At 44.2% G+C, this 72,089-nt stretch overlaps 1 protein-coding gene across 1 annotated transcript; it reads left to right on the top strand.

The window, feature by feature from the left end:
* The first annotated feature begins 24,512 nt into the window (after nucleotides 1-24,512).
* wnt4 (wingless-type MMTV integration site family, member 4) lies at nucleotides 24,513-60,294 on the top strand. Its single transcript, XM_080215268.1, has 5 exons — nucleotides 24,513-25,195; nucleotides 28,221-28,456; nucleotides 49,608-49,739; nucleotides 52,643-52,785; nucleotides 57,699-60,294. The coding sequence occupies exons 1-5, from the start codon at nucleotides 25,119-25,121 to the stop codon at nucleotides 58,164-58,166; spliced, it is 1,056 nt and encodes a 351-aa protein (XP_080071394.1). The 5' UTR covers nucleotides 24,513-25,118; the 3' UTR covers nucleotides 58,167-60,294.
* The last annotated feature ends 11,795 nt before the right edge of the window (nucleotides 60,295-72,089 follow it).

Genomic DNA, 72,089 nt, shown 5'->3' with positions numbered 1-72,089 from the left:
GAAATGATTATTCGAATCATAGAATCCCTACACTGTAAGGATTCTATGATTTGAATCCCTACAGTGCAGAGGGAGGCCATTCGGCCCATCGAGTCTGCACTGACCACAATGCCACCCATGCCCACTCCCCATGGCCCCACATATTTACCCTGCTAATCCCCCTGACAGTAAGGGGCAATTTAGCATGGCCAATCCACCCATCCTGTACATCTTTGAGTGTAGGAGGAAACCGGAGCATCTGAAGGAAACCCAAGCAGACACAGGGAGAATGTGCAAACTCCACACAGACAGTCACCTGAGTCCAGAATTGAACCCGGGTCCTTGGTGCTGAGAGGCAGTAGTGCTAACCACTATGCCACCGTAGCACCCCGTTGTTTAGACAAGTTTGACAGTTAATACATGTTGGCCTCTACTACTGAAAAATCAACACCTATAATCATAACTGAGCCTTTCCGATCAACATGTCCCGTGTATAATCTCTGCAGTGATAACAAAAGCAAAATGCTGCAGATGTGGGAAATCTGAAATAAAAGCAGAAAAATGCTGTGGAGAAAGGAAACAGAGTTAACATACAGGGTGGGATTTCCCAGCTGCGCTCACCCCAACACAGGAAAATCCCACCCAAGGTCAACAGGCCTCTGCTTGGTCCATGCCCCACCCGCTATGATTCCCATGGCAAATGGGATGGAAAATTCCACCCATAGAGTCCAAATGAGTCTGCCTCTCCTCTGCTGTGGTAGGTTGGCTGGTCTGAGCCAGGGCAGGTGTAAGAGTATTGCAACTGGCCTTATTTACCCTGGGCAGGTGGGGACGGGGTAAATCAGTCAAGGTGATTGCGGATGTTGCAGAGGCTCCTGTACATATGGGAGGGTTGGATGTGAGCAGGAGTTAGCTCTGCTGTGACAGCTCCTTAAATGAAAGTCGCAATAGTCCCAGATGATCAGAGGCTGCTCTCCCATTTGAAGGAGAGAATGACTAGTGGTGATTTAACCTGAGGGTTACCACATCTCAGGCGAGGGGTAATGTTGAGAAGGTGGGGCCTTCATGACTAACCCCAGCCGGTATGGGAATTGAACCTGTGTATTTGGTATCACTCCACATCACAAACCAGCCACCCAGCTAACTGAGCTAAATCAACCCACATTACAGCACAAAGAAAGATTTGTATTTATCATAGAATCCCTCCAGTGCAGAAGGAGGCCATTCAACCCATCGAGTCTGCACTGAACACAATCCCACTCAGGCCCTATTCCCATAACCCCATATATTTACCCCACTAATCCCCTAGGCATGGCCAATCAACCTAAATTGCACATTTTTCGGACTGTGGGAGGAAACTGGAGCAACCGGAGGAAACTCACGTAGGCACAGGGAGAATGTGCAAACTCCACACAGACAGTGACCTGAGGCCAGAATTGAACTCAGGTCCCTGGCGTTGTGAGGCAGCAATGCTAACCAACTGTGCCACCATGCTGCCCAAATGTAGTGCATAACATAATCTCAAGATAAACAATTCACAGCCAATAACAGACTAACACTTACCGCCTAGACTCTGAATGAAAAATACCCAATTGTATGGAGTTTGCATATTCTCCCTGTGTCTGCATGGGTTCCCTCTGGCTGCTCCGGTTTCCTCCCACAGTCCAAAGATGTGCGGGTTAAGTTGATTGGCGATGCCAAATTGCCCTTAGTGTCCTGGGATGCATAGGTTAGAGGGATTAGTAAATATATGGGATATATAATCAATATCTTTTCCCAAATATAGGAGAGCCTAAAACTAGAGGGCATAGGTTTAAGGTAAGAAGGGAGAAATACAAAAGGGGCAATTTCTTTCAGGCGGAGAGTTGTGAGTGTCTGGAACAAGCTGCCAGACGTAGTAGTGAAGGCGGTACAATGTTTTTTAAAAAGCATTTAGACAGTTACATGGGTAAGATGGGTATAGAGGGATATGTGCCAAACACAGGCAATTGGGACGAGCTTAGGGGTTAAAGAAGGGATGGTGTGGACAAGTTGGACCAAAGGGCCTTTTTCTGTGCTGTAAACCTCTCTGACTCTATCTTGACGCCCACATCTCATGTACGAATACATATTTTAAATTTTGGGAAAAAAGAGTACATACAGTGTAGGGCAGTTGTTGAAACAGTTACACAGTTACAGTTACACAGCCTTCAGACTTCAAAGTAGCTGTGAAAGCTCTAGCAATTACTTGGATGGTTGTTCTTCAAGATAGAAATGGGAGAGAAATTGACAAGAAGCAGAGTAAAGTCTGTGATTCTGGAAATGATAAAATGCTGTTATGAAGTTAATCAGGCAATTGAGGTGGGCCTGTTAAAATATGAACTCCCTTATTAAGGGCCAAATTGATGGGCCAATCAGGGGGCCTCTTGCTTTGCACTTAACCAGGCATGTCAGTTCCTCTGGCACTCCTAGTCTAGACTATGAACTGAAAGCACGCTGTATGCTGCTGCCAGACTTGTAAATAATGAGATTTTGATGAAGGGACTTCTGCCTCCGAGGACTTATTACATGTGCCTAATGCCTCACCTCTCTGGCCTTTCCTGACCATCCTTCCTCCTCAGTGTGTGTCTCCTGCAGCCAGCCCTTCCAACACTCACTGACTATTAGTCTTGGAGTTAATACGGAATTCTGCCGCAATTCTGTATCCTGTGGAAATTTCCTTCAACTCCGTCTGATCAATATCATGAGGCAGATTCCCAACAGATAACTGGTGACTGTCTGGGTATCAGATTGTGTGCTGTGTTTCCCAATCCTCCCAGTTCACTGCGGCCTGACCTGGAGTCCAGTGTTAGGACACCTTACCATTCTCTAATTCACTGACCATGAGGCCTTGGGTAGAACCTGCATTTCTGATTTTGTCTCTGGTTAGGGCTGTGATATTGGGGCTTTGACAACATGAGGCGGAATTCCATTGGTGGGGACAATGCAGAATCTTAGTGGAGACCATCCTGGAATCCTCAGCCAGAAGGTGTGTTGACTGTGGTCGGTGCAAACTCAATGGGCTGAATGGCCTTCTTCTGTACTGCAGGGATTCTATGGACAGGCAAAGGGGATGGAGAGTTTACCATAGCAACTACCCCCTCCAATACAAGGTCAGGCTTTATTTCCTCCTCAGATGACTCTGGTTCTGATTGTGTTCTTGGAAAAATAGGATCCCTACCAGGGCAAAAGGAAGCCATTCAGCCCATCGAGGCTACACCGATAACAATCCCACCCAGGCCTCATTCCCACAATCCCCTTGATACTAAGCGACAATTCAGCATGGTCAATCCACCTAACCTGCGCATCTTTGGACTGTGGAGGAAAATGGAGCACCTGGAGGAAACCCATGCCGAAACGGGGAAAATGTGCAAACTCCACACAGATGGTCACCCAAGCTGGGAACCTAACCCAGATCCCTGGCATTGTGAGGCAGCATCGCTAACCACTGTGCCACCATGCCGCCCATTGGTTCTATGCTCCTTAGCAACCTGAGTCCTCCCTCAATAGTGAATGAGAGAGAATCCTGAGACTGAGGATGAACTGGACACACACACACACCTACACACACTTAGACTGTTCAGCGTGGGAACACACACCTCTCCTCCTCTCTCCCTAGAAACCTATGTACACATCAGGGAAAGAAAACCCAGGCTGAAATCCCCACTTTCAAATGAATTCTGACCCCCTTTTTCATATGAATTCTGCCCAGGCCAGGTTGGAATCTGCACCACCAGAGATGAACATAAAGTCAATATTAGTTAAACCCCAACTCTTTAGCTCAGTGCCAGGCTCCTCCCTTTTCCCTGGGATCAGGTCATGGGCAGCACAGTGGTTAGCACTGCTGCTTCACAGCTCCAGGGACCTGGGTTCGATTCCCAGCTCGGGTCACAGTCTGTGTGGAGTTTGCACGTTCTCCTCGTGTCTGCGTGGGTTTCCTCCGGGTGCTCCGGTTTCCTCCCACAGTCCAAAGGTATGCAGGTTAGGTTGATTGGCCGTGCTAAAATTGCTCGTTTGTATATTAGGATGCTTAGGTTAGAGGGATTAGCAGGTAAAATATGTAGGGATATGGGGGTAGGCCTGGGTGGGATTATGATCGGTGCAAACTCAATGGGCCGAAGGGCCTCTTCCTGCACTGTAGGGTTCTATGATTCTAGTCTGTTTCTTTCTAGCTTGGCTTCTGAAATGAAATAGCAAGAATAGGTTTTATTAGTTATCCCTGCTGTGTGACACTCAGTCATTTTAATTAATTACTTTTTTTAAAATTATTAATTTATTGCTTTGGCATAAATAGTTTTGGTTTAGCAAGATGTTTATGCTTCCTTCATACCTTAACTTTTATTTTTGAAATTCCCGTTTAATGTGCCAAACTGGATCTCAGGCAGCTGCTGCTGGATTTCTTGCTGAAGGGAAATAAAAGGTTCACAAGAAGTTTTGAAGGCTGATAGAAGGGGTTCTTTTTGCGCCAGGGAAAATGGAAAGCATTGGAAATGCTCAACAGGTCTGGCAGCAACTGTGCAGAGAGAAACAGAGGTCAGTGGCCTCCCGGTCAGAGCTAGTGGCCAGACCTCTCCAGCCTCGCACACCCCGCTCCTGCTGCCACTCTCAATTTTACCAGATGCACCATAGAAAGCACTCTTTCTAGTTGTATCACAGCTGGGTATGGCTCCTGCTCTGCCCAAGACCGCACAAGACTGAAAAGAATCATGAACGAAGGCCAGTCCATCACTCAAATCAGCCTCCCATCCATTGACTCTGTCCACATTTCCAACTGCCTCAGAAAAGCATCCAGGAAAATTAAGGATCCCACACATCCCGGGCATACTCTCTTCCAATTTCTTCTGTCAGTAAAAAGATACAAAAGTCTGAGGTCACATACCAACCGACTCAAGAACAGCTTCTTCCCTGCTGCCATCAGACTTTTGAATGGACCTACCTATATTAAATTGATCTGTCTGTACACCCTATCTCCGACTGTAATACTACATTCTGCATCATCTCCTTTCCTTCTTCATGAGTGGTTTGCTTTGTCTGTATAGCACGCAAGAAATAATACTTTTCACTAATACATATGACAATAATAAATCAAATTAAATTAAAATGAGAACAGAGAATCTGGTGCTCAGCCTAATCTCCGCTTGCAGCAGTGAATCCCAGCCACAGACGAGTTTGAAAAATCCCAGCCAGTGTAGATAATAAACCAAAACATTGACTCTTTTTTCTTTCCCCAGAGATTCCGATTGGCTTGCTGAACATTTCCAGCATTCTCTCTCTCTTTATTAAAGGTCCGCCTCACAGTCCCGAAGTTAGGGACTGCGAGACGAGAAACTTTATAGTTTTTCATTGCACACAATCTTATCACTGTTCACGGTGGTGGGATTTTCCCATCCCGCCACGGTGAACAGAGATTTGACTGGCCTTCACATTCTCCAACCACGCCGCAGCGGGAGCGTGGCGGTGAATGTCAAGCAAGCTGATGCCCAATTTCTTTAACCTCTGAGTATCAGTCTGCACGCAAGGCAATCATTTCAAAATTAAATTACGGCGGGGCCTGATTACATTAAGGTGCTTTCCTTACATTTTTGGAAATCAGGTTTCAGTCAGAGGAGTTACTCCATAATTTAGAATTGATAACGTTTGCACAGAGTGCGTGTAGGAATGTCACAATCACCAACTTCATATTTCCTTCACTTTAAAGGACAGAAACACTCACAATTTCCCCGAGGGGCAGATCATGGAAACGCTGTTCTTACCCAAAGAAATCAGAAGAATGTTTACTTTCTCTTCCTCGCTCACAGTTTCCAAGAGATTCAAGTGCAATGGAGTTGAATCATGCTGTGCAATATTAATAACACATGTTAATATATTTGTATGAAATTGCTTTTTCCCAGCATTTTACTAAAGATTTAAGACAACCAGGCTGTTGCCTTCGTGTAAGTAGACAGAGAAACATGTTAACGCATTTACAACTACAATATGGTTTCAAGCCCAGTGTGTCTAAACAACGTCTGGAGAAGCAAGTCCAAACGATTACTTTTTATTGCTTGCTTTGATTTTTTTTTGTAGAAACTATTTCATTAATCTTGCCTAAAGTTTATTTATTATTGTCACAAGTAGGCTTACGTTAACACTGCAATGAAGTTACTGTGCAAATCCCCTAGATGCCACACACTCTGGTGCCTGCTCAGGTACACTGAGGGAGAATTTAGCACGGCCAACGCACCAAATCAGCAGGTCTTTTGGACTGTGGGAGGAAACCGGAGCACCCAAAGGGAACTCATGCAGACCCAGGGAGGACGTGCAGACTCCACGCTGACTGTGGCCCAAGCCAAGGGAATCGAACCTGGGTCCCTGGCGCTGTGAGGCAGCAGTGCTAAGCATTGTGCCGCCACCCCAACTCTACAAACGTGAAGAATCCATATGTTCATTCAGTTTTGTTGCCTGTCATTGGAGCTCATTTTGTTGGCGTTGAACCCCAACATTGGATCTAAAAAGCAGCCACAGAGAGATGAAAGCAAATGGTAAGCTGAGAAGAACATGGTTAAGGGATGTCGCAGAATGCTTGACTGAAAAGGTGGCCTTGAAATGATCTTTCAAGTTCAGGGGTTAAGTGAAGGAGAGGTCCAAGGCAAAAGTTTCAGAGGGCAACAATAATGCAACTGGAAGCTCTACCATCTAAAACAGGGTTAAAGGAGAAAAGGGAAGTCATCAGACTGTCAGAGTTAAAGAAGAATTTACAAGGCTGGCGGAATTTGCAAACAGGTGGAGCAGGGTCGAGGAGAGATGTAATAACAAAAAAACGAGGATATTAAATGTAATGCGTTAGAGAATGAGATGCCACTTGTCTAAAAATCTTTGCAGTAAGCTCCTCTCTGTCCAACATTCCAGAAATGTTCTTGCTCCTACGTGCTGCATGCCACTTTTGTTTAATACTGATCTCCTCCTGGAAGCTGTGTTCTGCTCCTTAATGCTACAGATAAGGCGTTGAAGGATTCTTGTCATTACCTGTATGGACCATTTAACAGTTTACAATTTTTTGTACAAATTATGCACTGTTGCGGGCTTGTGTCGTTCATTTTGTAAAGTCAGAACCAGGAGGAATCGCTTGTCAATCCATTCATTTTATCTGTTTGTGAAGGTTGAATTTACATCAAGGAAGAAGACTCCCATGCATTAATGAACCACAAGCATCTTGACAAGATAGATATATTGCTTTTAGGTCTTTGAAATAACTCACCGCGTTTCAAAGAATCATAGAATCCCAACGGTGCAGAAGGAGGCCATTCGGCCCACTGAGCCTGCACCAACAACAATCCCACCCTGGCCCTATCCCCATAACCCCACATATTTACCCTACTAATTCCCCTGACATTCCCCCTAACACTAAGAGGAATTTAGCATGGCCAGTCAACCTAACCCGCACATTCTTGGAATGTGGGTGGAAAGCGGAACACCCGGAGGAGACCCATGCAGACACAGGGGGAGAATGTGCAAACTCCACGCAACAGTCACTCAAGCCAGGAGTCAAACCCAGAACCCTGACACTATGTGGCAGCAGTGCTAACCATTGTGCCACCGTGTCACCCACTTGTTTAGAACAGAAAACTTGAACAACCTGCATTTATAAAACAGCATTAAAATTGTAAAATGTCAAATCACTCCACAGGTTCATTATCCCAAAAAAAGCATTTATACAGCACCTTAAATTTGTCTTACAGAATGCCCCACTGCATCAAAATGTATGCGCATAACAGGGAAGTTTGCTTCTTGGTGAGTTTTTCTGTGCCAGTGTTAGGGATGCTAAAATGTTCCCCATAGAGAGAACATATTCTAGAGACAGGAGCATAATCCAAGAGATATTTGATGTGCTTAGACAATGGTCTTGATATTTGGTCCACATCACCGATACTCCACAATCTGTGTATCGGCAGACGATCTGCAGGGGCGGCATGGTGACACAACGCTTAGCATTGCTGCCTCATAGCAACAAGGACTCAGGTTCAATTCCTCGCTTGGGTAACTGTCTATATGGAGTGTGCATGTTCTCCCCATGTCTGCAGGGTTTTCCTCCCGATGCTCCGGTTTCCTTTCAAAATTTAGTCATGCCAAATTCTCCTTCAGTGTGCCTGAAAAGGCGCCGGAGTGCGGTGAGTTAATGTAAGCCTACTTGTGACAATAAATACATTTTAGATAGCACAGGAAAAGGAGTTCACAGACTCATTAGCCAATGATTCCAGAGATGTGGGTTTTGTTGTATGAAGAGAGATTGAACAGTTTAGGCCTATACTCTCTGGAATTTAGAAGAATGAGGAGAGATCAAATCAAGGTATACAAGATGATAAAAGGTATGGATAAAGTGGAGTGGATACTTCTTCTTGTGGGCCATTCTAGGACGAGCGGTCATAATCTTAGGATAAAGGTAGCAAATTTAAAAGAGAGTTGAGGAGAAACTACTTCTCCTGGAGGGTTGTGCATCTGTGGAATTCACTAGCCCAAAGTGTGGTGGATGCTGGGAGAGTGAGTAAATTTAAGGAGGAGTTAGACAAATGTTTAATTGGTAATGGGTTGAAGGGAAGAAGGCAGGAAAATGGAGATGAGGACCTTATCAGCAATGATTGAATGGTGGAACAGACTTGATGGGCCAAATGGCCTAAATCAGCTCCTATATCTTATTAACTTGTGGACTGATGAATCATTCAATAATGGGTTGATTCTCCAGCAGGAGACAAGTAGAATAATTGCAGAATTTCTAGACATTCACCTTCTCTCTCAGATTTTAATTTTGAAGTTCAACTGACCTCTCAATGTAAACTTTCAAAGAATCATAGAATCCCTACAGTGCAGAAAGAGGCCATTCAGCCCATCGAACTGCACCAATAACAATCCCATCCAGACCCTATCCCCTTAGCCCCATGTATTATGCAAGCTAGTCCCCCTTGACACTAGGAGCAATTTAGTATTGCCAATCTATCTAACTTGCACATCTTTGGACTGTGGGAGGAAACCAGAGCACCTGGAGGAAGCCCACGCAGACATAGGGAGAATGTGCAAACTCCACACAGACAGTGACTCGAGGCCGGAACTGAACCTGTGAGGCAGCAGTGCTAAGCACTGTGCCGCCGTGTCACCCTTTGTTTTCTATTTGTAATTCTACTGTTTAGAAATCTACTTTTTGGCAGGTCAGAGGACCATGGGCAACTAAGCAGCTTGGTCATGGTGAAGGCAGGAGAATGGGCTTATGAAATGTATCAGTCATGATCGAATGGCGGAGCAGACTGGATGGGTTCACAGTGAAGGTCGCATGGTGGGAAAATGGAAGAAGTTACCACTGAGATCTAAAATACAGGCGCATTATCAAATGCACTAAGTCCAGTGTGCTGAAAAGAAATGGATCAATGTGTTACCATGGTCGGAAGAAGAGATGTGTAAATATATCTTATATACCAAAGTTCTGAGAGTTTACCTCTGCCTTATGAACAGAGGAGTGAAGAGATCTTCAGACCTCTAAAGCACCAGCAAACTGTCAAACATTAATTATATTCTCCAGTGAATTCAAGACTTCAAAATTGACCTTTTCATCTCCCTTCATCTTCTATTCTAGCAACCTACAGACTTTTAACACTGAGGCTTAGCAGAACTGAATCATTTCTCCAATGCTTTGTCGACCCTCATATTCGAAGTAAACTTTGATTCTGCATTATAGACCTCCACTGACACTTCCCCATTTAAAAAGCATCAATGCCTCTAAGTGGAATTGTAGCTGTATTATAATATTCATCATAAACAATTCCTTACCTGCAGAAAGTGAGGGGCAGACATCCTGAGCTTCCGTACACATTAGGAGAAGTGTCTGAAGTAAATGGGAAAAGCAGAGAACAACATGAAGGTCTGTCCTGGCAAAAGGCCATCAGCCTGAAACTATCTCTCTTCACAGATGCTGCCTGACCTGTTCAGTATTTCCAGCATTCTCTCTTTTTATGACAATAAGACCGCAAGATATAGGAGCAGAATTAGGCTATTCAGCCCATCGAGTCTGCTCCACCATTCGATCATGACTGATATGTTTCTCAACCTCATTCTATGGCCTTTACCCCCCTTACAAATCAAGAACCTGTCTACCTCTGTCTTTAATATACTCAATGTGATATAGCACATGGGGCTAAAGGGATAAAGGGATATGGAGGAAGGCAGGATCAGGGTATTGAATTTCATGAACAGCCATGGACAGCATGGTGGCATTGTCGTTAGCACTGTTGACTCACAGCACTAGGGACCTGGATTCAATTCCTGGCTTGGGTCACTATCTGTGTGGAGTCTACATATTCTCCCTGTATCTGCTTGGGTTTCCTCCCACAGTCCAAAGATGTGTAGGTTAGGTGCATTGGCTATGGTAAATTGCCCCTTTGTGTCCCGGAATGCATAGGTTGCAGGGTTTAGTGGGATAAATATGTGGGGTTATGGGGATAGGGCCTGGGTGGAATTGTTGTCGGTGCAGACTCGATGGGCCGAATGGTCTCCTCCTGCACTGTAAGGTTTCTATGATTCTATGAATTGGTCTCCACAGCCTTCTGTGGCAATTAATTCCATAGATTCATCACCCTCTGGCTGAAAAACTCCTCCACATCTCGGTTCTAAAGAATCGTCCCTTTACTCTGAGGCTATGCCCTCGGATCTCAGTCTCTCCCGGTAGTGGAAACATCTTCCCCACGTCCACTCTATCCAGGCCTTTCAGTATTCTGTAAGTTTCAATGAAATCTTCCCTCATCCTTCTGAACTGTCATCAAACTCTGATTTATGGTAGCTAATCTTTTAGTAATTGTTCAGTTGCAGAGTGAGATGATGCCGATTACACACCAGCTTCATGTTGATTACATGAAACCCTTTCCTGTTGACAAAGCTGTTTGCATTTCCAAACAGAACAAGTGTGATGATGTGCGTACATCTGATTGCACCTTGTAGTTACCGAAATTGACAAACATTTACAGCATGCTGTGCCCAAAGGAAACTATAAGCCAGTCAGCTTGCTTAGTTACTTAGTTGCTTGTGGTAGATTATCAGTGGGTTGATGTTACAAATGCCCTTGATGTGTAGGCCAGATTGATTAGCCATGCTAAATTGCCCCTTATTATCAGGGGGGGCTAGCAGGGTAAATACATGGGGTTTCGGGGATAGGGCCTGAATAAGATTGTTGTGGGTGCAGACAGCATGGGCTGAATGGCCTCTTTCTGCACTGCAGAAAGCAGCTAATGATGTATAAATTGAGTGCCATAGTGACTTTGGTGCACTGCTGTATCTCTGACAGAGGTAGTCTCCAGGTCTGGTCCAGACAAATGGCACAACTTTGGTATTGCCACTCAACTTTGGTATTGCTCAAGGAGATTGCAGACTCCTCGAGCAATGAGGAGGTTGAGATTTGCCCACTTTAGTCTATATATACAGTGGCCTTTTGGTGCTAAACACTGCCCATTGTGCCCGATTAGCCTTGTTCCCTGTGCATAGTTCTCCATGAACTTTCCTTTCTACCAAGTCATATCAGATGACAATCTATGAGATGGAACATTACTTCATGTGGTGAACGGAGTAAATTGAAACAAATAAAGACCAGAGGTGCTAGAGAAATACTGAAAAAATTCACAGATGCACCATAGAAAGCATTCTTCCTGCTTGTATCAAGCTTGGTATGGTTCCTGCTTTGCCCAAGGCCGCAAGAAACTACAGAAGATTGTGAACATAGCCCAATCCATCACACAAACCTGTCCCCCAAGCATTGACTCTGTCCACACTTCCCACTGCCTTGGAAAAGCAGCCAGCATAATTAAGGATTCCATGCACCCCAGACATTCTCTTTTCCCCCTTCTTCTGTTGGAAAAAAGATACCAAAGTCTGAGGTAACGTACCAACTGACTCAAGAACAGCTTCTTCCCTGCTGCTGTCAGACTTTTGAATGGACTTACATCTCAACAAGTTGATCTTTCTCTACACATTAGCTACAACTGTAATGCTACATTCTGCACTCTCTTGTTTCCTTCTTTATGAACGGTATGCTTTGTTTGTATAGTGCACAAGAAACAATACTTTTCTCTGTATACTAATACATGTCAATAATAAACCAAATCAAATCAAATCAAATCACGAAGGCGAGATGGTAAAACAGTACCTAAAAAAAAACCATCAGCAGGAAATTACCTATCCTCAGAAGGAGATCATTCTCTCCACTTCCATAAGTCTGCGGCTTCTTCACAACACTAACGGCCCCCTCTGTGCCAGTGCTCATTTCAAAAAATTAACCGCACAACTGAGGGAAGAAAATTTAACTTGGAATGTCAAAGCTACACTTAAGTCTAATCTGTAAGTGGCAACTATTCATGATGCAGACCACCAAATACTTATTAAACTGAATCATAGCATTGCCTGCAGTACAGAAGGAGGCCATTCAGCCCATCATGTCTCTGCCAGCTCTCTGCAAGAGCAACTCACCTAGTCCCACTCCCTCACCTTTTTCCCACAACTCTACAAAAAAAATCTCTTCAAATAAATATCCAATTCTCTTTTTTGAGGCCCTCAATTGAATGAGTCTTAACTACATTTTCATGCAGTGCATTCTAGATCTTAACCATTCACTGCATGAGTGAGTTCTTCATTTCGCTGTTGGTTCTTTTGCCAATCATCTTAAATAAGAGTCCCTCCGGTTCTCAACCCTTCCACCAATGGGAACAATTTCTCCCTCTCTACTCTGTCTTAATCCCTCATGATTTTGAATTTAAAGTTAAAGTTTATTTATTAATGCCACAAGTAGGCTCACATTAACACTGCAATGAAGTTACTGCAAAAATCCCCTTGTTGCCACACTCTGGTACCTGTTCGGGTACACTGAGGGAGAATTTAGCATGGCCAATTCATCTAACCAGGCGCTGAGGAGGAGCTACAGAAGAGATAACAGGGGTAAGTTTTTCATTCAGAGAGTGGTGGGTGCGTGGAATGGGCTGCTGGCAATGGTGGTGGAGACGGAGTCAATAGAGTCTTTTAAGAGACTTTTAGATAGTTACATGGAACTAAGTAAGATAGAGGGTTATAGGTAAGCCTAGTAATCTCTAAGGTAGGGGCATGTTCGGCACAACTTTGTGGACCGAAGGGCCTGTATTGTGCTGTAGTTTTTCTATGTTTCTAACCAGCACGTCTTTCAGACTGTGGGAAGAAACAGGAGCACCCAGAGAAAACAGACAGTTGCCTAAGCCGGGAATTGAACCCTGGTGCTGTAAGGCAGCAGTGCTAGCCACGGTGCCACGGTACTGCCTTCCACTCAATGTCCTCTCAGCCTTTGAAACAAAACTTTAAAGCATTACTTAAGGGAAACAAAATTGACATTACAACAGCCAAACCAAGTTAACTCCGCATCCACTCTTAATCTACCCCGAAAACAGCAAATAAACATGAAGAAGATCCTGATCGGGAAGCCAAGACAAAGTTTAAAAATGACTTACCTGCGCTCATCTCTCCTATTTCTTTGGACATCCTATTTGAAGTCATTTGTCAAGGCTTTATATTTGGATGGGAATTTAGCTGGTGCAGACATTTTTGAGTTATGTTCGTTCAAATGAAAATTTATCAAGCTCAAACATGAACTCAGCAAGTTGTTCTGTCTTGTCACCAGAGTTTAGGCGAGCCACTGAAATGTGGAATGAAGTCTCCTGCACCAAGGAGCTTGGATATTTGACAAACAGTTTCTGAAGTATTCTAGAGTTCAGCAAACGTGTATTGACACTGAGCTTATAAGAATCATAGAATCCCAGAAGGAGGCCATTCGGCTCATTGAGTCTGCACTGACCACAATCCCACCCAGGTCCTCCTCTGACCAAGACCGCACGGAACTACAAAGAGTTGTAAATGTAGCCCAGTCCATCACGCAACCCAGCTCCCTCCATCAACTCTGTCTACACTTCCCATTGCCCCAGAAAGCAGCCAGTATAATCAAGGATTCCACACACTGCGGGCATACTCCATTCAGATACAAAAGTCTGAGATCACATATCATCCGACTCAAGAACAGCTTCTTCCCTGCTGCCATCAGACTTTTGAACAGTCCTATCACGTATTAAATTGATCTTTCTCTTCCCTGTTTAGTAATTGCAACGCTATAATCAGCACCCTATCCTTTCTGTCTCCCCTATGTACTCTATGAACAGTATGCTTTGTCTGTATAGTGCACAAGAAACAATACTTTTCACTGTATCCCAGTACATGTGGCAATAGTAAATCAAATCAATCAATTCATTTCAATTCAACTAAAAGCTTCTGCCAAATTTACATAATAATTTTTAACTTCACTTTATTTTTTACACATACCTTTATTATTTATTTAGTTATTATAGATGCCACAAGTAGGCTTACATTAACACTGCAAAGAAAGTTACTGTGAAAATCTCCTAGTCGCCACACTCTGTACGGGTACACTGAAGCAAAATTTAGCATGGTCAATGCACTTAACCAGCACGTCTTTCAGACTGTGGGAGGAAACTGGAGCACCTGAAGAAAACTCATGCAGGCACAGGGAGAATGTGCAAACTCTGCTCAGACAGTGACCCAATCCGGGAATCAAACCTAGGTCCCTGGCGCTGTGAGGCAGCAGTGCTGACTACTGTACCACCGTACCACCAACTCCCCCCCTTAATTAAAAATAATTCATCATCACTTTCCAGACTGGTAAAGCTATCCCCAAGTTAATCTGCTAAGATACAGGGACTTTCCTGTCCCATTTGGCTAACCTCTCCTGAAAGTGATAGGTCTTGTGATTTCAGTAGCATCAAATGACCTGCAGTACATTGTTGAAGAAGCATTCTTCCTGGGTAAGCGGAGAGAATAAGTGGCAGCACTATCATAATGATGTGCTGAGTCCCAAGGAAACAATACAAACTGGACAAGTGGACACAGACATACACTGGTTGATATTTCAAATATCCCCCAGTCCCGCCTGAAAGCAGCTGGTGGTATAGGAATTGAATCAACTTGATTTACCCAACTACTCAGTCCTTCAAGCACCACCTGAGCCACATGTGGCAGAGTCTGCGAGTCGCACATTGCACCCATCACCCAGTGATCAGATCCCATCCAAACAGAGCCATCCTCGCTCCTGAGAGATCGCCTGGGAAGCAGCAGCTGAACGCTACGTCTGCTGGTGATTCTAATCAGCATGAGACACATTGCAGCAATCCAACATAAATACACTCTCCAACTGGCCCTCCTGGGTAGAAACATGAGCAGAAATCTTTGTCTATTTCCACAATATCTAACAAGGAGCGCCGGCAGAACCAAAGCAACATTCTGCCAACACAAATTTGTAAAATTTCTCCGTCCATATGACTGACCACCTCAGTTATAATCTAGATCATAAGATCATAAAACAAAGGAACAGAATTAGGCCATTTGGCCCATCGAGTCTACTCCACCATTCAGTCATGTGCTGGTTAGGTGCATTGGCTGTGCTAAATTCTCCCTCAGCGTACCCGAACAGGCACTAGAGTGTGGTGACGAGGGGATTTTCACTGTAACTTCATTGCAGTGTTAATGTAAGTTTCTCACCCCCATTATCCTGCCTTTTCCCCATAACCAGTGATTCCCCTTATCAATCAAGAACCTATCTATCTCTGTCTTAAATACACTCAATGACCTGGCCTCCACAGTCTTTTGTGGCAATGAATTCCACAGATTCACCACCCTCTGGCTGAAGAAATTCCTCCTCATCTCTGTTCTAAAGGGTCGCCCCTTTCCTCTGAGGCTGTGCCCTCGGATCCTAGTCTCGCCTACTAATGGAAACATTTTCACTATGTCCACGCTATCCAGGCCTAATACAAGTACCAAGTACAAGTTTGTTTGGTGTGATATGTGTTATTGTATTTAATAAGATTCTACTGTAATATTCTGATATTCCTATCAGGAGTACAATCTATATTGAGATAACTATCTCCTTTCCTCTGGTTGACTCCTGTAAAGTTAAGTATGGACCAGTGGGACAATCCTCATTGCTAAATTGCTCGGGGATGCAGAGTTAAGTAGAAATTGGTGGAATGGAGCTAATCTGCTTTATTGTTAATGTAACTGTGTACATTCCCTCCCACCCCCCTCAACCTTCTTTACCGCACTGCGTTTGGCATGTGGCCCAGCGCTCACTAGTACATCAGTTGCTTTTCAGTGTCTGTGGATTTGATTAATCTGGGTGCCGAAGTCAGTTCTTTATAAGGTGATAACAGGAGCTCTGCACTTCCTCAGGTTGGGGAATGGGGAAGGACAGCACCAAAGATTAAGACAAATGAAACTTGGAAAGTGGTTTCTAGTAAAGAGCTGATTGGTTTCTCCGCAGAAATGTGTCATGTCTTACAGCTGACCAAAAAGTCATCACTCATCTATACTCCTACCTTGAGCCTGGGAGGTAAGAACAAGGGTAAAGTTAGCCAGGAAATATGTAGCGTTATCATTTGTATAAGTACCCGGATTTTCTTTTTGAATCAGGCTTCAGTCTTGCAGTAACACCTTTTGTGTTGAGCCCAAAGGCATCACACAAAGGAGAAGGCAAGCCCAATGTATTTGCTTGCAAACTATGCAGTATTGAACCATCAGTCTGTGTTTTAATGGAGAGTTTAATTTATTTTTGCTACATTATTCACAGAATCATAGAATCCCTACAGTGCAGAAGGAGGCCACTCAGCCCATCAAGCCTGCACTGACAATAATCCCACCCAGGCCCTATCCCCATTTCCCCACGTTTTCTCCTGCCAGTCTCCCTGACAATAAGGGGCAATCTAGTATGACTAATGCACCTAACCAGCACACCTTTTGGACTGTGGGAGGAAACCTGAGCACCTGGAGGAGACACATGCAGTCACGGAGAGAACATGCAAGTCCACACAGACAGTCGCCCAAGGCCAGAATTAAACCCGCGGTCCTGGCGCTGTGAGGCAACAGAGCTAATGTCTCCAGTAGAGTGGTACAAAGAAAATAGCTTGTCTCATGATTGGTTAACATCACAGTTAAAATAGCAAACAAAGGAATTTAATTAATAATCATTGTATAATAGCAGACAAGAAAATGCCTGCACAATGTGTGGCATGGTGGCACAGTGATTAACACTGTTGCCCCACAGTGCTATGAACCTGTGTTCGAGACCCAGCCTCAGTCACTGTCTGTGTGGAGTCTGCGTGTTCTCCCCATGTCTGCATGGCTTTTCCTCGGGGTGCTCTGGTTTCCTCCCACAGTCCAAAAGGCGTGCTGATTAAGTGCATTGGCCATGGTAAATTCTCCGTCAGTGTACCCGAATAGGCAACGGAGTGTGGCGACCAGGGGGTTTTCACAGTAACTTGATTGTAGTATTTATGTAAGTCTACTTGTGACACTAATAAACTTTAAAAACTTAAACAACAATATAGCAATGATATTTTCCATTGTTCCTCTATTTTATTTTCTGTTTGAAAGCTATTGGCATGATTGACGAATAAAGATGATGTAGGAAGGGTTAACAAGCAACAAATGGAAAACTCAGCTTCTCATAAGACCATAAGATCATAAGACATAGGAGCAGAATTAGGCCACTTGGCCCATCAAGTCTGCTCTGCCATTTAATCATGGCTGATATTTTTTTCATCTCCATTCTCCTGCCTTTTCCCCATAACCCCTGATCCCCTTATTAATCAAGAACCTATCTATCTCTGTCTTAAAGACACTCAATGACTTCGCCTCCACAGCCTTCTGCGCACAGAGTTCCACAGATTCACCACTCTCTGGCTGAAGAAATTCCTCCTCATCTCTGTTTTAAAGGATCCACCTTTTAGCCTGAGGTTGTGTCCTCTGGTTCTTGTTTTTCCCACATTCTCTCCAGGTCCACTCTATCCAGGCCTCGCAGTATCCTGAAAGTTTCAATAAGATCCCCCTCCTCATCCTTCTAAACTCCAATGAGTACAGGCCCAGAGTCCTCAACCATTCCTCGTATGACAAGGTAGAACTGCAAGTGCTGTGAATCTTCAATAGAAGATGCGGGAAATGCAGAGCCATCACTGAGTGTCTGAAAAAGAAAGGAATAACCTTTCATAATTCTTGATAGGTTAACATCATAGATAAAATAGCAAACAAAGGAAATTAATTAATAATCATTGTATAATAGCAGACAAGAAAAGTTGGATCAATTGTGTGAGTGTTTCCACCAAATGATGTCAACTGATCAAAAATACTATTTGCAAAGCACTACATTCAATTCTGCTATGACAAAAAATAGCAAGAAAATCTAATTCTAAATAGCCATGTCCTCATTGCAAAATGCTGCCCAGAAGCAGCTCAATGACAACAATGTCATTAGACAAACATCAAAAATATGATGGTAAGTTTAATTTCCTGCATGCTATTTATTTTTAGCATAATGATTAATGCATTTGTGCAAAATTCCTGTCTGTACTATTTTAATGCAGTTCTTAATCCATTGAAAATAAACAGGCTTAAGTTACTGTTAAAGGAGCTAGACTTATATTAGGGGGAGATATTGTCCCCAGTCTATCTCACCTCACTAAACCAAAATCTATCCCATTTTAAGCCAACCTAAGGTTTTCATTTCCCATACAATCCATTCTTGTGGCCTTTCTACATTATGTGTATTTTTGTGAGTGTTTCACTATGTTTTACTGGACTACAAATTCTCCCATACTCTCTCCAGTGGCTCACATGAAACTGGAAGGGATTTTCCAATTATCCACCTCAAGACCAAAAAATCCCACCCGAGATGAATCATAACATCCTTATAGTGCAGAAGGAGGCCTTTTGGCCCATCGAGCCTGCACCAACCACAATCCCACCCAGGCCCTATTCCTGTAATCCTATTTACCCTATTAACCTCACTGACACTAGAATCAATTTAGCATAGCCAATCAACTCTACCTGCACATCTTTGGACTGTGGGAGGAAACTGGAATACCTGGAGGAAACCCACGCAGACACGGGGAGAATGGGAAGACTACACACAGACAGTGACCCAAGGTTGGCATTGAATCCAGGCCCCTGGCACTGCCTTATTTAGGCCAGTGGACCTTTGGATGGTCCATCCCCTGCCTGCTATGATTCCCATGGCGGGCGGGATGGGAAAATTCTGCCTTATCCATCTGGGCCTGATGATTCCAGACTCATGTCAGAGATTCATCAAACTATAAAATTAGAGTTTATGAAATATCTCATTCCACGAAGGTAAGGAATGTGGCTACTGAGAGTGGAACACATTCTAATTTCAGGCACTCCCAGGTCAATTATAGCAAGATCAGTTATAGCACGATGTTTTTATACTTGCTCCATTACTCCCACCAGGTTTTGACTTGCATCATCATCCCTTTTGTCATGTAGTTGTTACTGCTTTCCACCCTATTGCAGATTCCCCCTTTGTTCTTTCCTCTCCTTCCCCTTACTTCCCCTGCCTGTGTGCTTCACAAAAAACTGCAACATCTCTATCTTTTTCCAGTTCTGACAATGAGCATTCGAACTGCAATTCAATTCTGTTTGCTGTCTCCACAGATGCTGCCTGACCTGCTGAATATTTCCAGCACTTTCTACTTTTACTTTCAAAATAGTGCAGTCAATTATAATGTAAAGTTTATTTATTAGTGTCACAAGTAGGCTTACATTAACACTGCAATGAAGTTACAGTGAAGATCCCCTGATTGCTACACTCTGTCACCTGTTCGGGTACACTGAGGGAGAATTTAGCACGGCCAATGCACCTAACCAGCACGTCTTTCAGACTGTGAGAGGAAACTGGAGCATCCGGAGGAACCCAAGCAGAGACGGGAAGAACGCACAGATCCATACAGACAGTGACCCCTTGCCAGGAATCGAACCCAGATCCCTGGTGCTGTGAAGCAGCAGTACAACTACTGTGCCACCATGCCACCCTAAGGAGAGGTTGAATGAGCAAGGATATTTACCATTGAAAAGACAGAGGCTGAGGGGAGACCTGATAGAGGTCTACAAAATTATGAGAGGCAGAGACAGTGTGGTCAGTCAGAGGCTTTTTCCCAGTGTGGAAGTGTCAATTCCAAGGGGCATAGGTTCAAGGTGTGAGGGGGAAAGTTTAAGAGAGATGTGCAGGGTAAGATTTTCACATAGCGGGTGGTGGGTGCCTGGAACGTGCAGCCAGAGGAGGTAGTGGAATCAAGGCATTAGCAACATTTAAGGGGCATCTGGATGGGTACACGAATAGGGAGGGAATAGAGGAATATTGACCACGTAAGGGCAGGAGGTCTTTTTTTAGTTTAGCTGGGGTATCATGATTGGCATGGGCTTGGAGGGCTGAAGGGCCTGTTCCTGTGCTGTACTTTGTTCTACATTCCAATATAGTCAGACAGCATCAGCTCAATATTGATCAATTAAGACAACAGTGATACCACAACCTATAAAGTGTTTTCATTGTGAACCTTCAGATGTTCACAAAAATATCCTTTCCACATGTAAGGCCAAACAGGAACTGTCTCATAAGGGGGAAGTGATGCTCTAGTGGTTTTATCGCTCAACTATTAATCCAGAAATTCAACTGACGTTCTGGGGACCCTGGTCCAAATCACACCACGGGCAGATAGTGGAATTTAAATTTATCTGGAATCAAGAATCTACTGATGATCATGAAACCCATTGTCAGAAAAATCCATCTGGTTCACTAATGCCCTTTAAGGAAGGAAATCTGCCATCCTTACCTGGTCTGGCCTACATGTGACTCCAGAGTCACAGCAATGTGGTTGACTCTCAACCATCTTCTGAAACAACTTGGCAAACCATTCATTTCAAGGGTGACTAGGGATGGGCAATGAATGCTGGCCCAGCCAGTGATGCCCATGATCCACGAATGAATGAAAGGAAAGGAATTTGGTCTTTTTCAGGAGTTGTATAAGCAGAGCTCAATTCCAGCAGTGGACTTGATGGTAAAGTAATCAGTACAAGGTGCTGTATAACAGTACTTCATTAAGATAATTTATCTATTAATAAATGAGCAATGTGTGACATTAAAGAGAACAAATGGAATATTTACCCAGTTCCGTCAATCAACAACTTTCAAAAGGTCAGGTCAGAAATCTTATGTGTTAGATTTACAATAAACTCCCTCTATTCCGCAAAAAAATCTGTGTGACATTTCCATTCCTCATGCCAACAAACCTTTGGGACCTTTAAGGCTAATTCAGTTGTGATGTATGCTGAATTATGGGTGCTGTGCCCTGATGTTTAAAAACTACAGCCCTCTCACTGAGTTCCTTTAATAGCTTAAATGTTAAAAAGTGCGAATGGATCTGGCACAGTGATTGTGATGACATGGCATCGCCATGTAATTCATTTGTCACCATGGTGCTCATAAACAGAGTGAAAAGTAAATTGTCTTGCAGACTGAAATAGCTGTTTTACTCCCTTCCCCTCCTCCCCCACACCCACGAACTGCCCTTCCAAAGTATTGGGGGTCAATTAACTTTGTGTCCCTACATGATTGACCTTTTTTGATCCTTTAGGGGATGAGGGCAATTTTTATCAAAAGCTGGGAACACAAGAATGACAAACTCTTAATAAATGTAAGAAGGGACACTTCAAGCTTTGGACCAGCAAACGTGCTGGCAACCATTAGGGGTGGCAAGTGGAGGGGGGATGGGGGGGTATTTGGTAAGCTTGAGAGGGGGATGTTTAAGACCATTATAGCATGAGGGACAGGGTAGTGGATTAAAATCAACTAAAACTTCCAACCTGTCTTGTTAAGTCATAACATTCATGATTACACGATGGCACAGTGGTTAGCACTGCCACCACACCGCGCCAGGGACCCGGTTCAATTTCGGTCTCAGGTCACTGTCCATGTGGAGTTTGCATTTTCTCCCCATGTCTGCGTGGGTTTCCTCTGGGTGTTCCAGTTTTCTCCCACACTCCAAAGGTGTGCAGGTTAGGTTGATTGGCCATGATAAATTGACCCTAGTATCAGGGCAGTTAGCTGGCTAAGTATGTGGGGTTACAGGAATAGGGCCTAGGTGGGATTGTGGTTGGTGCAAATTCGATGGGCTGAATGGCCTCATTCTGCACTGTAGGGATTCTATGATTATTATCTTTCTGCATTGCTCATTTGCAGTCCTGGGCAAAACAGTCAAACTCACCCTGCAGATTCTCAGGCTCTGACACCCACAGGCTGTCCAAGAAATATGGGACAAAGTTACCCCATTAGAGACATGGGACAGTCAAAATAAGGGGCATTCCCTAGATATGCAGGATGGTCGGTCACCTGGGTGAACCACCCAACTTGGACCCTCAGGTGAGCCTAACCTAGAGTAACTACATTAGCTTCTGGAATGCTGCTTGTGGGCAGATTCTGTTCCAGAAACTTTATTTATCCACTTCAGAAATGTTGATCTATCACCATGTCACATGATTGCCTCTCCACCCTCACTCTCATTGTTGTCAGCTTTTAAACTTGGGAGAATATTTTTCATTGTGCCATGTGTAATTAAATCAAAAGCCTATTTATAAGAACATGATTTTGTTACACATGGGAGAAAGGAGGGCACTTCCCTCATAATGCTACTCATGTGATTGCCTTTCAAGGAGGGGGAGCCTCAAAGGAGAGGCTAAAAATTATCTTCCACTTTTACTAGCTGTGGGGAAAAATAGAAGCAAAATACTGTGGATGCTAGAAATCAGAAAATGCTGGATAAACTCAGCAGGTCTGGCAGCATCTGTGGAGAGAGAAACTTGAGTTAACATTTGACTCCATATGACTCTCCCATACAACAGTTCTGTTGAGTTTATGATGCATTTTCTGTCTTTTATTTTAACTTAATGGCTTTGGGTTTTGAGGAGTTGAGTGGGTTCGCTTATTACAGGCTGACCAGCGTGAACTGATGTCAGGCAAGGGGGGACAGCAGAAGCGTTACAAATGGTTTCTGTTTTCCTGAGATAGGGAACAACCAGGAAATGAGCCACTGTTCCTGCCACTAGTCTCAATTTTGTGAACCTTGTTGTGAAGGTCACTTGAGAACAGGGTTTTAGGATTTGGCTCTGGTCCACCATGAACGTGTCCAGCTTGTTAATCTGTGCACATGGAACTGTGGTCAAATTGGGTTAAGGTTAAGATGTACCCAAGGGATGGGATTTTAATTTAATTTGATTTATCATTGCCATATAGTGGCACAGTGGTTAGCAATGATGCCTGACAGCATCAGGGGCATGAGTTCAATTCCCAGTTTGGGCCACTGCCTGTGTGGAGTTTGCACATTTTCCCCTTACCTGCATCGGTTTCCTTCGGGTGCTCCAGTTTCCTCTCAAAGTCTAAAAGGTCATGCTGGTTAGGCACATTGGCTGTGCTAAATTCTCCCTCAGTGTACCTGAACAGGCGCCAGATTGTGGCCACTAGGGGATTTTCACACTAACGTCATTGTAATGTTAATGTAAGCCTACTTGTGACACAAATAAATAAACTTTAAACTGTATGGGATACAGTGAGAAGTATTGCTTCTTGCACGCTATATAGACAAAGCATAATGTTCATAGGTTTGATTTATTATTATCACTTGTATTAGTATACAGTGAAAAGTATTGCATCTTGTGTGCTATACAGACAAGGCATGCTGTTCATAGATTTGATTTTGATTATTGTCACATCTATTAGTATACAATGAAAAGTATTGTTCCTTGCGCAGAATACAGACAAAGCGTACTGTACAAATGCTTTGTCTATGCAGAATGTTACTGTCAGATAGGGTGAAGAATACAACTTAATATACGGTAGGTCCATTCAAAAGTGTGATGGCATCAGGGAAGAAGCTGTTCTTGAGTTGGGATTCATGATGTGGAGATGCCGGCGTTGGACTGGGGTAAACACAGTAAGAAGTCTCACAACACCAGGTTAGAGTCCAACCAGTTTATTTGATAGAAATCTCACAAGCTTTCCGAAATGGTGTTCCTTGGTCAGGTGTGTGGAAGGGACACTGTTTCCGAAAGCTTGTGAGATTACTATCAAATAAACTGGTTGGGCTCTAACCTGGTGTTGTGAGACTTCTTATTGAGTTGGGATGCCGGTGGTAGTATAATTATAGAGCAGAAGGAACAATCACCTGCCACAGAGAAAATGTCAGGGGTGGAATGGGGGGCAAAAGGAAATTTCTGTTCCAGTTTTTGGTCAGCTTTTAAAAGGAGTCTTATTTCGGCGACATGTTTTCTCCCTTTAAAAAAGGGTGAGAGATCTAGCGACTGTCATTCTAATTCACTTCTCTCCCTCTGCCGGCTGTTTGAGTTCTTTCCTGTCTATGGATTTGCTGTCAGATTGGTGCTCCTGTCAGTGTATCTGACTCATCAGCGCCTCTGCACCACACACACACACACACACACACTCTACACACAGAGGCGAATAGAAGCAGCCTGCGGAGCTGATTGACAGGCCGGCTGGTCCAACCCTGAGCTGGCCAGCCAACCAACCTCCCCCCCCCTCCTCCTCCCGCTCCTTCCCTCACCACCCCCGGGGAGGGAGGGGGAGGGGGGTGGGTGCTGTTATGTGTATGTATGTGTATGTGTGTGCCCGATCGGGGATCGGAGCGGGGCTCTCTGCTCGCATTCTGCTGCTCACCCAGCCTCGGCGCCACATCCCCCCGCGGATTACAACCACCAAAGCTTCCCATTCGGCGCCGCACCCGGGGACTCACCCTCCTTTTTGCAACCCAGCCAACCGCTCTCAAACCCCGGACCTGTGTGCTTTGGAGCTCCAACCGAGCTTCCACCAAAAAAAGAGCCTCACATCACATCCCAAGGACCGTAGGAGGCTTGTTGCTGGTGCAATTTCTACCAGAAGTCACTTACAACCACACAGCACTTAAAGGACGATCCGTCTATATCTATACATGTTGGCGAAATCCTTGATTGTAACTTGTTTTTGGAAAAAGGAATTGAGTGGATATTTCTTTTGGGCGAAGACTTTTTTTTCTTAAACTTGTAACAACCTGGAAAACTAAACAAAAAGAGACTTGTTGCACTTTATGTGACTCTTTTTTAAATGAGGGAAAAACTCTGAAACACTTATCAGCCGCAGTTTGAGGGATCAAATATTTTTTTTTGCCTGGATTTTAGGTTGCTGAATTGGCTTCGTGATGTCTCCGGTCTGCTTTCTGCGTTCGCTCCTCGTCCTGCTTTTGGCTCTGTTTACGACAAGTGCTAGTAACTGGCTGTAAGTGTTGCTAAATGTGACTTATTGCATTTGTGATGTTATTAATGCAGAAGGTTGTGGTGGTGGTGGAGGGGGGAGGTCGGATTCTCTCGACTGAGCGGTGAGAGCTGGTGCAAAGGGCAGAATGAAGGGGCTTTTTTTGTGGGGGGGAGAATTCGAGAGACTTTCTCAAATCATATTATTATTTTAAAAAAAGACATTCAGATCTATCTAGTTCAATTTTTCTAACACCCTCCCCAACTCCCCATCCTGTTGTCATTCAGACTCTGAAAGATGTCCAGAATGCCACTCTTTCGAAACATTAAAACATCTTTGGCAATTTAAATTGGCCCTCATTGTATAATTCATTGATACTGTTCATTGGAACGTCGGAGCTTTTCACAGTAACTTCATTGCGGTGCTAAATGTAAGCCTATTTATGACACTAATAAACTGCTTTTTTCCCAAATGTCCACATATCTGGGGGTGGTAGGGGGGTGTCAGTTGTATCTATTTCAATTTATTAATTTTTGATTAGTTAGGTGGGGTGATGCCAGAGAGAGGGAGAAGGGAGAAAAAAAATAGACTTGCACAGACCTGTCCTAGACTTCCACAGATATGTGCTTTCAATTAATCCTCATTTTTCATTCATACTGTTGGAGCGAAGGTGCCGGCATTTGACAGGCGTGTGACTTAAATTGTGGGCTGGTTTACTCCCAGGGTTTTATTTTATGGTAAAAGTAGAATAAGAGTCAAAATATGTCATCGGTGTAGAAAATGTCGATATAATCGGGGGGCAGGATAGGTGAATGGTACCCGGAATACAGCCTGTCTCCTTGTATTAGTCTGGAACTGGCTGGACTTAAACCTGGTGTTGTGAGACTTCTTACTGTAGTCTTGGAACACCAGTAATTCTCCAATATAGACGAAAATTTACAACAAGAAAAAAAGTTCATAACCGAACTCAAGGGTGGATTTAAAATTGCTCTCTTTTTTTAAATTGCTTACACCAAGAATAACCGCGCATTTAAATTACTGGCATTTTTTTTACATATATAAAGGCACCAAGTAATTCAACAGGAATGAGATGCAGGTTCTGCACAATTAGCATTGCATGTGGTTTATAAACAATTGTCCCGCTCCCCTTGTTGTTTGGGAAGGAGACAAGTTTCGTCCTAAATCCACCAGCCACCGAGATAGGGGAGTGTGAGAGAGGTGGACCTGTGAATTTCCCATGTCTGATAAAAAGAAAGTATTTGTTTTCCAAGCAATACTGGGCAAATCGGAGGAGGTGGGGAGGGGTGTGTGTGTGTGTGGGAGGGGGCTGGCGGGCTGGGGGGGGAGATCTGAAGGTCAGCTTTGCACAACAGCAGTCTGGTACACTGTCATAGTGCTACGAACCGCCCAAACAAACAACAGATACCTCGCCAGCCTGATTATACTCGCTTGTGGGCGACCCTAACCAACAGCGAGAATGGACAGGGCAGTAGCCTACAGACTGATCAAGAAATTATTCTAGGGGTGTGATGGCCGGGAAGGATGGGGGGGCGGGGGCTGGAGGTAATAAGGTTAAATAAAGGTGCACCACACCGCAGGAAAAAAAATCAGACACCCCTTTGATTTACAAAAAAAAGTATTTTCCTTTTTGCTGCAGCTTTGGACTCATCTGATAAGGAAGTGTTTTTTTTCATTTCCAATCAGATGTAGGGTTTGGAGTGATAGCAAGAGATCCACATCATATCAAGAGTTTAACAGGAATCTGCATTGTTACCAAGACCAACACTGTGTATGTTGACTGATCTAGCAGGCTTCGCGCTCGTACATGGAGAGATAGCTCAGTTAACCGTCCTGGGTATCCATGGCAAAGCACAGGGTCCCTATTCCAATGTAAAATTTAGTCAGTAATTCCCCAGAACCGATAAAATGCACAGCGAGGGTCAGACGATTTTACAACTCGTTTGGAATAAATAATTTCACCCCCACCCCCGTCATTTTCTTTTTTGTTAAACCGGCTGCTGAACAATAACTTCTGAAAATTAATTTGAGAATTTGTTTCCCAAATCGGGAGCAAGTCGAATTTTGGGATTGCTTCGTTGATAAACAATAATGCAAAAAAAACCGTCCTCAGACAAGCAACAATCCATGTTTTACAACTGTGCGAAATATATACGACACATAATAAAATGTTACACAATTCTCACAGTCCATTTTCTAATCATCCTCAGTAATAATTCTGTCTCTCCCCACCACCCCCCCAAATTAAGACACCCTATCAAGTTCCTACACCTTTCTCCCAAACGTACGCACAAATGTGTACACCCGTTTTAAATGCACCTAAGGCGATTTTTTAAAACCGCTTATTGCAAAGATAAAATGCTGCTTTTGCTAAAAAAAGGACGCATAAAATATTACAATTAATTAATAAAATATTACAAACTTAATTTGCAGTGTAGCTGTCTGTCTAACAATTGATTTGACCTGTTTGACGACTCGCCTGTCCTCGCGTAAAAGTTGTCACGAGTTTATCTAACTTTCACTCAGGCTTTTTAAGTCCAGTTTTTTGAGGATCGAATTGGGTGGGTTGGAGTTTACAAACAAGCTTTCGTTCCGCGTGCCTTTTTTCTCCTTTTTCTTGTTAGAGAACCACCGTCGTGTGTTGACTTCCAGAGATTACAAACATTTGAGCATAAAACATTAAACATTAGGGAAGTCTCCAGACAAAACAGATAGTTAAGATGTTGTTTGGCACTGACTCAGGGGGATGTCTTTCGGCTTCTGAAGCTCTGATATTTTGGGTTGTATATTGCAATAAATCTTCCGTTTGTGTACTGCGATCGATCCCATTATAGTTTATTTATTAGGCACAAGTAGGTTTACAATAACACTGCAATGACGTTGTTGTGAAAATCCCCTAATCCTCCCTTGTTTTGAGATGTGGCTGAGCCGCTTTGTTACAGGGTGGTTGGTTATTTTAACACTTGTTTTACACTGAAGAGTTCCCCCACCCCGTTCCTCCCTCATGCTAACCCTGTGTGTTTCCACACAGCTATTTGGCCAAACTGTCATCCATCGCCAGCATTCAGGACGAGGAGACGTGCGAGAGGCTGAAGGGTCTGATCAACCGGCAAATCCAGATTTGCAAGCGGAATGTGGAGGTGATGGACTCGGTCCGGAGGGGAGCCGAGCTGGCCATCGAGGAGTGCCAGCATCAGTTCCGGAACCGCCGCTGGAACTGCTCCACCGTCGACACGCTGCCCGTCTTCGGCAAAGTGGTCACACAAGGTACACCGCAGATCAGAGATTAATAAGACCCCCCCAGCAGGTGAATCAGAAATAGAGCAAGGGTGGGTGGTAATGCACACAGTCAGAGGCAGCGACACAGGAGGCTAGGTCAAAATTGCAGAGGTTTGGGGGTTCGAGAAACGATTGAAAAGGAAAAAGATTAGAGAGAGATTTGGACGTGTTTTAAGAGCGAAAGAGGTTAGATACAGTTGGTCTATGAAAAGGGGAAAGACTGCCCTTCATGGAGCACATGATTCCGTTTCTAGAAATTTTTATGCTGTCATATATTCCAGGAATATGTTAGGAGTTATCATAAACCGACAGCACACAAGTTGAAAGATAAGGGAGAAAAGGAACTTGTATTTGTAACAATTAGCCATTCCTGCAAAAGGCGTACATCTATCATTGTACTCTTGGGATTTAATGCACATATGTCAAGAATAAGAATCCAACACAGGAGACATGATTTAGTGCAGGAGCAGTGATTACTCTTCAATTAAATACATTGATACAAAGACTGGGAGGACAGTTGCAAATACACATTTGTGACAATAATCTCCAGATAGAATACTGAGAGGATCAGGAGTCTCTGTACCCAGACAGAGGAATTAATTATTGGAAAGTCAATAAAGGATGAACTACAATGGTAGACGGAGAAATCTGGATACTTGTGTCCAGAAAGAGGATTTAATTCTTGGACAGTTAATAAAGGCTAAACTACAATGATAGGTCTCTTGCCTCTTTCTAATTTATCAATGCTGTTCTCTTGCTATTCCTAACTTACAAATATATTGTCTTCTTCATTGTTCTGAAGGCATGATTCATTACATGATATCTCAACTCTAACCCACTCTTTCCCAAGGCTTCAGAACAATTGAACTTTTTATCACTCTTAGTCTGCCCTCCCTGCCACAAGCTACTAGGTTTGAAACCCAGGCTTGGAATCACTGCACCACGAGGTAACTTGTCTTCTCCCCTACTCTTTTCACCCTGGGCTCCTGCCCTCCATTTGAAATAGAATACAAAACAATGTTCTGAGGTGAACTAGAAATATATCGCTTGCAGACATAGATAACCAACAATGAAACACAAACGGAATGTAATGTTTTAATAACCCTGAACTAAAAAGTGTAGATCCATGAAGGCAATCAGGAGACAAGTCAGGAAATATCAAGGTCAGGTACAGATTGTAATCCAGAGATGTATGATACGCAGATATGGATTAGAAATAGCAATGTTCTTCTTAGGCAATCCCCTGGAATCAAGGGTGACTTGCTTCCACTGTGGTTCAATGCATTCTGAAATGTCTGAGAACTCCAATATATTAAATAATGACATTAATATTGGGAAGGGTTACATCCTGATCATGATCCAGGAGAACACCAATTAAAATGTATTTATTGGTGTCACAAGTAGGCTTACATCAACACCGCAATGAAGTTACTGTGAAAATCCCCTAGTTGCCACACTCCGGTGCCTGTTCGGGTACAGAGGGAGAATTTAGCACAGCCAATGCACCTAGCCAACACGTTTTTCAGACTGTGGGAGGAACCCGGAGCACCCAGAGGAAACTCGCACAGACACAGGAAGAATGTCCAGACTACCTGCTACCTACCTACCTGACCCAAGCTGGGAATTGAACCAAGGTCTCTGACGTGGTGAGGCAGCAGTGCTGACCACTGCACTGCCCCAATTTAGCCAGCCTCCCTAGTGACTCAGTGGGTTTATCCAGCCTTGCAGATCTGGAAGATCTACAGTTTGATCCCAGTTCACCAGGTCAGCGCTCAAAGAGGAAATAACTGGCCAGGGTTTCACTGCTCAGGAATATCCAGCAACCCTCGTTGTGGACAGTGAACATTAGGCAAGGGCTCAGATGCTCTATATGGTTTAAATCAATACAACCAATATGAAAAGTTCAGAGGAAAGAGCAGGAGAATGGGGATGAGAAAAAAATCAGCCATGATAAGAACATAAGAACATAAGAAATAGGAGCAGGAGTAGGCCATCTAGCCCTTCGAGCCTGCCCCGCCATTCAATAAGATCATGGCTGATCTGTTGTGGCTCAGTTCCACTTTCCCGCCCTCTCCCCATAACCCTTAATCCCCTCTCTTATCAAAAACCCATCAACCCGCTTCTTAAAAATATTTAGCGAGGCAGCCTCCACCACTTCAACGGGCAGAGAATTCCAGAGATTCACCACCCTTTGAGTGAAGAAGTTCCTCCTCAACTCCGTTCTAAACCGCCTCCCCTTTATCTTGAGGCTGTGCCCCCTAGTCCTACTGTCTTTTTTGAGCGGGAAGAGTCTCTCCACCTCTATCCTATCCATCCCATTCATCATCTTGTACGTCTCAATGAGATCTCCCCTCATTCTTCTAAACTCTAACGAGTACAAGCCTAGTTTATTCAGCCTCTCCTCATAGCTCAATCCCCTCAACTCCGGTATCAGCCTAGTAAACCTCCTCTGCACTCCCTCCAGGGCCAAAATATCCTTGCGCAGGTGCGGCGCCCAAAACTGCACACAGTACTCCAGCTGCGGCCTCACCAATGCCCTATACAGCTGCAGCAAGACCTCCCTACTTTTATATTCAATCCCCCTCGCTATGAAGGCCAGCATCCCATTCGCCTTCCTGACCACCTGCTGCACCTGCAAGCTGGGTTTTTGCGACTCATGCACAAGGACCCCGAGGTCCCTCTGCACCGTCGCCTGCTGCAGTTTTTCGCCACGTAAGTAATAGTCCTTCCTACCATTCTTCCTACCAAAGTGGACCACCTCACACTTGCCAACATTAAATTCCATTTGCCATTTCCTGGCCCATTCGCCCAGCCTATCTAGATCCTTCTGCAGACTCTCCACACCCTCCGCACAATTTGCCTTTCCCCCAATCTTGGTGTTGATTGAATGGCAGAGCAGACTGAATGGGCTGAGTGGCCTAATTCTGCTCCTATGTCTTATGGTCTTATGACTTCCAGTCCTAAAGAGCCAACAAATTCAGGAGAATGCGAAAGAAGAAAAGTAATTAAGATAACTGACAAAGGCATAGCTCCTAACACTGGACTATAATGAGATAAAAATTTCGCATATCAATAACTGAAGAAATAAGATAGAAAACCTAAGCAGAATATTTTATTTCCATGGGGTTGTAGAATAGTTCAAAGTGGACTGGCACCTGTTATACAGCCTACATGATAAGGAATATTAGGGGTGTATAACAGGTGGCCAATCCTCTACAAGCTGGTCTACCCGCCCCCTGCCCCCATTGAACATGACATTTCCACCTCCGCCTTTCTATTTCAAATTCTGATCCATCTGTCATGCGTTTCCAGCATCTCCTGTTTTTATTTCACATTTCTCAGTATTTATTTATATCTATCGTCATTCACGCATTGGCAATTAAAATGCATAGGATTAATGCAATTGAGATGTACGAGTAGAGAAAATCGTACTGGGAATAACACACATACAGAGCAGACAGCAGTCCCAGTGGTGCCACAATAGATCAGTGGTGGTGCTATCCAGACAGCTATGGTAATCTGAAAACGATTGCATCCAGTGTAGGAACATAAATCCCAGGACAATCACACACAGAGCAACAAGAGTAAACCATGAGCATTCATACACAACAGTGACTGTATTGGGAACGTCACAAAAAAAATCTCCCTCACAAAGACAGCTATCTGACCTTTGTTACATTATCTGTCTCCTACTCTGCCACAGCCTACCTGCTGCTGAAACCTCCGCTTTCCAACCTTCATGAACTTCAGCTCATCCAGAAATCTGTTGCCTCTATTCTAACGCACACCAAGTCCTGTCCATCCACACTCCACATCATCCATAACCCAACAGTGGCTCCCAATCCATCAATATTTCAGTTTTGAAGTTCCCATTGTCATGTTCCAATCCCTAGCCAGCCTCACTATTCACTATTTTCATAACCTTCTGCAGCCTTTTAGCCCTTGAATAATTCCACAACTTCTCCAACTCTAGACTCCTGCATCCCCATCTTTTGCCCTATCTTTGTGCCATCAACTGTCCAGGCGCTAGGCTCTGGAATCCCTTTCCTAAACCCTCTCTCCTCCCGTAAGATCCTCCATAAACATTATTAAAATTGTATCTATTCACTTGTCCTAATAACTCCTTCTTTAACTTGGTCAATATTTGTCCTATTATGCACTGTAGAGTGCGTTTAGAAGTTTCCCGACAGTAGGGACACTCTATAAATGCAAGTTGTTGTCACACAAAGGGCAGTCACAAGGTGGTGAACAAACATGCACTGAACTGTGAGAGCAATTTTGGGACAGTCACACATAGTCATTTTGTGAGGGGACTGCATAACATAGGTCAAACATTGATTGTATGAGATTATACCACTGGTGGAAGATCAGTTCTAAATAAATAAGAATTACATTCAGAATATCCACTGATATAAATGTATTCAGTCACAAGATGTGGGTGTCGCTAACAAAACCACAATTATTGCTTTTTAAAAGGTGGTGTTGAGTCAGTTCTTTGAAACACTGAAATCCAACGAGCAGTTTGGATATAACAGAGTGGTTTGCTAGGCCATTTCAGAGGGCAATTAAGAGTCAACCATATTGCTGTGAATCTGGAGATACATATAGACCGGACAGGGTCAGGATGGTAGCTTCCCTTCCCAAAGACATTAGTAAACCAGTTGAATTTTTATGACAATCTAGTTGTTTCTGGGCCAGACCAGGTAAGGAAGCAGATTGCCTTTCCAAAATGATAGTTGAGTTTTTAATGACAATCCATTGGTTTTGGTCACCATTATTAGTTTGATTTTTATTCCAGATTTAAATCATTAACTGAATTTAAGTTCTTCAGTTACCATGTGAATTTGAACTCATGTTTCCCAATTGTCAGTCCAAACCTTTGGATTACTGATCTGTAGCATAACCACAATGCAGCCTTACCCAGTTAGAAGAGGAAATACAGGTACAATCCCCCAAATCCGGTACCCTCTGGATTGAGACCCTGTCCAATTTCCAATTGTCCAGGATTTGGACTCCCAACCTGGTTCGAACTAACTCATTTGATTAGCATGACATAGATTCAGTCACCAAGTTCAATATATAGAGCGGCACGGTGACACAGTGGTTAGCACTACTGAATCACAGCACTAGGGACCTGGGTTCGATTCCCGGCTTGGGTCATTGTCTGTGCAGAGTCTGCACGTTCTCCTTACATCCATGTAGGGGTTCCTTCCAGGTGCTCCAGTTTCCTCCCACACTCCAAAGATGTGCAGGTTAGTAGTTTTGCCATGTTAAATTGCCCCTTAGGGAAAATGTATGGGGTTACAGGGATAGGGCCTTGGTGGGATTGTGAAGACTTGATGGGCCCAATGGCCTCCTTCTGCACTGTAGGGATTCTATGGTCCCATGATATCAGGTTTACATTTAGTTCTCATATGATATCGATCTTCAGTTAGCAGTTTGTATCCAGCTTTTTACATTTTGAGGGTGTGTTGCCAGTCAGAATCAGAGTAAGTAAGCAATGATAAGCTCTTTGTGCTTTAGGCTAGAATCAATCAAGAGTGGGGCTAAGCCTGGCTAGTGGCGCCCTTTCTAAAATGTCCGGTTACTCAAACTGATTTATTGTTTTATTTGTGGACATTCATCTTTGGAAGCGTTTTTCAAACAAACAAAAGCCAGTGTGCAACAGCTTAGACAGTTACATCCTCTACAACTAATTATTTTGGACACTCCTGATTTTCAGGTAACCCAGATTTAGCTGTAGTGCATAGATTTACCAAACTAGTATGGGTCAATCAATGACCAACTAGGAAATCAATTATTTTATTTTTTAATGTCACATTAACACTGCAATGAAGTTACTGTGAAAATCTCCTAGTTGCCACACTCTGGCGCCTGTTCAGGTAAACCAAGGGGCAATTTAGCATGGCCAATGCACCTCACCAGCACATCTTTCGGACTGCGGGAGGAAACTGGAGCACCCGGAGGAAACCCATGCAGGCACGGGGAGTGCGTGCAGGTTCCACAAAGACAGTGACTCAAGGTGCGAATCAAACCCAGGTCACTGGCACTGTGAGGCAGCAGTGCTTAACCACTGTGCCATCATGCAATCCAATCAAGTTCAGTTCCAAATAAGAGAAAGGTTACATTCAGGATTAAATTGACATTAATTTATTCACTTATTAGGTGAAGGTGTCACTGGTAAAACCAACAATTATTGCCCTTCATGAGGTAGCGGTGAGCCACCCCTTTTTGAACTGTTGATATAAGAACCAGTTAAAGCAACCCAAGTAAATTAGACCATCAAACAATGTAAAGATAGGCAAGGCTACAAGGACTTGGGGTTTGGAGGAAATTGCAGTGATCAAAAGAGATGCTGAGGAATGTACAGTATGTTGGAGTAGCATTATAATCTGATTTGTAGGAGAATCCTGGGTTTGGAGAAAGCTGGCCAGATCAGCAGAGATAGAGATGTAATAGATACTTAATATTTGTAAGTAAATGAACAACATATATAGATACTGGGGCATCAGATTGCAGAAATCATGCTTGGAACATGTTTAGGAAACCTAACAGTGAAAAGTTGGTTAACATGGTTGGCTAGATGGCTGGAGTTTGGTGCAGAGTTACGCCAACAGCTGAGATAGTTCCTGCCTTTTGCCTTACCCCATTATGATATCTTGGCATTAGCCATGAATAGAATCCCTCTGATAACAAGGATACTATAGAGAGAAAGGGAGAACCTTACACCTCTGGGACTGCAATGGGGTATGTTACTCTATATTAAATTCAAAGCTAATAAAGGATTCAGCTTGAGCGGAAATGTATAGAATTAGCCCTAGGGATATGGCTACTTGTGCCACACAACAACTTTAAACATCCAAGTTAAAAGTTTACTGGCAGTAATTTATATTTGTGACTTCTATTCAAATTTTAATCTAAATTATGTGATAGGAAGTTAGATCTCAGTTTCCACATTAATGCAACACAGCGATTTATATTAATATGTATTGTATTCCATATCATATAAATACACATTATGGCAAAATCATGAGAAGTCTCAACAGGGCAGTCAAGGAGAAACTGTTCCCACTTGTTGAAGGATTGAGACTAAGGAGGCACAAATGTAAAGTGATCAGAGAAGCAACAGTGATAGGAAGAAACTTTTTCTCTCAGCAATAGGTTAGGCTCTGGAATGCTCTGCCTGAGAGTGTGGTGAAGGCGGATTCAGTCGAAGCATTCAAAAGGGAATTAGATTATTATCTGAAAAGGAAGAATGTACAGGGTCATGGGGGGGCAATGTTGGAGAAACGGAACTAGGTGAGTTGCTCATTTGGAGAGCCAATGCAGATATGATGAGCAGAATGGCCTCCTCTGCATCTGATCCTGTGATTTAGTTCAATTTAGTGGAGGTTCGTAGTCCCAATTTCAGTGTAATCTGTATTTTGACACACAGTGTGAGGCCATTTTAAGGATATACTACCTGGATTTTGTTTGGCCTACAGGATAACTACAACTAATGTAAACCCTTTTAGAATTTAAAATAATCCAGTAGTACCCTGAAACATCTTTACATTTTTAACACCAATGCAATTTATGATAAGATAGTTGTTTTCATCAAGACAGAACATTTCATCAGCTTCATATCCTGCTGCATGGAGCTATCCTCATGTATTTAAGTGCATATCCAGGGTCGTCTGCTCTTTCAGATCAACTGGCACCCAGCTCAGCTTTATAAAGATGCACAATGAAGGGTGGTATGATGGCACAGTGGTTGGCATGGTGGCACAGTGGTTGGCACTGCTGTCTCACAGCACCAGGGACCCAGGTTCAATCCTGGCCTCAGGTGACTGCATAGAGTTTACAAGTTCTCCCTATGCCTGCATGGGTTTCCTCCAAGTGCTCCGGTTTCCTCCCACATTCCAAAGATGTGTGGCTTAGGTGGATTGACCATGCTCAATTGTCTCTTAGTGTTCAAAGACATGTAGGTTTGGGGGATGAATGCATGAGGTAACAGGGATAGGGCCTGTGTGGGATCTAATGTCAGAGAGTCAATTCAGACTCAATGGGCCCAATAGCTTCTTTCTGCACTGTAGGGATTCTATTCTATGGAATAGTTTTTGATTCCTTCATCCAATTAAATATTAAAAACACTGGTCAGTGTTGGACTGAACCATATGGATCAAGATGGTTACAGATTCTATTCATAGCCTCTGTTTGGGGCAGAAACACAGGGCAGGAGTTTTACACCAGGGTCTCAAATTCGTCTGAGATGACTGCTTGGAGCGCGCTATCCCTGTTACCTCATGCATTTATCCCCCAAACCTACATGTCTTTGAACACTAAGAGACAATTGAGCATGGTCAATCCACCTAAGCCAGGGAACCTTCAAACCACTTGATAGAAAAGTAGATATTTAAATCCAGCCTTGAAGCATTGCATTTGACCTTGAGGTAAATGGACAAGACATTGCAGATCACAATTGAGTGGGTTCTTGTACGGAAGTGAACGTGTTTTAATCAGATAACAATCAGATGGCCTGCAATCTATACCTAAATGGAGATTTCTTTTTTCCAAAGTTGTTGACGAAAGGTTATTAAACTTTAACAGGGGTCCGCTATGTATTTCCAGCACTGACTCTTCTTAATGTTCCCGTTGGTGTCAATTTCAATGCAGACTGGTGTTAAAGGAACATCTGTGGGAACATCTGAGCTTCACAGGGGTTTGGGCTCACCTGGGGAATGGGGCTGGGTTGAGGTGATAGGCGGCAGACATTGCTGGTGGAACTCTAACTGGAGTCAGGAATTGTGGGGGGGGGGGTAGCAGCGGACCCTCCTATTTATAGAGCGCAACCTACAGCAAGCGGAGTGAATTTGACTAATGGTGAGTGGTGGGGGGGGGGGGCGGTGCTTAAAATGACCATTGTGGCAAATTGCAAGGACATTTGGCAAGAGAACTAGGAGGGGAAACAAGCCCAGCTATAACCTAAATCATAATTTATTACGTGCAACATAAACCTCGACATTCTCTTAACACTTTAACCTCAGATGCATTCCTTTTTACCTCTTTTCCATGTCAATTCTGATCAGTTAAATTGGAACCTCGGTACAATGTGATGGGGCTTTCTAAACAGTGAGATAGCAGCACACATTCGAAGTGGGAAATGTGTGGGCTTTCTGTGGATTAGAGCGACCTCCACTGTCACTACTTAACCCTGCAAGATAAAGTTTGGACGGACAAAGCTCACAAAAGCCTGCTTCGTGTGCTTTCCGGAGTTTCTTCCATCATTAGCATTCCCCCCAAGGGATGAAATAATTCAACATTATTTTGGCGCAGCTCAGACAATCACAGATATTCGGATATTTTTTAAAATAAACTTTTGACACAAATGAGGGGGGAATCCCTAGATCTCTAACCCCGTGCACTTTCGAATTTAGTTCACTTCTCACCTGAGAATTGTACAAAATCTACCAATACTCAACATTAATCACATATTTTCACTAAACATGCCAGATGGAAGTAACTTGGATAGCCATTAATGTTTTGTGTGCTTGATGCCAGTACATTTGGGGAAATGGTTTCCTGTGCATTGAATGTATTTATGAGGTGGAGATGCAGTGTTGGATTGGGGAGGGCACGGTAAGAAGTCTCTCCACACCAGGTTAAAATCCAACAGGTTTATTTAGAATCCGAGTTTTCAGAGGGCTGCTGAAGGAGCAACGCACTGAAAGCTCATGTTCCCAAATAAACCTGTTGGCCTTTAATTAACTTATTTTTAATTATTTGTATCATTCCTTCTCCCTGATGTTCTCCTCTGAACGCTGTCACTAGGCTGCAGTTCCACAGTGAGAAATAGCCTCTGCTCCCTCCTGTATGTTGTACTGTATATCAATGTTGACAGGTGTCAAAACAGATTGTTTTGGCCAGGGACAGTGGCCAAATGTATCACTGTTGAACAGGGACTTGCAAAGCATTTTCTAGCGGGGATCACTAGGAGTACAGGAATCAGGAGGCCATATAGACCCACCACCCACTTCTCCACCACCCCCCCCACTTCTCCACCCCCCCCCCCCACCCCTCCCCCAACCAGCCGGCTACCACATTCTTCTAAATCACAACTAATCTATACCCTAGCTTTGCTTGCCTGCCTTTGTTTCACAGGGGGGCACAGTGGTTAGCACTGTTGCCTCACAGTGCCAGGGAACCCGGTTCAATTCCCAGCTTGGGTGATTGTCTGTGTAGAGTCTGCATGTCCTCCCTGTGTTCATTTTCCTCCCACAGTCTGAAAGATGTACTAGTTAAAGTTTATTTATGAGTCACAAGTAGGCTTACATTTACACTGCAATGAAGTTACTGTGAAAATCCCCCAGTCGCCACACTCCGACACCTGAACGGGTACATTGAGGGAGAATTTTAGCACAACCAATGCACCTAACCAGCACGTCTTTCGGACTGTAGGAGAAAACCAGAGCACCCAGAGGAAACCCACATAGACACGGAGAGAACGTGCAGAGTCCACACAGCCAGTTACCTAAGCCAGGAGTCGAGCCTGGGTCCTTGGCACTGTGAGGCAGCAGTGCTAACCACTGTGTCACTGTGCTGCCCCTATCAAACTAAGGTGCACGGGCCATGCTGAATTTTCCCTCAGTGTACCCGAACAGATGCCAGAGTGTGGCGACTAGGGAGTTTTCACATTAACTTCACTGAAGTGTCAATGTAAGCCTACTCATGACACTAATAAATAAACTTTATTCCTCGATACCTTTACTCATGAAAATTTAATGATAGCAGATTTTCCACCCACCTCTGAGGAGCACTGAAATCAACTTAAGTCCTTGCTCCTAAACTGAACACTGGCTAAGTTTCCTGAACCCTCCTGGTCACTCACAAACTAGATGGTTCATATGTTCATTGAGTCATGGTGTCAAACAACAAAGGAGGCCATTCAGCCCATCATGGTACTTGTGCCAGTTCTTTGAAAGAGCTATTCAATTAATCCCACTCTCCTTTGCTCATTCCCCATTGGCCTGTAAAGGATTTATTTTCAAGAATATATTCAATTTCCATTTGAAAGTCACTATTAATTTTTGCTTTCAGAGTGGCATGATGGCACAGTGTTTAGCACTGCTGTCTCACAGTGCCAGCGTCCCAGGTTTGGGTCACTGTCTGTTTGGAGTTTGCACATTCTCTCTGTGTCTGCGTGGGTTTCCTCCCACAGTCCAAAGGTGTACAGATTAGGTGGATTGGCCATGTCAATTTGCCCCTTAAGTGTCCTGAGATACGCAGGTTAGGGGGATTAGTGAAGTAAATACATGGGGTTATGAGGATAGGGTCTCAGTGGGATGCTGCGGCAGAGAATTGGTGCAGCCTCAATGGGCCGCATAGCCTTCTTGTGCACTATGTGATTTCTATGCGTGCATATTAGCTTGTAGTTTATTTATTTTATGGGTACCAAATCTTACACACTGCTTTAATGTGTTGTGCTCTACATTAAATCACCATACCCATTATTATTACTGCCAACCCTATTGGTTCACCTTGCTGAGGCAACCCATCAAGTCTGGTCAGAGGAAATCTCTGTGTTTTCACAGTTGACATAATACAACATACACCCACTGTTATACTTTGCTGAAATACTAGTGACAACACTGCTGTCCAATATTAAAGCAACAAGGAAGGGGAAGGGGTGTGTTCTTCCTGTGTTCCAGCACAGCATGGGCCATTTTGGCAGCAATCGGACCCTGGTATGTAAGACCAAGCTAAGTATGCACCTTATGAGTTCATTATTACCATTCAATTGACGTACACACATTTATTTTGATGAAATGTTTTTATATTTATTTTCCATTGCTGTTGTAGTTTTGTCATCGCTCAGATGTACGGGTGTTTCCAACGCTTAATTAAACTGTGTTTATTCTGGGCTTTCACCAATCTAAATCCGCCGTTAAAACTGCCTATCATTGAACTTATATTTTGAATGATTAGATAAAAAGAGTAAACTATGCTCTCTCACATTATTTATTCTTTAAAAAGCGTACAATCACAGAACCTGCATGATTTCGCATCCATTACGGCACAGTGGCACAGTGGTTAGCACTACTACCTCATGGCGCCAGAGACCCAGGCTCGATTCCCGGCTTGGGTGACGTCTGTGTGGAGTTTACATGTTCTCCCCATGTCTGCATGGGTTTCCTCCAGTTTCCACTCACAGTCCAAAGATGTGTGGGTTAGGTGGAGGATTGGACATGCTAAGTTGCCCCTTAGTGTCAGGGGGACTCGCTAGGGTAAATTTATGGGGATAGGGCCAGTGTGAGATAGTGCTCATCGCAGACTCGATGGGCCAAATGACCTCCTTCTGCACTGTAGGATTCTATGATTCCAGGTCCCTGAATCTACAACTCAACAATAAAACCATTGTCATGTTATCTGAACTTCACAATCCACTGACTAAAGCAAACAATTCCACATACATTTCGGTAAGCCAGTTGTATTTCAGCACTCCACACACCAAGGTGAACATTTGGCCCATCATGTCTCTGCCAGGTCTCTGAAAGCACTATCCATTTAATCCCATTGCTCCTTCCCCATATTAAAATATTTTTAAAATCAAATAATGATCCATTTTCCTTGTAAAAGCTGTTACAGATTCTGATTTCACAACTGTTAGAATATTCCATGTCACAGAATCCCTACAGTGCAGAAGGAGGCCATACAGGCCATTGAGTCTGCACCGACCAACAATCCCACCCAGGCCTCATCCATATAACCCCACATATTTACCCTGCTAATTCCGTTAACACTAAAGGGCAATTTAGCATGGCCAATTAACCTAACGTGCACATCTTTGGACTATAGGAGGAAATCGCAGCACTCAGTGGAAACCCATGTGGACAGTCACTCAAAATCAGAACTGAACCTGGGTCTCTGGCACTATAAAGCAGCAGTGCTCACCACTGTGCCACAATGCCACTCTTCTGTATAAAAAAAAATCAAATCCCACCCTTCATTCTTTTGGTGAAGATCATAAAATGATGCCATCCAGACATCGTTCAAAGGAATACAGGTATAAATAAACAAGTTAGGCATCAACACCACAAGAAATAGTTTCACTCTCTGCTCCCAGATGTAAATGGCAAACATGAGCTATGGCTGCTGACTCCACCATATTGGGTCAATCGATTTATTTTTTGAAAGGTTGGGATCAACTTTAAATTCTTCCAGATAAGACAGTAAAACCCTTCCATATTGGACAGTGAAATCCTTCCACGTCAGACAGTAAAACCCTTCCCTATAGGACAGTAGTACAGCTTTTATGAGTTTTTCCTTCCAATCAGGGAAAGCGTGTAGTCAGAATGGAAAGGTCAGGAATGCACCTTTGTAGCAACCACAAGAGATATAAAATGAAACATTTGCTTTTTGCAACTAGGTGAAGAAAAGGGTGGGTCCACTCAAGGACATTGGAAGGAATTTGTGTGTGGAGCCAGATGAGATGGGTGAGATCCTCACCAAGTACTTTGTATCAGTATTCATAAAGGAGAAGCATGTGGAGAATGTTGACATTCTAGAACATGTTGAGATAAAAATGGAGGAGGTATTGGAGGTTTTGAAAAACATTAAGGGGGACACGTCCCCAGGGCCAGATAAGGTCTATTCCAGAATACTGAGAGAGGCGAGGGAAGAAATTGCTGAGGCCTTGGTCAAGATCTTTGTATCCTCTTTAGCCATGGGTGAGATACTGAAGGAATGGAGAGTAGCTAACTAGAAGGGCAGAAGAGACAATCCTGGAAATTACAAGTCTGTGAGCCTTACATCAGTGGTGGAGAAATTATTGGAGAAGATTCTGAGGGCCAGGATGTACTCACATCTGGAAGAGAGTAGGTTTATTAATAATAGGCAACATAGTTTTGTGAAGGGAAGGTCATGTCTCACAAACGTGATTGAGTTCTTTGAGGAAGTGACAAAAAAAATTGACTAGGCAGGGTAGTGGATGTTGTATACATGGACTTCAATAAAGCCTTCGATAAGATTCCCTATGGCAGGCTGGCACAGAAGGTGAAGTCATATGAGATCCGATGTGAGCTGGTAAGATGGGTACAAAACTGGCTTGGGCATAGAAAGCAGAGAGTGGAAGGGTACATTTCTAACAGGAGGTCTGTGATAAGTGGCATTCCACAAGGATCAGTGCTGGGGCCTCTGTTGTTGTAATATATATAAATGATTTGGAGGAAAATGTAGGTGGTCTGATTAGTAAATTTGCAGATGATACAAAAATTGGGGGAGTAGCAGATAGTGAGGAGGATTGTCAAAGGATACAGCAGGATATAAATTGGCTAGAGAGCTGGACTCAAAATTGGTGATGGAATTTAACCCAGACAAATTTGAGACGATGTAATTTGGAAGGTCTACTCAGAAGGAAAGTATACAGTAAACAGGAGCCCTTAGAAATATTAACATACAGAAGGATCTAGGTGTGCAAATCCACAGTTCCCTGAAGGTGGCAACTCAAGTGGACAAGGTGCTCAAGAAGGCATATGGCAGCACAGTAACACAGCGGTTAGCACCGCTGCTTCATAGCGCCAGGGACCCAGATTCGATTCCCAGCTTGGGTCACTGCCTGTGTGGAATTTGCACATTCTCCCCATGACTGCATGGGTTTCCTCCCACATTTCCGAAAGATGTGCTGGTTAGGTGCTTTGAACTGAATAGGCGCCGGAGTGTGGCAACTAGAGAATTTCACGGTAACTTCATTGCAGCGTTAATGTGAGCATTACTTGTGACTAATAAATAAATATTACTTGCTTCCACTTTTTTTATGGCATGCTGGCCTTCATTGGTTGGGGCGTTAAGTATCGGAATTGGAATATTATGTTGCAGCTGTATAAGATTTGGTTAGGCTGCATTTGGAATATTGCGTATAATTCTGGTCGCCACACTACCAGAAGGATGTTGATGCATTGGAAAGGGTGCAGAAGAGATTTACCAGGATGTTGCCTCGTTTGGAGAATATGGACAATTAAGAAGACTGAACAAACTTGGATCGTTTTCATTGGAGCGTCGGAGGATGAGGAGGCACCTGATAGAGGTTTACAAGATTATGACAGGCTTGGATAGAGTGAATAGTCAGAGTCTTTTTCTCACGGTCGAAGGGTCAATTACTCAGGGGCATAGGTTGAAAGTGAAAGAGGGAAAGTTTAAAAGGGATGTAAGGGGAAATTATGGTCTTTCTATACATAGAGGGTGGTGAATGCCTGGAATGCGCAGCTGAAGGAGGTGGTGGAAGCAGATTCTATAAGAACGTTCAAGAGGCATCTGGATTGATACATGAATAGGCAGGGAATAGAGGGATATGGACTATGTAGAGGCAAGAAAATATTAGATTACAGAGGCATCTGTGTCAGCAGAGACCTGATGGGCTGAATGGCCTGTTCCTGTGCTGTACTGTTCTTTGTTCTTCCAGGTAGCCACCTACAACATGAAACAACATAGATTGATTCACTCTGGATATCCCCTCCTCCCTACTTGTGTGGTAAATCCTTATTTCTATTCACACTGCTTCCACTGTGCCATTGCCAAGATGACAAACTTAACCAAATGCACGCTCAGTCATGCCTGTTACTCTGCTAGGGCCTCACTCCTGAGCCCCATCTTTTGCCTAAGGTTCAGTGATTTTTTTTTACCAGATTCAAACCATGGAATCTTTCTCCTTCTGTATCCTGGAGTACTGAGGCCATTTGCAGCACCTCTATAGTTATCCTGGCTCAGTTCAACCAATTCAGTGCAGACTGGGTATCAAACATGTGATACCCTGGTCTATCCTTCACTTGCTCGTGCATTTATCAACTGGGGTCTTATTCATATCTAACTGAACTATAATTATCATAGAAACATACTGTGCCATAACCCACATTCAGAGTACACACTTAAGCAATAGATGCCTGGCCTCCTGTCTCACATTTCCAAATGCTGATCTGTTAATTACTTGTATAAGTGGGTCACTTTAACACTTCATAATTCACTATTACAATCCAGCCACTGTAAGTAGTGCTCTGTAATCCATAATTGTAAAGACAAGAGAGCAATGTCATTCTTAAATATACACCAACTTCTGTGTACTGCAGTGCACTTTATACATTTGCACTTGAAATTTACACTTATTGTTAGAAAAAAAATATTTTTTTGTCTCACCCACAAGGGATTAAGTGGTGCGGTGAATTCACCCCTATGAAAATGGCATGATTATTCATCTCCTCTGCTGATCGTTACGGTATATGTAAAACGAGCTTGTGCAGTTTCACTTTAACTCCCTGGTGGGCACAGACCCACAGTGCTGGTGGGCACAAATCCACAGTGCTGGTGGGCACAGACCCACAGTGCTGGTGGGCACAAATCCACAGTGCTGGTGGGCACAGACCCACAGTGCTGGTGGGCACAGACCCACAGTGCTGGTGGGCATAGATCATAGTGCTGGTGAGCATAGATCCACAGTGCTGGTGGGTACTGACCCACAGTGCTGGTGGGCACAGACCCACAGTGCTAGTGGACACAAATCCACAGTGCTGGTGGGCATAGACCCACAATGCTGGTGCGCATAAGCCCACATTGCAAAGGTTGGGCCTCCCTCAAGCAGTGTCAGGCTGAGTGTCCAACATGGCAAAATCTCATGGAATAATCTCGTAGAATTCCTACCAAACAGAAGGAGGCCATTCGGTCCATCGAGTCTGCACCGACCACAATCCCATTCAGACTCTATCCCCATAATCTCATGCATTTACCCTAGCTAGTTGCCCTGACACAAAAGGGCAATTTAGCATGGCCAATCAACCTAACCTGCACATTTTTGGGATGTGGGACGAAACCGGAGCACCCGGAGGAAACCCACGCAGACACGGGGAGAACATGCAAACTCCACACAGACAGTGACTTAAGCCAGGAATCAAACCCGGGTCCCTGGCACTATGAAGCAGCAGTGCTAACCACTGTGCTATCGTGCCACCAAAATACCTCACTGGTTTGCTACTTTGAGGTTGGGATCGAGCTACATTTTGGGGACAGAGCAGTTCTGCATTTAACTGACGTGAGTGATTCTTGATATTGGCACTGAGTGGCGGAAATGGGGAAGTGTTCCACAACCAAGCACCTCTTCCTTAAACAAGGACAAAAACTCACAGTAAAAAAGACATTCAGAAAATGTAGCTTTTAAATAAAAATTCATTGCATTAATCTGAAAAAAAAGCTAATATGTGCCTTTAGTATAGAACTGAGTTCCTGGTCTTCCTTCACTATTGTCACCAAGTCCTACTGCTGCAGAAATTAGTACTTTTTAGTGTGGCATAGATTTCACATAGTCAGATAGAAGAGTTGAAAGTTTAAGTTTATTTATTAGTGTCACAAGTATGCTAACACTGCAATGAAGTTCATGTGAATATCCCCTAGTCGCCACACTTCGGTGCCTGTTCGGGTATGCTGAGGGAGAACTTAGCACGGCCAATGCACCTAACCAGCATGTTTTTCAGATCGTGGGAGGAAACCGGGGCACCCAGAAGAAACTCACACATATACAGGGAGAATATGCAAACTCCACACAGACAGTGACCCAAGCCGGGCATTGAACCCTGGTCCCAGGCACTGTGGAGCAGCAGTGCTAACCACTGTGCCCACCAGCCCTATGGATCTATGCGCACCAGCACTATGGATCTGTGCCCTCCATATTAATTTCCTTCCTGGCTGCTGTACTCTGTAGGGACCCAGGAAGCTACACACAGGCAAGAGCTGACCTTTATGGTAGACTAGGGTGTTCACCCAGTGAGTGGCCAGTAAACATCATTGCTTCCAGCTCTCATAACAAAGTCTATAGTTAATCACCAAGCAGTGTTACCTCCAGAGATGCCCATCGCTACTATTCATTTGGTGGGGGGGGGGGGTGGTGGTTCAGAGCTTTCAGAGGTAGTTGAGATATGTTCTTCACGTGACTGCTGTTCGTTTGGAGTCAGGCCTGTTGTCAGTGGCATTGCAGTGAAGTAAATATAGCTCAAGTTAGCACAGCAGGCAACAGCTGCAACAGTACACAAAGGACCAAGCGAATGCAGTTTTTCAGCCTTTTGTGCAGACGTTGTGGGGAATTAATCTCAAAGGCACTATCTGGTGCAGCAGTTGTGACCGTGCAATTGTCCTCACTGTCCTAGCACCAGAGAAGGCAGAACTAGCCATAGTACCTGTTCCTGATCATTAATCTGTGGCCTCAGGTTGAAAAGTGGACCGAGTTAGCATGTGAATATGTCCCACCCCACTGTTAAATGACCAGTTGATAGTAAACAGCAACAGTCATGTTTGAAGAATGACCACTCGAGCAAGGTAATAAAGAGCTGTCAGCATCAATGAAACAGTATTCCCACAATCTGTAACTTCAGGAGAGGAAGGGAAAGAAGAGGAGGAAACTGGAGAAAAATGTTTGTGGCAAGGGGGATGAATTGCACATTACAGAGGGGTACACTCCATCAATGTAAGGGAAAATTGCATCATATTCCTATAATATATTACTACTATTAATTGCATTGGTAAATATATGTGTCAGCTGTGCTTATTAACAGGAAATAGTTTTATTTGTAAATGCATTTATAGCATGGTAAAAATTTACTCAAAATTTGACTGAGTGAGGTTGGGGACTGCTTTTAATAACAGAAATTCCCTCTTGCAACAAATAATATTACTGTGTGTTAGCAGATACTTAATTAAAATGGAGCAATCCACTTGGTACTGCCAATTGGCACTAATTCCCAATTCATAGAACACAATTTTAATATGAAATATTGTTAAAGGGACCCCACAATATGAAAAACTAAGGTACCTACATGAAGCTCAGAGGTTAAAAACTTGAGCCCATTGATTCCAGTCTGCATTGAGTTGGCTGATCTCAATTCTGATGATGGTGCGACTGCTGTAATTCACTTCAACATCCCAGGTACTCTTGCCACTTTTCTGTGGGTCTGTGGAGAAATATACAGATGGGGATATTGGGTGCAGACAGGGCTGGTCTTAGCTCTGATGCCCACATGCTATAATACTGCTGCCTCACAGCACCAAGAATCCAGGTTCAATTCCAGCCTTAAGTGATTGTGTGGAATTTGCACTTTTTCCCCATGTCCGCCTGGGTTTCCTCTGGGTGCTCCAGTTTCCTCCCACAGCCCAGAGATATGTGGATTAAGTGGAATGGCCATGCTAAATTGAGTAAGAAGTCTCACAACATCAGGTTAAAGTCCAACCAATTTATTTGATAGTAAACTCACAAACTTTCGGGGTTTGCCCCTTCATCAGACGAATGGAGAGCTGCATTCACCTGACAAAGGGGCAAACCCCGAAAGCATGTGAGTTTACTATCAAATAAATTGGTTGGACTTAAACCTGGTGTTGTGAGACTTCTTACTGTGTTTACCCCAGTCCTATGCCAGCATCTCCACATCATGATAAATTGACCCTAGACTCAGGAGATTTGCAGGGTAAAAGTTTGGAGTTATGGGAATAGGGTCTGGGAGGGATTCTGGTCGGTATAGACTCGATGGGCTGAATGGCCTCCTTCTGTACTGTAGGGAATCTATGATGGTCTATCACAGTTACTTTCTAGCCTCACAATGAAGAATGCTCATCAGGCTGAAGTGCCACAGAGCAAAAGATGCTCTCTTGAGCAATAGCCCAGAAAATCTTAGCACCTTTCAGAGAGAAGGGGAGGAAATATGAGGATTAAAATAAATCTATTTGCAATGCTCAGAGCAGAAATGTACAGTCTTCAGCTGGGTAATAAGAAACCTCAGTTCTGTTTTAATAAGATTACTGTTCTTTATAGCAGCAGGGAATTGCCTCATTCTCGGCTATCATCTCATGGCTTAATCAGCTTCACATTCCAACCCACCGGCCATTAAAGTAACATGATCTAAAACACTAATAATCTTTGTTGGCTCATCAGTTAATGCTCAGACAGAGAGAGGACTTGGCTTTATTTTGAGGGTTAGTTTTGCGACCGATAATCGTCTCAGTGTAGCCGGGAGGGGCATGGGAGGCTTTCAGCTGAACTGAGCGATTGCCAGCCTCTGCAGCGTACTTTTTGTCCTGTATCGATATGATTTTTTTGCAAGTGTGCACCTGCCAATTAGATTTTAATGTTAAGGGAGAATCAGAAGACTGTGGAAACTGATGCATCAAGAGGACTGCTATTAGTTATCGAATTATAGAGCAGTACAGCATGGAAACAGGCCCTTCAGCCCAACCAGTCCATACCGATCATGGTGCCCTCCTGGCTAGTCCCAATTATCCGTGTTTGGCCCATATCCCTCTAATCCTTTCCCATCCGTGCACTTATCCAAATGCTTCTTAAATGTTGCTATTGTATCTGACTCAACCACTTTCTCTGGCAGCTCATCCCATATACACATCACCGTCTGCATGAAGAAATTGCCCCTCAGTGCCTTTAAAATCTTTCCCCTCTCACCTTAAACCTATGCCCTCTGGTTTTCAATTCCCCTTCCCTGGGAAAAACAGTGTGTGTGTGTGTTCATCCTATCTCTGCCCCTCATCATTTTATACACCCCTCCATCTATTAAAACAGGACTGAAGTTATCTGACAAAGCTTTGACAAGGGCTCATCTGGACTCAAAATATCAGCTTTTTTCTCACCATATAGATGTTGCCAGGCCTGCTGACATTTTCCAGCATTTTCTCTTCTGGCTGAAGTTATACCACATCATTTATAAAGTTTAAATGGTTTTAGCCTATTTCCAAGTGGTGGCCTCACATTTCTTACTTTAGTGCCTTCTACAAACTGATTGGCACTCTGATCCCCAAGTCTTGGGTTGAGGTGCTACCATTATCACTTTGCCACAACATATGGAAAGCTCGTAGGTGTGGAACAAGATTGAAAAAATAATTCTCAACATAACCGTTACAAACTTAGGTCCTGTTTAAATGTCGCTCCCCATGCACTCATCAGCTTTCATCTAACATTGAAATCCCCCTAGCTGGCATGTACAAGCACAGATGTAAGTCAGTATTGAGTGGACAACATAGAAACTGTCACTATAACTTGGGTCTATCTATCGTGTTCTGCTCTGCTGTTGCATACCAGTGTGACCCTGACACGATTGAGTAACCATTCTCATTTCTTCAAATGCAGGGACGCGAGAAGCAGCTTTTGTTTACGCAATCTCATCTGCTGGTGTGGCTTTTGCAGTTACCCGTGCCTGCAGCAGCGGAGAGCTAGAAAAGTGTGGCTGTGATCGCACAGTCCATGGAGTAAGCCCTGACGGTAAGTTTAAAAAACGTTGCTCCATCGGGGGGTGGGGGCCTTGATGTTGAAGTGAGTTAACCATTGTTCTTCCATCTCTGAAATATATATTCAAAATAAGCCTGGAACAATAAGCCTGAAAATCTTCCTTACTTGTAGAGGTCCAATGTGAAATGAGTTTCAGTAATTTCAGTCCAGTTTCCAGTGTGCAGTGCAATTCACCTACAATCTGACATTAGCTGGCAATCAGACAGAGAGATCATAGAATGGCTGGTGTGAAAAATGAAAAGAATCATAGAATCCCTACAGTGCAGAAGGAGGCCATTCAACCCATCAAACCTGCACCGACAACAATCCCACCCTGGACCTATCCCCGTAACCCTACACATTTACCTTGTTCGTCCCCCTGACACTATGGGCAATTTAGCATGGCCAATCAACCTAACCCACACATCTTTGGACTGTGGGAGGAAACCAGAGCACCTGGAGGAAACACATGCAGACACAAGGAGAATGTGTAAACTCCACACAGGCCCTCACCTGAGTCGGGAATTAAACTTAGGTCCCTGGTGCTGTGAGGCAGCAATGCTAACCACTGCGCCACCGTGCTGCCCAATCACGAAAATCATGAATGTAATCGGTCCTTTCTCGAGATTAGAGTGGGACTCCACGTTGAGGTATGTGCATTTAACTATGATATGGGAGCTTGTCCCTGATACCAAACACTTCAGAGGGAAAATGTTCCATCTTCTAGTAGTAACATTGATCATAAACGAACACACAATTTGTCATCACCCATATATTAGACTTTAAAATAGAGGGAGACCACTTCTGGTAGTGGAAGAAGTTCATAATGGCAAGTAATAGTGTTCAATGACCCTGCTGTCACCCCTTTCTAACCCTTATATTCTCTAAGATCAAGCTTTCCTCCCATTATGAATGTCCATCTAGCAGCCTGAGTATTTAAGTTACATTTCAGACACTTTTAAGGGCAGGAACAGTGTTGCCATTTCCTTCTCTTAGTTCCAGCATGCTGGAACCTCTTTCTAGTGTTAGTACATAAAAGGTAAAAATCAACTTCCCTCACAAAGATGTGCAGGTTAGGTGGACCAGCCGTGCTAAATTGCCCCTTAGTGTCCCAAAATGTATGGATTAGGAGATTAGTGAGATAAATGGGTGGGGTTACAGGGTAGAGCAGGGTGGGCCTGGGTAGGATGCTCTTTTGCAAAGTCGGTGCAGACTCAATGGACTGAATGGCCTCCTTCAGCACTGCAGATTCTATGAAAGCTGTGGGAAAACAATCTTTGCAGATTGAAGTCAGGTTTACTGTACCAGTCAGAGGGAATTAACAAGTGATGTAATTCAAATACAAAGATCTTGTAAAATTTATGAAAGTGTTTTTTTTTGATAACTCTTCTCAACTTAAATTAAATCTGTACCGTCCTGGTCAAATTTTTTAAGGGCATTTAAATAACTTGTCTTATTCCAATCTCCTTGATGACTTCAAAGACAGTCAGGCCAGATAATTTCCACAGATAATGAGAAAAAAGGATTCACTATATAACAGTGATAAATTTATTTTCCAGCGTTTGATGAGCGAGTATGTTTAATAGTTACTATAAAGAATGTTGTTATCGCTCTTATTTGTTGTTTTAATGTTTAATCAGCCAGCTTGTCAGTCAAGAGTAAGTCAAAGTCCACATCACAAAATGAAAAATAACACCAGGCCATGGATAAAATCTCTTGCCGAAATAAACTGTTCAGTTCCTGGAAGTCCACAAATGAACCTAGTTATCTGGGCATTAAAGACGTTCTTTCTGGGAAATAAGTCACCTAAAGAAAACTGAAAAAACCAGAAGCATGGAACATTCATTTCTGCCTTGCTGTAGTTGATGGGTGGAATTTTCCGATTTTCTCACCACCCGCACCCCCCCCCCCCCCCCCCCCCGCCCCCCAACCTCAGGCACCGCTTCCTTGGCACTGCACAGTGCCCAGTGGGCAATGCCAGAGTGCCTGGTGGGCACTGCCAGGGTCCCTGCCCCCAAACACCTCAGGGACATCTATGGCCTCTGGTTCCATCAGCAAGGCCATCACATCTGAGACCGTTGCCAATGAGGAGCTCCACTGGCAAGGTGGGAAAGCTAAGTGAGTCCAGACAAATTGCATGCCGGGCTCATGCATAGCATTTAAATTGGCTTAGAAATAAAATCAGCCTCGTGCCCCCACCCACCCCCATGCTCCCCCAATGGGCACAAGGCTAATTATGTCAATAAAAAAGTTTGCGACCAGCCTGACAGAGGGCACGATTCCAATTTTTTTTGCCTCCCATGAAATTTCCTGCCCGGCTACACTACTGGACCAGCGCTGCAGAGCAGAAAAAAACCCACCTACAGTGTTTTCTCGATTTTATATTTGATTAAATTCCTGGTTAGATCTAGGCTTGACTTGTCCTTGGAAATGTCAGGATCATTCACTCCTGCATTAAACAGGCTTTCAATTTTATTCATTTGTGGGACATGGGTATCGCTGGCTGGGCCAGTATTGCTCATCTCTAGTTGCTCTTGAACTGAATGGCTTGCTAGACCATTTCAGAGGGCAGTTGAGAGTCAACCACATTGCTGTGGCTCTGGAGTCACATGTCAGCCGGACCAGGTAAGGATGGCAGATTTCCTTCCCTAAAGGACATTAGTGAACTAGATGGGTTTTTCTGACAATCGACAATGGTTTCATGGTCATCAGTAGATTCTTAATTCCAGATTCTTTTTAATCAAATTCAAGTTGCACCACCTGCCATGGCAGGATTCAAACCCGAGTCCCCAAAACATGAGCTGAGTTTCTGAATTAATAGTCTGGTGACAATACCACTAGGCCACCGCCTCCCTATGTTCTGATCATTAATATTTCTTCTTTCCTCTTGGGTTTAGGATTCCAGTGGTCAGGCTGTTCAGATAATATTGCATATGGCGTTGCCTTTTCCCAGTCTTTTGTGGATGTAAGGGAAAGAAGCAAAGGTTCCTCCTCAAGCAGACCATTAATGAATCTGCACAACAATGAGGCAGGAAGGAAGGTGCGTACTTTACAATTCTTAAACTCCAACTCTGTTCTTTACTGTTCCCAATCTTAAACTTACAAATTTAATTCAAGTGTTAAAAAAGCTTCTCCTGCTCTTTATTTCAGCATTGACTTTTTTTGTTCAACAGGTTAATTCTAGGCAAAAATAAGTTATATGAAATGTGTTTATCTATACCTGAGTAATGATAACAGGTGTTATGTTGGTAAGAATTTCCAAGTCACTCCCTTGGTGTGTAAACATATTGGGCAGGATTTACCAGCCACGCTAACCCCAAATCCAGAAAATCACGCCCAAGATCAATGGACCATTCCATGGTGCCCCACCCCCATCAGCGAGGATTCCTGTGGCGGACAGGATGGGAAAATTCCCCCCCATCGCCATTCCTTCACTATCGCTGGGTCAAAGTCCTGAAATTCTCTCCCTAACAGCACAGTGGGTGTACCTAACTGCAGCGGTTCAAGAAGGCAACTCGCCATCAGCTTCTTACTGGCAGCTCGGGTCAGGCAATAAATGCCGGCCTCGCCAGTGAGGCCCACGTCCAGTAAATGAATTTAAAAATTGCCAACGTGTGAACGTTTGTATTATAAGATCACAAAATGAATGTGGGTGTGGAAGGCCATTCATATTAGTTTAAACAATCCAGAAAGACCTTAAAGTTCACCCCACCAGTGCGAAGTGCCTCTTGTACTCTTCTTGGAAGCCAACTCTCACTGAAGAACTTTCTAACATTAGTTCTAAATTTACCTGTAACTCAACGTAAGCCTGTGTTCTTGTCCTAAATTTAAGTTTAATTTAAAGTCATTATCTGCATCTGCTTTTTTCATACTGCTTACTGTCTGCTATATTTCCATAACTTCACTTGTCAGTCATATCTGTTCCGGGCTGAAAAAATACATGTTTCTTCAGTCTTGCCTCATAGTTTAATTTTCCTCTAGATCAAATCAAAACCTGGGATGTTCACTGCCTTGGCTTCCTCCCACAACTCCCTCAATCACAAACGTTCCCTGCATCCTACTCCCACTCACTTGCCTGATTGCCAGGGACCGTTCTCCCAAATCTTTCCTCGCAAAGTCTCTATTCACAGCTTTCCCCTACCCAAATTCTCAGTCTTTCCCATCCAGCCAGGTGGTGGATTTCGAGTCTGCACCATCTTCACTGATCAGCCTTGCAGTTCTTCTATAACCAATGCTGGTGTTTGAAGGTCTCCCCAGTATCTCATTAACTGAACTGCCCAGCATTCAGCGTGCTTTGTTGATCGCTACCCTGCATTGGTTGGAGATGTAGAGTGTAGAGCCTATTTTTTGAATCGTTTATTCAGAATCAATGGTCCTCCCTAATATCTGAATCAAAGTCATGGTAAGGTCTATTTTTTTAATTCAGTTATGGGATGTGGGCGTTGTTGGCTAGGCCAGCATTCATTGCCCATCCTTACTTGTCCTTGAGAAGGTGGTGATGAGTTGCTTTCTTGAACTTCTTCAGTTCCCGAGGTGTAGGGACACCCACAGTGCTGCTAGGGAGGAAATTCCAGAATTTTGACCCAGCGACATGAAGGAACAGTGACTTTTTCCAAGTCAGGATGGTGCATGACCTGGCAGGGATCCTCCAGGTGGTGCTGTTCCCAGGTATCTGCCACTCTCATCCTTCCAGATGGTAGTCGTGTGGGTTTCAAAGGTGCTGTCTAAGAAACCTGGCCATCAATATTGGCTCCACAGAATCCTTTGAAGATCTGCGATAAAAGTAAACTCCCACCCCCAGCCTCCCAGCACCAACATTCGGATGACACCCCCCTTCCCCTCACCACACACAACAGGGTGACCCCCCTCCTTCCACAAGCATCACCACCCCCACCACACCATCACAAGCATCATGACACCCCCCACCCCAAACATCAGGGCATACAGTTCCCCAGCAGCATCAGGGTGCACTCTCCTCTGTTCCCCCTCCCCCCCACCCAGAACCATCTTTCTCCCCCTGTTGCAGAAGCATCAGGGAATGTGGTCCACAAACTCACCACACATAAGGGAGGCCCCCTTAATGGGGTTCCCCATAGGGCATTACCGAGGCCAGTGCCAGGTGGCAGTGCCAGAACATTGCCCAGGCATGTCCCTCCCCCTCACTGGGGGCTACCTAACTTTATGCCCCTGGTGGGTTCCCCTGGATTGCTTTGAGATTTTCTAAACTTGTTGCAATCTCGCCAACGTGAAGTGCATTTTCAATGAGGGGAGGAATATATTCCAGGGAAGCCCTATAATAACATTTAAATTTAACGAAATAAGGTTCCTAGCCTTTCCCTCACTGCATCACGGGCAAGGGGCAGGGAAAATTGGGGAGTGAGATCTCGCTGGCGAAAATCTCTCATGGGCTCACATCGCTGTTTACGCTGATAGCTAATGTTGGCTCAAAATCACCTCCATAGAATTGCAATGATCACGGATTTGAAGTTACAATCCTGAAGTGAAGATGACAATCCCATTCGGCACTGAATTCTGAATATAAACTGATTTTGGAGTTTTGTCATCCAATCTACATACACACAATAAAGGATGCAATTTTTCATCATTAATTCTCCTATTTCCATGTCACATAACTCAAATTGTCTAATAGTTTTGGTGCTAAATTTTCACTTTCCTGTGTTAAAATTGTTGAATAATTTAACTTTTAGTGCAAAAAACAACAAATATCAAGAGCAGACTGTCGCTGATATTGGTGGCACAATGGTTTGCACTGCTGCCTCACATTACCAGGGATCCGGGTTCGATTCTGGCCTTGGATCATTGTCTGTGCGGAGTTTGCATATTCTCCCCATGTCTGCATGGGTTTCTTCCAGATGCTCTGGTTTCCTCTCACAGTCCAAGGATGTGTGGGGTTAGGTGGATTGGCCATGCTTAATGTCAGGTGGACTTGCTAGGATTGTGACCTATGTAGGTTTGATGGGCCAAATGACCTCCTTTTGAACTGTAGGGATTCTATGAATGGGTGTATCAGATCAGTTGCTTGTTGTACGCAATACCTGAAGTTTAATTCCATTTACTACAGTGGAACTGAAGAGTTACGTAGAACGGGAAGCTGATCCAAAACTGCCCTTTCTGTATCACCACCAGAGCTCTCTGGTAGATCTCCCTAGTAAATGCAGGTCACTTTTTATGAAACTGCATTGTGTTCAAAGGTGGCACAAATCAATAATGTTTACCCCAAAGAAAACAGTGAGTTTCAATACATTCACATTGTACCAACCAATTATCCTGTTTATAATGGAGCAATGTGAGAGAATTTGTAGGGCTTGCTTAAACCATCATTTATTCTAGCTCAAGTCACTCACATGGTTGACTGGTTGATTCTCAGTCAGAATGTCACACCCTGAAATCACTTGGCTTGTAATGTTGCAGTCTAACACCTTTGCTTAAAGGCCTTTTGGAAGCTGCAGGGTGACCTTAGTAGCTAAGACAGTAAATTATAGACTGCACAGTCTATAATTTACTTTCAATGTCTTCCAATGTACCATCCAGTACCTGCCAAGGCTCCTCTTTCCCAGTACACGTTATTGCTTCCTCACAAGTCTCTTCAGCTCTTCCTCCTTCTCCAACCACACGTGCTGTTTTCCCCAACCTTAACACAGATACAAAGAAAATAGAAGCAGGAGTAGGACATACGGCCCTTCGAGTCCGCTCTGTCATTCATTTTGGTCATGGTTGATCATCAGATTCAATGTCCTGATCCCATCTTCTTCCGAGCCTTCTCCCCATATCCCTTAATCCCTTTAGTCCCAAGAGCTATATCTAATTTCTTCTTAAAATCAGGCAACGTTTTGGCCTCAACTAGTTTCTGTGGTAGTGAATTCCACACATTCACCACTCTCTGGGTGAAGAAATTTTTCCTTACCTCATTCCTTATCCTCAAACTATGACCCTTAGTTCTGGACTTTCCCACCATTGCGTACATTCTTTCTGAATCTACCCTGTCTAACCCTGTTAAAATTTTAAGAGTTTCTATGAGATTCCCTCTCACTCTTCTAAACTCCAATGAATACAATCCTATCCGACTTAGTCTCTCCTCATATGACAGACTTGCCGTCCCAGGAATCAGTCTGGTAAACATTCGATGCCCTCCCTCTATAGCAAGTACATTCTTCCTGCACACAATACTCCAGGTGTGGCCTCACCAGAACCCTGTGGAATTGCAGTAAAACATCCCTATTCTTATAGTCAAATCCTCTTGCTATGAAGGTCAACATACTCTTCCCCATCCATTACATTTTCTCCTTTACCCAAGCTTGTTTAACTTTTTCCCCTTTCCTCCTCAATTATACTTCCCGTTCCTCCCTGGCCTATTGTACTTTTCCCATAGCTCTGCCACAACTATTTTCCCCGAGATAACTTCACCGCTCCTTCATGGTCACCATCAGCCCGGTTACCCTGTCAATGTGACTCCGACATTTCTACCGCAGCTACTTACACAAATCCTTCTCAATCCTTTCATCTCTCCCAAAGCTGCCCCCAGTTTCCAAGTCTCTACCTGGGTCATTTAAACATGGATGTGTAATTAGGCATGCTGTGATAGTTTGGAATTGCTGCTAGAAAATCATTTGTTATTTTAATTTCAATGTTAAAAAATCTAAGATCGAAAACACATTGTAAACAGCAGCAGACAAGGCACGTAACTGTTCCACGACAGCAGGATGTTCCAGGAACTAAACAGCACCACAAGCTCCCCATCAAAGCAGCACCACCCCTTCAAGGATGCAGCTGTTTCCAGAGTCAGTCGCAGTTGCACTATTAAAACAAACAGTTCAAAACGTGACCCCAACTCCTCAAATATAACAGACGAACAATATTGTGCACTGCTTCGCAGCAAGTATTAAAACAGCTTAGTTATTCTCCACAACATCTAACTGTGCATTCTTTTTCCAGGCCATTTTGAACAACATGAGGGTGGAATGTAAATGTCATGGGGTTTCTGGGTCCTGCGAAGTGAAAACTTGCTGGAAGGCTATGCCCCCATTCAGGAAAGTAGGCAACGTGCTGAAAGAGAAATTCGACGGAGCCACGGAAGTCGAACAAAGGAAAGTCGGTTCCACGAAAGTCTTGGTGCCCAAGAATTCACAGTTCAAGCCCCACACGGACGAGGACCTCGTATACCTCGACTCAAGCCCGGATTTCTGTGATCATGACATTAGAAACGGGGTCCTCGGAACCTCTGGGCGGCAGTGCAATAAGACGTCCAAGGCGATTGACGGTTGCGAGCTCATGTGTTGTGGCCGTAGCTTCAATACGGAGGAGGTGGAGATCGTGGAGAGGTGCAGTTGTAAATTCCACTGGTGCTGCTTTGTCAAATGCAAGCAGTGCCGCAAGGTGGTGGAGATGCACACGTGTCGGTGATGAGGCCTGTCCCAGGTCAGCCCAGGCAAATCCAGGTCAATGCCCTTCACTACGGGGGACTAGAACACTCCAGCAATTCCAAGAAGACAGATAGAGAGAAAACATTATTTAAAATGTCCCAAAGGATCCTTGTTTTATTATTTTTATTTATTGCTGACTAACAAAGATCTGGAGGTACTTCTCCTTGGACTGTTGTTGATCCGGTTGAACATACCTCTCTGTTACTGATGCTGCTTAAGTGGAACAAGGGGGCAAAAGATGGTCTGGTTTGACACTGGTATTGTTGCACAGGCCTTTTCTGGTGTTGATACCTCTTCAGTTGTACACTGCTCTCTTACAGACGTATCTAGTTTAAAACTCATGTCAGTATCTCTCCAATTCTCCATTAATTCCTGCTGTTCTCTGATTGTACGAAAGTTACCCTTACCTCCAGCTGCCAGCAGCCCCTCCCGATGATCATCCTGTCCAGGCAATCTGGTTTGTGCTGAAATCTCTTCATCCATTCCACAGCCGTACGATTGTCTGCCGACACATAAGGACGCCTCTCACAGTGCTCCAGTGGTCTCCGGATAACTCAATATATCAATACCTCCAAAATTGCATACATTCCAAACTCGTCATTACAAGCTTTCTCCCAGCTCCGGATAGCTTGCAGTGACTGGCATTTCATGACTTCCCCCACAATATGAGTGCACGTGTGCGTCATTTTACTTTGTAACAGAGAACACAGCACTATACCGTCAATAAATAATTTAGATGGTACCAACTGTAACGTAACGTATAGAGTCGGTGAAACAGAAAAAGACCAAATACAGAGAAAAACCCTTTATGGGCAGAATATGCACGCTGGACAGACTAACAGAATGTATTATAACAGTATTCTGAATATTTCAGTTACAAAGATAATATGTCATGGTGAAATGAATCCTAGAAGATTCTATCTCAAATAATGCTTCTAGTACGATGTAATGCACAGTACAGTTTAGCCTGTACAATGATCCTAGTGTTCATGTATTGTTGATCATGTTATTTGGACAGAACTTTGTGCTACAGATGTTAAAGATCTAGAATCCTAACTCTGATCTTTTGCGGTTGTTCTTGTGCTGGAGTTAAATTCTTCTTTCTTTTGTATATAATGCGCATCACTTCAGACCAGGTAGAAACTAACATTGAAAGAGACTGAGCCCTGCCAGGAATTAATCATTGAGCTGGGTCATATAAGGAACGGTTGAGGACTCTGGATTTGTACTCATTGGAGTTTAGAAGGACGAGGAGGGATATTATTGAAACTTACAGGATACTGCGAGGCCTGGATAAAGTGGACGTGGAGGGGATGTTTCCACTAGTAGGAAAAACTAGAACCAGAGGGCACAACCTCAGGCTAAAGGGATGATCCTTTAAAACGGAGATGAGGAGGAATTTCTTCAGCTAGAGAGTGGTGAATCCATGGAATTCTTTGCTGCAGAAGGCTGTGGAGATCAGGCATTGAGTATCTTTAAGACAGAGATGGATAGGTTCTTGATTAATAAGGAGATCAGAGGTTATGGGGAAATGGCAGGAGAATGGGGATGAGAAAAATATCAGCCATGATTGAATGGCAGAACAGACTCGATGGGCAGAGTGCTCGAACTCTGCTCCTATATCTTATGGTGTTATGGTTCTAAATTCAGTCCAGGTTAAATGCTGACTTGTGATGGTACCAAATGAGTTTGGCCATTTTCAACCAAGATATTTATGGGCCTGCAGCCCCAAGCTCCCCCATTTGGCACAATCTTGCATTGAATTGGCAATATTTGACCACAGTATGGCTGATCAGGCTCATAGAAAAGTCACTGGTACTGAGATAGTTGCTCATCCTGATTATCAGCTTAATTATAGAATGGGGAACTTTGCTGTGTATCTGATGGCTGGATGTTTCCTGAAAGGGCTTGACGCTGACACTCAATAACTCAATGTACTATTCCCAATTATAATGTCCCTAACCTTAAAGACTGCCCAGTGGATGGGCCAGAATAGTAAAAACACCAATGTGCTGACTTCAATGCTGCTATCTTGAACTGTGGTTTTTTTTTCAAGATTCCAGTGTGTTATTTCATAAAATATAGGCTGCTCTTTAATATTAATCGTATATTAGCTCGTCTCGTGTTTCATATGTTTTTTTGCAACAGCAAAAGAATTGTTCCTTAGAGTTAAGTGTAATTTTGTGTGCGTGTGTGTGTGTGTGGTTGTGTGTGTGTGGTTGTGTGTGTACTATAAATGAACAGGCATCTTTTACTTAGCAGAAATGAACAAGAATGGCAAGCATTGTAATAAAAAAAGGGATTATTTTCATCAATTGTAGTTTAATACCAGTAATAGTTGGATTCAGATATAATGGTGATTGGAATTTGGACATGGGTACAACTATGGCAAACAGTTTGTGAGCTTGATTAACTCCTAAAGGAGCTGGGCTAGTTCTCCCTGTAAAGGAGCAAACTTTAAGGTACCCTAGTTATAGTTTTCATGATCCACGATTCACACAGTGACCAACAAGATGATCCTAAAGATTGTTCCTGATAGGAGAAACCTCAAACCAGGGGAATACAGATTAAAATCAAGCAGTTCTAGGCAATTAGGAAAGTCAAGCTGAAATCTTTTACTAAAAGGGTAATAAAGATGCAGATTAAATGACCAGGGAAGGCCACTGCAACAGGCAGTATAAATAGGTTTAAGAGACAACCAGGTGCACTTGTGGTTTGTGGAACCTAATAGCCATTTCCCTGTTCCTAAAAGTATTATTTACCACCCCCACCCGCGTCGTCAATTTTCTCTTCTGCCTTCCCTCTCTCCTGAGTGTATTGAAACCTTAACAGATTCAATTCCAATGGGTCCCTTGCCTCGGTGTACATATGTCAGATGCATATGTGTGGAGCCTTTGCACACAACAGCTCCAGTTGTACTTTGGACCCTTTGGTTGTGCTGTTTCTATGGGGAGTTGCTACAGATTATAATGGCCTCATGAGATGTGATATTGCAAAGGGATGTTACGTAGTGTCATCTCATTTTATAGAAAGTATTTGTTGCCATTTTTGAGAGTATGTAAGACCACTTCATTTTTGAACCTGAACTTTCCCCTGTTCAAAGTTCATGAACAGTGCAGTTCAAACTGTGATGAGTTGCAAAATTAAGAAATAAATCTCTACTAAGAAATGTTAGTTGATCAGAGCACTAAAATTGGTGCAATGGGGAAAAGAAAGGTCCTGTACTCCTGATTACTGCCTAGTAATACTGCAAGTGTGTGGCAGTGTGACATTGTGGCAGTGGACAGGATCAGGCTCAGCTGTGATCCCTCCATACTGAATCCCCCTCAAACGGGAGGGATGGATAAAAAGGGGATGAACCACCTGAGCTAGATGGTGGAAGTAACTACCACAGTCCCCCCATCCAACCACATCCCTACCTTCAGTTGGCCAATAATGCAGCATCAATAATAGTGTTTGAACAGGGATGCAGAATAAAATCGTACCATTTCCCTGACTAAAAGAAGGAGCTTTAAAGAGAGAAACCCCCGATTAGGAGACTAGAGAGCATCTGAGAGGAAAAAGTAGTGGTAACAGTTCTATTCTAGTAAGAATAGAACAATCAAACACTGGAAAAAGTTGTAAAAATAGATTTGTATAGGAATGCCAGTGTAATCTAAATAATGTACAAATCCTAATATATTTGTTTAGACAGATTCTATGTGATTTTTCAGTCTACGACATTCTTAATACAGAATTAATAAATGTGATGTTTGCACTCCCAGATGAAATCAGCCTTATTCAGATGCACCTATGCTGTACACAATGAATATAAGGTATTACCAGCTCCTGGTATTCTGAGGTCCCAGTGCCAAACAGACACAAGGCACTAAATACATTTATGTTTAACAAGCAATATTTCATTATCAGGTATGTTACTTCCTTGTATCATTCAAATAAAGTTAGTACAAGTGCAGTTTGAGTCATGTGGTGCAATATACCTCCAGCTGAGAGAAAAAAAGACTACGAAGTGGAACTGGATCTAACTCTGAACCGGTATCTATCGCTTTAGTGAAAGCTCCCTCTTAAACCTGCTGGTGCTCTATTAAAACTGGGTCCCTTCAGTTTAAGAGAGGGGTATCTGTATTGCAGAGGATGGTGAGGTAGCCCTGCCTCCAAATCAGTCTCTTGTTTTCCACCAAGTAGGAAGATAATTCATCCCACAGCCAAGTGTATCAGAGTCACTAGGTATATCATTGTTGCAGTATGGTTTATAACCCTCAATTCATTTTAAATTACCTGGTCCATTCAAAAGAGTACATTATCATCTGAAACAGGGTGCCAGTTACTTAATTGAGAATCCCTGCAGTGCAGAAGAAGGCCATTTAGCCCATCAAGTCTACACCAACTCTCCGACAGAGCATCTTGACAAGACCCTATCCCCTTAACCCTACACATCTTGGACACTAAGGGGCAATTTAACATGGCAAATTTACCTAACCTGCACATCTTCAGAGTGTGAGAGGAAATCGGAGACTTGGGGGGTGGGGGAACCCATGCAGACATGGGGAGAATGTGCAAACTCCACATATCCTCAACCTATTTCCACCAAACCTAGTTTGCAAAGTCATAAAGAACACAAATGGAATTTATCCCTCTCACCTATCACCTTACAGTGGGGGCGGGGGGAGGGGGGGGGGCGGTAAATCACATTAGCTTCCAATTAGCTATGTGGCTGGCAATGGGAGAACAGAACACAGACACCTGATTTGGTAGATTCATGAATCCAGCTACTAAACTGGACAGTCATCTGCACCCCAACCAGTTACTAATGGAACCAAAATGGATAGGCATGGCAGTGGGAACAGGAATGATCCCTGGTTAAGTTCCAGATTGCAAACCAATGTCTTAGCTGGACAGACAGCAAAAACTCTGCGCTGACAGCCGACAAGGTTTTGTTTGATTAAAATCCAGCAATGTTCCTGTGCACAGTTCAAGTTCCCAATACATTGGATCTGCCAACCAGTGGCTGAAACAAATAAGCAGGGTGAGTCTCATTGGTGAGAAAGCATGCATTCTATATCATAGAATCTTATATTCCTACAGTGCAGAAGGAGGCCATTCAGCCCCTCAAGTCTGCTCCGACCATAATCCCACCCAGGCCCTAACCCCATAACCCATGCATTTACCCTAGCTAGTCCCCTGACACTAAGGGGCAACTTAGCATGACAAATCTACTTAAACCGCACATCTTTGGACTGTGGGAGGAAACCAGAGGAAAGCCACGCAGACACAGGGAGAACGTGCAAACTCCACACAGACAGTGACCCAAGCCAGGAATTGAACCTGGGTCCCTGGTGCTGTGAGACAGCAGTGCTAACCACTGTGCCACCCCATATCAAGCAAACAAAAACATTATCTGTGTAAATTTCTCATTGTCAATAAAAGAGGTGGTGGGTCTCAGTTAACCAAAGCATCACTGAAGAGAATACGCCATCCTGATAAATGTAACATATGGGCATCTTTCAAAGTAGCGACACATCATGGGGTTCATGATATGAAGAGAAACACCCCTGGATGTACTGTTGCCTGTTCTCGTGCTCATAAATAATATTATTCAGAATTCTTCATCACTGAAGGAAGGGAAAGAGCTGCAGGGTAAGGGTTGTCTTGGGGGAAACTAACTGGGAGGGTTGCACCAAAACATAACTGGGAGGTGGGAAAATTCCTATTATGTTAGTTCCAAAGTGGTAGTGAGTGTTGCCCTAGTTTTAAGCCCAAAGTTTGCAGCCTTCAAATTCACCAGATTATGATGGGACCGCAGAATCATTGGGCAATTGGACAAGCTTGAGGACCCTCTTGGAAATGTGGCCATGAACCACTAACAAAGAGGAAGCTTCTGGAGCTCCAAAGTAACCCTATGTAGACAATGAACATTCACCCTCATGGTCAATCCAAAAAGCACATTCTCTCAGTGGAGGTAATGATGAACCAGCACCTGGGTGGAAAGCAGAACATCCAGTTGCCTTGCCAAAGCTGTCTGCAGCTGGTCATGGGGAGTAGGGTTGTGGTAAACATTCAAGCACACCCTGCACTGGGCAACATTTCAGGGGCCAGTACGTTCCGGTACGTCTAAAAATGTCTTAAGGCCACATCACTGACAATACCTTGACCAAAAGTGGACGTTTGGAAACAAACGCTAGCTCTTGTATCTCTCACATTGATACTGCAGTAAGGTGACCATCAGGAAGATGGAATCTGGTGATATCACTGCCTGCGTTACTGCTGGAGGACCCTGGCCTGCTCCAGCTGTAATGCTTTGGGGCAGGTGCACCTTCGTCTGCCTGTGATGGTGTCACAGAAAGAAAGGATTCGGCGCGGCTGGACACTCTCAGAGTCACCCGGATGGTTGGCCCCCAGAGGGCTAAGCCTCCTCCCTGTGGGTGCCTGAGGGCCCTTGGCTCACTCCTTGAGGAGAACAGGCAACTGGAATGAGATTGAGGTCCCCTGCAGCAGTCTTGCGTTTATACTTATGAGTGCCACGCATGGCTACAGCAATGGAATGCAGTTCCTGCTGCCTTGCAGGACCAGTGTCCCGAGCCAAGGTCTCCATGGTGGCTGCCATCTTACTAGTGTGACCATGGTGCATTGACATACTGGCGCAATTATCTCAGCCTGAAGGCAGCTGGACTCCTCCACTGTGCGTTTCAGTTGGAGGAATGCAGCCTTCATCATTTCCTGATGTCCCATTGATTGTTTTTGCAGCCCCAGCAACTGTTTATGGGCTGAATCCAGAGGCTCACTAGCTGATTCAAACCCAGCAGGTTCCTCGTCTGAAGCAGTCCTCTGAGGGCTGGCGACCTCAGATGCTCCTGCCGCCACACACCAGATTGTGACCCCAAAGCTACACTACATCCACGTACCACTGAGGTGTGTGTCTCCGCACTGGTGGAGGGTGTGGGTGAGCACCGCGACGGGTCTTCAGGATCCTCATCCAAGGTATCGTCAGGGCTGAGGTTGAGGGCCTGCCTTGAGGGTACCCTCAACAGCTTCCTAGAACTGCCAGCAAAAGAAAGAGGAGATATTTGGGTAAGTCTGAAAGGGGGGAAATCCCTCACAGCATGGCTGTCTGATGTTTGCACATTCTCCTCGTGTCTGTGTGGGTTTCCTCCGGGTGCTCCGGTTTCCTCCCACAGTCCAAAGATGTGCGGGTTAGGTTGATTGGCCATGCTAAAATTGCCCCTTAGTGTCCTGGGATGTGCAGGTTAGAGGGATTAGTGGGTAAATGTATAGTGGTATGGGGATAGGGACTGGGTGGGATTGTGGTCGGTGCAGACTCGATGGGCCGAAGGGCCTCTTTCTGCACTGTAGGGTTCTATGATGCATATTCTAGTGCAGGATCCTCATGTTGATGTGCACAATTGACCTCACCTCCTGGGCAGGTCCTTTGCAGCCAGCTATATAGCTTTGTTCTCAAAGTCTGTGAGAACCTTGACCTCAGGCAGTCTACCTTCAGTCTAGGATCTCTCCTTATTGTGAGCCAGCCTGTCCTGCAGCATGAAGGAAGACGGAGATAGTGTGAACAAGACACAGGCAAGGACAGATGATAAGGATGCCTGGCATGTCTAGGTGGCAATGGGGCACAGGACAGGATTGGGACGCAAGCTCCAGAGGAGATAAGGCCAGACTGAAATGTGAGGGCGTGCAAGAGAGTGAGTGCTAATGTCGCCTGAAGTGGTAGCAAGTGAGATCCTTGCAAATTTGTGATGGGCTTGTGAGTTGAGGTGATGAGATGGTTGATGATCCTGGCGGAACGGAGAACATTCATCCTCTTCCTGCACTGGGTGGCTGACCTCTTCTGCAAGGCATTTGTGCAGATCAGCACTGCGACCACCTTTTTATAAATTCGTGGGACATAGATGATGCTGTCTGGCCAGTATTTATTGCCCATCCCGAGTTGCCCAAGGACAGTTAAGAGTCAACCACATTGCTGTGGCTCTCAAGTCACATGTAGGCCAGACCAAGTAAGGATGGCAGATTTTCTGCCCTAAAGGACATTAGTGAACCATATGGGTTTTTCCGACAATCAACAATGGTTTCACGGTCATCAATAGATTCTTAATTCCAGATATATTTTATTGAATTCAAATTCCACCATCTGCTGTGGCGGGATTCGAAGCCGGGTCACCCAGAACATTAGCTGAGTTTCTGGATTAATAGTATAGTGATAATACCACTAAGCCATCGGTTCTCCTGAGTCAGATTGGTCATCTTGGTGAAACTTCTGCAGGCAGATCAGGACTGCAAAACATTTCTGATTTGATTTGATTTATTATTGTCACATGTATTAACATACAGTGAAAAGTGTTGTTTCTTGCGCGCTGTACAGACAAAGCATAACATTCATAGAGAAGGAAAGGAGAAAGTGCAGAATGTAGTGTTACAGTCATAGCTAGGGTGAGGAGACAGATCAACTTGTGGTGGGCATCCAACAGGGGATCCAGTGAGGCATAAATGAATGCTTTTGGCAGCTATTTTTGCAGTGGAGCAGTCCTAACATAAGCTGCAGAATGTGAATGCAGGGCAGGTGCGTCATTTAGATATAGCACCTGGAGTTAGGGAGTGCTGAGGTCATAGTGGGACGGGCAAATCAGACACCACTCATTACCAGAATGGTATGTTCTCCATGGATGAATATTTAATAATGTTTGAAGCACGAACGATGGTGCAAAAACCCGCCACTGCAGCCAAAGAGTTGAATGTATTTTGTACGTCCCAACAGAGTTTGTGCATTTCATAGAATCTCTCGAGTGCAGGAAGAAGCCATTCGGCCCATCAAGTCTGCACCAACCACAATCCCACCCAGGTTCTATCCCCATAACCCCACACATTTACCTTAGCTGGTCCCCTCGACACAAAGTGGCAATTTAGCATGGCCAATCCACCTAACCCGCACATCTTTCGATGCGAGAGGAAACCAGAGCACACATGGGGAGAATGTACACACTCCGCACAGACCATGACCCAAGCCAGGAATCGAACCCAGGTCCTTGGCGTTGTGACGCAGCAGCGCTAACCACTGTGCCGCCCAGGATTTTCAGGGAAAACCCTGACCATAGTCCTTCCCTAACCAATCTGTTAAAACAACTTCAATTGAATCTACACTTAGCCCTCCTGTTGCAGTGGAAATATTCCCACCAGCTCAAGTCTTTCCACATAACTAGTTTTTTCCATCAGGCATCATCCTTGAGAATCAAATGGCTTGTTACTGTGGCTTAGAGATCTCATTTCTGTCAGGCTGTCCAGAACTCATTGTTCCGTGGGAACACTGAAGAGAGGCAGCGACTTGCGAGTGGAGAGCTTGTGGGTGAGTACAGCGATTTTTTAAAACTAACTTTGTACTTGTTTTTTTTCTTTAAATTTTGCACCGGAAGCAGTTACTAGGGCACTCGGGTAGAGTTTTTTTTTTACCTTTAAAAGTGTACTTACCTCGGGGATTCAGCCTCATTGTTCCGTGGGAGCACTGAAGGGAGGCAGCGATTTGCGAGTGGAGAGCTTGAGGGTGAGTACAGCGATTTTTTAAAACTAACTTCGCACTTGTCTTTTTTCTTTAAATTTTGCACCGGAAGCAGTTACTAGGGCACTCGGGTAGAGTTTTTTTTTACCTTACTATAAATTAGAGCGGTGAGGAATCCCGATACTCTACATAGGTAGAGTATCCCAGCCCTCCCCCCTCCTCTAACCTAAAAAAGAGAGAGAGAGAGAGAGGGGCTGTGACTGAGAGCAGGTACGTTTGTTTTTTGTTTTTTGTTTTTGAGTGTGCTGTAAGGGCTTTGGCTCACAGGGCCAAAGAGATAAGGGTGAGGCAAGGTAAGTTCTAAGTTTTTTTTTACTTTTTCCTCTCGGTTACTAAAAAGGGGCAAGTATGGGTGTGAGGCCAGTATGTTGTTGCCAGTGCAACATGTGGGAGGTCTTGGAGGCTCCTGGTCTACCAGATGTCCACACCTGTGCTCGGTGTGTGGAGCTGCAGTCCCTGCGTAACCAGGTTAAGGAGCTGCAAATGCAGCTCGAGGACCTTCGGCTCATTAGAGAGAGCGAGGAGATAATTGACAGGAGCTATCAGCATGTAGTCACACCAGGGCAACGGGAAGAAGGCACGTGGGTAACTATTAGGAAGGGGAAACCTCAGGTGATGGAGAGCATGCCAGTGGATGTCCCCCTTCAAAATAAGTACTCCTGCCTGAGTACTACTGGGGGAGACAGCTCATCTGAGGGAGGCAGCAGTGGCCAGGTCTCTGGAGCTGAGCCAGTATGTCAAAAAATTAAAAAAGAGAGCAGAAAGGTAGTATTAATAGGGGACTCCACGGTGAGGGGGGGGCGGACAGGCGTTTTTGTGGACGTAGACGTGATCCGCGGATGGTGGTTTGTCTCCCTGGAGCTGGGATCCGGGATGTCTCTGGGCGTGTCCCAGACATCCTGAAGGGGGAGGGTGAGGAACCGGAGGTTGTAGTGCATATAGGTACTACTGACGTAGGCAAGAAGAGGGAAGCAGTCATGAAAAGGGACTATAGGGAACTGGGTAGGCAGCTGAGGAACAGAAAAGCGAAGGTAGTAATCTCAGGATTGCTGCCTGTGCCACGGGAGAATGTGGGCAGGAATGGAATGAGGTGGAGGCTGAATGCGTGGCTGAGGGACTGGAGCAGAGGGCAGGGATTTCGGTTCCTAGATCATTGGGACCTCTTTAGGGGCAGGTGTGACCTGTACAGTAAAGACGGGTGGCACTTAAATCCCAGGGGGACTAATATCTTGGTGGGAAGACTGGCTAAGGCTACTGGGGGGACTTTAAACTAGAAAGGATGGGGGGAGGGAATTGTGATGGGGAGACTGGGACCGAGGAGGTTAGCTCCCAGGTAGGGAAGGCCTGCAGGCGGTATGAGAGGGAGGTTAGACTGGGTTGAAGAAGGGAAATGCCCAGACTGAGGGGCTGAAGTGTATCTATTTTAACGCCAGGAGTGTAGTAGATAAGGTAGATGAGCTTAGGGCATGGATTGCTGCTTGGGAATGTGATGTGGTGGCCATTACGGAGACTTGGATGTCTCAGGGACAGGACTGGGTACTTCAGGTGCCAGGATTCAGATGCTTCAGGAAGGACAGGGAGGGAGGCAAAAGAGGTGGTGGAGTGGCACTGTTGATCAGGGACAGTGTCATGGCTGCAGAGAAGGAGGATGCCGTGGAGGGACTATCTACAGAGTCTCTGTGGGTGGAAGTTAGGAACAGCAAAGGGTCGAAAACTTTGCTGGGTGTATTCTATAGGCCGCCCAATAGTGACAGGGAAGTTGAGGTGCAGATAGGGAAACAGATTCTAGAGAGATGTAGTAATAACAGAGTTGTTGTGATGGGAGACTTCAATTTCCCAAACATCGATTGGAATATCCCAAGGGTAAGGGGTTTGGATGGGGAGGAGTTTGTTAGGTGTGTTCAGGAAGGTTTCCTGACACAGTACGTGGATAAGCCTATGAGAGGAGAGGCTGTACTTGACCTGGTACTGGCGAATGAACCAGGATAGGTGACGGATCTCTCGGTAGGAGAGCATCTTGGGAATGGTGATCATAATTCTATCTCCTTCACAATTGCATTGGAACGAGATAGGATCAGGCAGGCTAGGAAGGTGTTTGTCTGGAGTAAGGGGAAATACGAAGACATCAGGAAGATAATTGGACAAATAAACTGGAAGGAGGCGTTCTTAGGGAAAAGTACCGAAGGAAGGTGGCGGATATTCAAGGAATATCTGAAGCTCTGCACGACAACATTCCGATGAGACAGGGAGGTTTTGGTAGGTCGCGGGAACTGTGGTGCACGAAAGCTGTGGTTAACCTAGTCAGGAGGAAAAGGAAGGTGTACAAAAGGTTCAGGGAACTAGGAGATGGTAAGGATCTTGAGGAGTATAAGGATTGTAGAAAGGAGCTTAAAAGGGAAATTAGGAGAGCCAGAAGGGGTCATGAGAAGGCCTTGGTGGGTAAGATTAAGGAGAATCCCAAGGCCTTCCATAAATATGTGAAAGGTAAAAGGATAAGAGAAGGGATAGGACCTATAAAAGGTGAAGGGGGAAAGGTCTGTGTGGAACCAGAAGAAATGGCAGAGGTGCTTAATGAGTACTTTGCCTCAGTATTCACGGTGGAAACTGATCTGGGAGATTTTGCTACAGATTTGCAGCAGATGGAAAAGATTGAGTATGTGGATATTAAGGAAGAGGATGTGTTAGAACTTTTGAATTCTATCAAGATAGATAAGTTGCTGAGACCAGATGGGATGTACCCCAGGTTACTGTGGGAGGTGAGGGCGGTGATTGCAGAGCCCCTGGCGATGATCTTTGCGTCATCAATGGAGACGGGAGAGGTTCCGGAAGATTGGAGGATTGTGGATGTGGTTCCTATTTTCAAGAAAGGGAACAGAGATAGCCCGAGAAATTACCGACCAGTGAGTCTGACCTCAGTGGTTGGTAAGCTGATGGAGAGGCTTCTGAGGGACAAGATTTACGAGCATTTGAAGAGGTTTGGCATGATCAGAAATAGTCAGCATGGTTTTGTCAAGGGCAGGTCGTGCCTTACGAGCCTAGTTGAGTTCTTCGAAAATGTGACTGAACACATTGACAAAGGAAGTGCAGTGGACGTGGTGTACATGGACTTCAGCAAGGTGTTTGATAAGGTACCCCATGCAAGACTTCTTGAGAAGATGAGAGGGCATGGGGTCCAAGGGGCTTTGGCCTTGTGGATCCAGAACTGGCTTGCCTGCAGAAGGCAGAGAGTGGTTGTGGATGGGTCTTTTACTGCATGGAGGTCAGTCACCAGTGGAGTGCCCCAGGGATCTGTTCTAGGACCCTTGCTCTTTGTCATTTTCATAAATGACCTAGATGAGGAAGTGGAGAGATAGGTTAGTAAGTTCGCCGATGACATGAAGGTCGGTGGTGTTGTGGATGGTCTGGAAGGATGTCAGAAGTTGCAGCAGGACATAAATAGGATGCAGGACTGGGCGGAGAAGTGGCAGATGGACTTCAACGCGGATAAATGTGTAGTCGTCCATTTTGGCAGGACCAACGGGATGAACGAGTACACTATCAAGGGCAGGAGTCTTAGTAGTGTTGAAGAGCAGAAGGGTCTTGGGGTCCGGGTCCACAGGACTCTTAAATCGGCCTCACAGGTGGAGGATGTGGTCAAAAAGGCGTATGGTGTGCTGGCCTTCATTAATCGAGGGATTGAGTTTAGGAGTCGGGAGGTAATCCTGCAACTTTATAAGACCCTTGTCAGGCCTCGCTTGGAGTACTGTGCGCAGTTCTGGTCGCCTCACTATAGGAAGGACGTAGAAGCTATTGAAAGGGTACAGAGGAGATTTACAAGGATGTTGCCTGGATTGGGAGGCATGCCTTATGAAGATAGATTGAGGGAGCTGGGACTCTTCTCCCTGGAGAGACGAAGATTGAGAGGTGACCTGATAGAGGTTTATAAAATGTTGAGAGGAACAGATAGGGTGGATTCTCAGAGGCTATTTCCCCGGGTTGTAATGGTCGCTACGAGAGGACACAGATTTAAGATGTGGGGAGGCAAGTACAGAAGTGATGTTAGGGGTAAGTTTTTCACTCAGAGGGTGGTGAGTGAATGGAATCGGCTGCCGTCAGTGGTGGTGGAGGCGAACTCGCTGGGGTCTTTTAAAAGACTTCTGGATGAGTATATGGGATTTAGTGGGATTGGGGGTTATAGATAGGTCTATGGATTGGTAGGTGTTGATGTGATCGGCGCAACTCATGGGCTGAAGGGCCTGTTTGTGCTGTAGTGTTCTATGTTCTAACTGCACACGGCACCTTATTCAGAGGCAGGGCCTCCAGTAAACAGGATGAGAAAGATGGAAAAAAGATAACATTCCTGTCTGT

This window comes from Carcharhinus amblyrhynchos, chromosome 30, assembly GCF_965287045.1.
Source record: "Carcharhinus amblyrhynchos chromosome 30, sCarAmb.v2.hapA, whole genome shotgun sequence".
Lineage (NCBI taxonomy): Eukaryota > Metazoa > Chordata > Chondrichthyes > Carcharhiniformes > Carcharhinidae > Carcharhinus > Carcharhinus amblyrhynchos.
Note: the sequence above shows the minus strand (reverse complement) of the source record. Positions and strands in the feature narration are given on the sequence as shown.

Coding starts and splice junctions, on each gene's coding strand:
- wnt4 (XM_080215268.1), top strand. CDS start 25,119: ATGTCTCCGGTCTGCTTTCTGCGTTCGCTCCTCGTCCTGCTTTTGGCT. Junction 25,196..28,220: donor ACAAGTGCTAGTAACTGGCT/GTAAGTGTTGCT, acceptor GTTTCCACACAG/CTATTTGGCCAAACTGTCAT. Junction 52,786..57,698: donor ACAATGAGGCAGGAAGGAAG/GTGCGTACTTTA, acceptor TTCTTTTTCCAG/GCCATTTTGAACAACATGAG.